This window comes from Lynx rufus, unplaced genomic scaffold (genome assembly GCF_022079265.1).
Source record: "Lynx rufus isolate CCGP_SWC_20201006 ecotype Redwood Valley unplaced genomic scaffold, mLynRuf1.p SCAF_9, whole genome shotgun sequence".
Lineage (NCBI taxonomy): Eukaryota > Metazoa > Chordata > Mammalia > Carnivora > Felidae > Lynx > Lynx rufus.
The window spans coordinates 61,282,599-61,354,687 of NW_025814897.1; the positions used below are offsets into that span (position 1 = coordinate 61,282,599).

The following is a 72,089-nucleotide window of genomic DNA, read 5'->3' on the forward strand; positions in this document are numbered from 1 at the left end:
TAAATTTAAATGTAAAACTTAAAATTAAAAAAAAAACTTCTAGGACACATTATATTAAAGAATAATAATTAGATATACTTTTTAAATTATTGAACTGAATTTCATAAAATTTAAGAGTTTTTGTTTTTCCAAAATACAATTAAGAGAATACAAACACAGGTTACAGAGTTCAAGAAAATTTTGCAAATTAAATATGTGATAATGGACTTTCATTTAGTGTACACAGAGTAGTTTCAAAATTAGATAAAGAAAACTAACCATTCAATAGAATTGGAAAAGATATTTTAGTGAATTTTTCATCAAAAGGTATATACAGATTGAAAATCACTGCATAAAACATTCTCAGTATCATTAGTAATTAGGAAATCTATTTAAAATCTCAGTGACATACAACACACTATTATGATGTCCAAAAATTAAAGATACTGACTGAAAAATGTGTTGACTATATTTATGGGGACCTATTTCTGGCTCTGTTCTGTTCCATTGACCTATGTATTTATTCTTTTACCAATACCATACTGTCTTAATTATTGTAGATTTATAGTAAGTCTTCAGGTCAGGAAGTGTAACTTCTCCAACTTTGTTCTTTTCCTTCAATATTGCATTGGCTACTCTGGGGCTCTTGTTCCACTTCATATAAACTATAAAATCAGTTTTCCAGTATACACAAGTAACTTCCTGGGATATTGATTGGGATTATAAGAAATCTATACATCAAGTTGGGAAGATCTAACATCTTGACAGTATGTCATCTGGTTCTGGACTTCTGTTTATTGTTTTCTTTTGTTTCTTTTGTTTTGTTTTGTTTTTGTTTTGTTTGTTTGTATGTGTTTTACTGATTCAATCTCCTTGCTGCTAATAAGTCTGTTCATATTTTTTTATTTCTTGCTGCTTTAGTTTTGGTAGGATATGTTTCTAGGAATTTATCCATTTATTCTTAGTTGTCTACTTTATTGGCATATAGTTGTCATAATATTCTCTTACAATCATTTGTATTTCTGTGGTGTTGGTTGTTATTTTGTCTCTTAACTTGTGAGTTTGTTTATTTGATTTATTTCTTTTCTTTATAAGTCTGGCTAGAGATTTATCAATTTTATTGATCTTTTCAAAGAAACAACTATTGGTTTCGTTGAACAGTTCAATAATAATAATGAAACTATTATTTTCTTAGTTCCTATGTCAATTTTTTCTGGTATAATCTTTATTATTTTCTTCATTTTGCTAGGTTTGTGTTATTTTGTTCTTCTTTTTCTAGCTCCTTTAAGTGTAAGGTTAGGCTGTTTATTTGAGATTTTTCCTGCTTCTTGATGTATGCCTGTATTGCTCTAAACTACCCTGTTAGAAATTTTTTGCTGTATCCCAAAGATTTTGGACCATTGTATTTTAATTTTTGTTTGTTCCTATGCACTTTTCTTATTTCCTCTTTGATTTCTTCATTCACTCATTCATTGTTTAGTAGCATATTGTTTAACTTTCATGTGTTTTTGGCCTTTCCAGATTTTTCCTGGTGGTTATTTGCAGTTTCATTAACATTGTGGTCAGAAAAGATGAATGGTATTACTTTAATATTCTTGAATTTGTTGAGGCCTGTGTTGTGAGCTACTATGTGATCTATTCTGGAGAATTTTCCATGTTCACTTGAAAAGAATGTGTATTCTGCTGTTTTAGGATGGAATATTTTGAACATATCTGTTAAATACATCTAATCCAATATGACATTCAAAGCCACTGGTTCCTTGTTGGTTTTCTGTTTGGATGATCTGTCCATCGATGTATGTGGGATGTTAAAGTCCCCTACTGTTATTGTATCACTATTAATTATTTCCTTCATTAAATTTTTTTTATTAGTTATTTTTTTATTTTAGACAGAGAGAGTTTGTATGAGAGCAGGGGAGAGGGGCGTAGGGAGAGAGTGAATCCCAAGCAGGATCCATGCCCAGCACAGAGCCCAGTGTGGGGCTTGATCCCACAGTCCTGGGATCATGGCCTGAGTCAAAATCAAGAGTCTGATGCTCAGCTGACTGAGCCACCAGGTGCCCCTTTATGTTTGCTTTCCTGTTAGGTGCATAAATATTTACAATTGTTTTTTGTTTTGTTTTTATTTTAAAGAGAAAGAGAGAGCTCGTGAATGGGAGGGGCAGAGGAGAGAGACTCTTAAGCAGGCTCCACCACACCCAGCACAGAGTCTGATGCAGGGGTTGATCTCACAATGGTGAGATCATGATCTGAGCTAAAATCAAGAGTCAAATGCTCAACCAACTGAGCCACTCAGGTGCCCCAATATTTATAATTGTTACATCTTCTTGTTGGATTGCCCCCTAAATGATTGTATAGTGTCCTTCTTTGTCTCTTGTTACAATCTTCGTTTTAAAGTTTATTTTGTCTGAGATAAATATTGCTGACTTGGCTTTTTTTTTTCATATCAATTTGCATTATAAATGCTTTTCCATCCCCTCATTTGCAATCTGCATGTGTCTTTAGGTCTGAAATGAGTCTCTTGTAGGCAGCATATAGATGGGTCTTTTTTTTTTTAAATCCATTCTGTCACCCTATGTCTTTTAATTGATGTTTTTAGTCTATTTACAATCAAACTAATTATTAATAGGTGTGTATTTATTGCCATTTTGCTGCCTGTTTTATGGTTGTTTTGTAACTCTTTTCTGCTACTTTCTTCCCTTGCTCTCTTTGCTCACAGTAAGTTGGTTTTCTTTAGTGATATATTTAGATGACTATATCTTTATTTTTTGCATATCTTTATTGATTTTTGATTTTTGGTTACCATTCAGTTTGTATATACCACCTTCCATATATAGCAGTCTATATTTAAGTTGATGGTAGCTTGGGTTTGAACCCATTCTTACTCCTCTCTTCCCCACCACTTTTTGGGAAAAAGTGTCACACTTTCCATCCTTTTATTTTGTGAGTCCCTTGATTGATTTTTATAGATATGCTTATTTTTACTGCTTTTGTGCTTCTTGCTTTTCTAACTCTTGCTTGTGGTCTTTCTACTCAAAGATTCTTCTTTAACATTTCTTGTAGGGGTGGTTTAGGGGTCATGAATTCCTTTAACTTTTTTTGTTCGAGAAACTCTTTATATCTCCTTCATGATAACCTTGTTGGATAGAGTATTCTTGGCTATATATTTTTTCCTATTTATTTATTTTTTATTTTACAGAGAGAGACAGAACAGCATGAGAGGGGGAGAGGGACAGAGGAAGAGAGAGAGAATATCTTATGCAGGCTCTATGCCCAGTGCAAAGCCCAATGCAGGGCTTGATCCCAAGACCCTGGAATCATGAGCTGAGCCAAAATCAAGAGTAGGACACTCGACTGACTGAGCCACCTAGGTGCTCCATTGGTTGTAGATTTTTTTTTTCTTTTCAGCATTTTGAATATGTTTTGCCACTCCCTTCTGGCCTGCAAAGTTTTTGCTGAAAAATCAGCTGAGAGCCTTATGGGTTTTCCCTTATATATAACTGCTTTCTTTTCTCTTACTGCTTTTAAAATTCTCTCTTTATCAATACATTTTGCCATCTTAATTGCTATGTGTCTTGTTATAGACCTCTTTGGGTTGATTTTGTTTGGCAATTTCTGTGCATCCTGGATCTGGATTTCTGTTTCCGTCCCCAAATTCAGAATGTTTTAAGCTATTATTTCTTCAAGCAAATTTTCTGATCCCTTTTCTTTCTCTTCTCCTTCTAAGATTCCTATAATGCAAATATTATTACACTTGATGGTGTTACCAAGTTCTCTAAGTCTATTCTCATTTTGCATAATATTTTTTCCTCTCCCCTGCTCTGCTTGATTACTTTCCATTTCTCTGTCCTCCAGTTTGATTTGTTCTTCTGCTTTGTCAAATTTACTATTTATTCCATCTAGAGTATTTTTAATTTCATTTATTGTATTCTTCATCTCTGTTTGGTTCTTTCTTATTCCATTGTTAAGGGTCTCACTGATGTCTTCTACTCTTTTCTCAAGTCCAGTATCTTTATAATAATGACTTTTTTAAAGTTTATTTATTTATTTTTGAGAGCAAGAGAGAGAGCGAGAGAGCAAGGGAGGGGCAGAGAGAAGGAGAGACAGAATCCAAAGGAGGCTCTGCAACATCAGTGCACAGCCTGGTGCTGGGTTCAAACTCATGAACTGCAAGATCTTGACCTGAGCTGAAATCAAGAGTCAGACACTTAACTGACTGAGCCACCCAGGTGCCTCTATGATCATGACTTTATATTCTCTATCAGGCATATTACTTACCTCCATTTTGCTTAAGTCTTTTGCTATGATTTTGTCCTGTTCTTTGATATATACTCTTCTGTATCCTCATTTTGTTTAACTCTGTGTCTGTTTCTGTGTGTTGGAAAAGATAGCTATATCTCCTGCACTTGAAAGTAATGGCCTTATGAAGAAGTCCTGTAGTGCTTTGCTGTGCAGTGTCCTTTGTTCACTGGAAACTGGCACTTCATAGGTGTCTTTAATGTGTGATGTGTGTGCCCTACTATTGTGGCTGGGACACTTTTTCCTTCAGTCCAGTCATCTGCAATGGCTCTCTTTGCCTTTTTTGGGCAGTGTTTGGTCCCTGTGGTGTTAGTGGGCCAGTCTGGGGATACCATGGGCTTTAGTTGACTCAGATCAGGCATTTTCCAGAGACGCAGTAGCACCAAAGGGTGTATTTCCTGTGGTGTCCTGAGAAGCTTTTTTTGTTGGGCAGAGCCTGCAATCAGACCAGTTGTCTCCTTTCAGCCCACTGCTGGGTCTCTATCTAACTGGTATATGGGGTTATCTTTCCTTTTCTCTAGGGCAGGACTCACTTAGGAATGGTGTTGACACTGTAGTGCTGCTTGCACACTGCCTGGTCTATGGCACCTCTTTGTATGGGCTCTTGCCAATAGCATATTGGCCAAGGCAGATCTGCTGAAGTACAAGGCAGCAGGGTGCCATGTGTCAGGGCACCTACATAACCCAGACTGAGGCAGGCTGTCCAGAGGGGTGGATTGGTGGAACCACAGTGTGTGTGTGGAGGGGTGGAGGGTGAGGCAGTGCTAGCAAGTTAGGTGGGGAGTCCACAGTTGACCCTGTGTTTACCCCGGGGAAGGGAAATGGTGTTTGCCAGTTGTCTTCCTGGAGGAGTTCCCTAGAGATTTCTATCCCTCCAGGACACATTTTGAGATTAGTAAATAACTCACTCCTAGGCGTCTTTCAAACTGCTGCTTCTAGGTTGTTTGTTGTGCTGTCTCTTTAAGGGCAAGGACTCAGTGTCCTCTCCTTCCAGGCTCTCCCAGAGGCCAACACACTGTTTGTTTGTTTGTTTGTTTGTTTTTTAATTCCAGGTTTTAAGTCCTTCTGGTTGTAATAACTTGGTGTTATGGTAATGTTATGGTGATTTGTCTTCTTCATGTGGGCCCCCTGGTGTGAGGGTTTGATTCTTTCCCCTCTATATGCCTGCAGCATCCCTCACTCTTGTGGACAGTCCCAAAAGTCTATTAGTTCCAACTGCATTGCCTTTCTACCCTTTTAGGTCTTTATATTTAGTTGTGGAGTTTCTTCTGCCAGTCTTCAGGTCATTTTCTGGGGTATTACCACTGATGTGAGTGATATCTAGTATCTGTGGGATGAGGTGAGCCCAGGGTCCTCCTACTCTGCCATCTTTCCAAGAAGTCTGGGAAGTAATTGAGTTTTGTATATTAACCTTGTATCCTGCAACCTTGCTTATTACTGCTAGGTAATTTTACCTATGATAATTGCATCATACGTTCACAGACAGTTTTATACACAAACATTCAGAGTTGCTTTATTCACAATGTCCAAAAACTGGAGCCAACTCAAATATTTATCAGTTATGACTTGATGGAAAAACTCAGGTATATCCACATACTATAATACCATTCAGAATTATAAAGGAATAAGTTGATGATACATACCACATGTGGATAAATCTTAAAATAATATGCTTAGTGAAAAAAAGAATATACCAGAAGAAAATAGACATACTGTATAATTACATCTATATAAAATTTGAAAGCAAAACAAACAAACAAAAAACAACCAAAACAAAACAAAAAACCCCAAACTAATCTACAGATGAACTACTATTGCTTGGGAAACCAGGATGGATTTCAGGACAAGACAATAAGTGTGTATTTCATAGTCACATGAAGAAATTTAATAAAAGGTATGTTTATTATCTTGGGAATCTTTCACAGTTGAATACATATGGAAAAATATACTAAATTGTATATTTTAAATGTATTCACACTACTGTATATCAGAAAGGAATAAATTTGTAAAAGTATATGAAAAATATCCTCAGTGACTGCCATTCTTACTCATAATATAAACCAAAGACATTAGCATTACCTGGGTGTTCTACATGTGGGGTTGAAATATCCTTGAACTTTTTCTTCTACTATTTCTCCTTTGCATTCTCCATATGACTCTCAAACTATATTCGCTTTCTCATTTCTTTTAGATTTAAAAGACAGTGAAAATGTAGTGCTTTTTTCTTCCAATTTCCTCTTATCAGAGTTTGCCCTGTTAAATCTTCTGTTGTTTTCAAATACTTTCTTACATACCATCTACTAAATGATGTTTTCTTGATAACCCTAAATAGAAATATACCTTCCACCACATACACAATAACCTCTCAGTCTGCTATCTTTATTTTTTTCCATAGCATTTATCTCTGTTTTACTATATTTATGCTTAAAATTTTGTATTGATAATTCAGGCCAGTCTTGCCAAAATGCAATGAGTCCACTATAGCCAATTTCTCCAACAGATTAAAACTAAAATCTGAACAAAATACAAAACAGTTGCCACAGATTTCTATAAAGTTAGCAAATCAATCAAGTCAAAACAGGAAGTAAATTTTGAAGAAGCAACTTGTATCATGTAGGTTCTCAAGAAAATTTTTCCCCTATGTGTTTCCTTCCATTGATTAGAAGCAAGTATCCAACAGAGAGACAATAGATTGTACAGGGAGCAAAAATGCAAGATATACCTCATTGTTTTCTAGACAGAGAATCAGGAGAAATGTGTCTGTGAGCTGGAGACAAAGAGGAGGATCCTCCTATTTCTTCTTTGTTTTTCTACTAGATCTGACTGAAAGTTATATCTCAGTCACAGAATAATACAAACAACTAAAACCCCAAGAGAAGGTTTATCTTTCTGGCCAGAAAGAAATAAAAAAAGAAAGAGAAATAAGGAAAATAAAGAAATAAGGAAATAAAGAAAAAAAAGAAGGAGGGAGAGAGGAAGGAAGAGATGGATAGAAAAAGGGAAAGAGAGAAGGAAGAAAGGAAGGGAGGAAGGAAGGGGGAAGGGAAGAAAAGAGAAGGCTAATATTTGAGAATGTGTGTGAAATTCTTATTGTTATCCTTTGTTTTCTTTCTTTCTTTCTTTCTTTCTTTCTTTCTTTCTTTCTTTCTTCTTTCTTTCCCCCTTCCTTCCTTCCTTTCCTACTTCCCCAAGGGCGGTACCCATTTTGATGATATGGTGATACATATCGCTAAATTCTACCAGAAAGGCTGTCTTTCTGGTCATGGAGACGTGAGAGGTGACTCCTGACAACTACAGAATATGAAAAGAATCCTGGAGAAGAGAGAGCTGAATAAGTAGCTCCTTTAATTCTGTATATGAATTGACACCAACTATGAGCTTACTCCTGAGCTGCACATGCATAGGACAGATCCAACAAAACACAGTAAAGGCACTGAGAACTCAATTACTATATAAACCATCTCCAAATCTCAGGATGAGGGACAAAAGCATTCATTAGAACCATCACAGGAAGCAAGATAGGACTTGCAGTCTGAACATTACCAAATTGATTTCCCGGAAAAGATAAAATCAACCTTATACAAAGGATTTTAACAAGATCTATATTCAAAATGTTCATGATAAAATTTTTTTTTAAATATTAAACATATGAAAAACCAGAAAACATGTGACTATCAAGGGAAGGAATGATCCACAGATTCCAATCCCAATATCAGTCAGACACGTTGGAACTGTCATACAAAAACTCTAAAGCAGTTATGACAATTATTCTTTATGACTTAAAGGTAAACACTGTTGAAGTATGTGAAAGAGAGGTTGTACACAGAGATAACAAAGTATAAAAAAAGAACAATGTCATCATTTTATAAGTAAAAGTCTTAAATCTGAAATTCATCAGATTAGCTCAATAGCAGAATGAAGAGGAAAGTGTAAACTCGATTAAGAAAATGATTCAATCTGGAGAATAGAGAAAAAATATTAAAATCATGAACAGAACTTCAAGGATGTAGAACACATAAAAATCTCTAATATTCATGTCACTGGTGTCCCATAAGGAGGAAAAAAATATTGGGCAGAGAAATATATTTAGTGAAACAATAGGAAATTATTTTTAAACTTGGTAAAAGATATAAATTCATAGATTTTTAAAACTTCTTGATCCCTAAACAAGTAAACTTAAAGAACAGCATACATATAGAAAGAACATATTGAATTGGTAAAAATCAAAGATAAAGAAAATTTATTGAAAAGAGCCAGAAAAATAAGTCATTATGTGAAGATGAACAATTTGAATGAGTGTAATTTCTCATAAGGAAGCTTAAAGTCCAGAAGACAGTAGAACAGTATTTTTAAGTGCTAAAATTTATTTAAAAAAAAACAGTTAACTCAAAATTCAGTACACAGAGAAAATATATTTCAGGAATGCAGATGAAATAAAGGCTTTGCCAGCTGAGGAAAATCTGAGAGAATCCATCACCAGCAGCCAGTCTCAACATGAAATTCTAAAATGACTTATGGTTGAAGAGAGGTTATACAAATTTGAAAATTAGGAGATCAGTAGTAAAGGGAGAGCAACAGAAATTATAATTATATGGTTAAATATGAAACTCACTTGCTCCAGTTGTTTAAGATAACTTTTCCATAGCCTTTGTGGGGTTTCCATGCATGCAGATGTACATGTGACAACTGCAACATGTAGGGAAGTACAGGATCCCATAAAAGTAAGGTTCTTTTACATTTCACTTGAAGTGGTAAAATATTAACTCTAAGTCAATTGTGAAAGGTTAGGTATGTATGTCATAATCTGTGTATCAGTGGTTCTCAGTCCTATTTGCTCCCAGTCAGACATTTGGTAATTTCTAGAGATACCATTAGTTGTTAGCAGTAGCTAGCAGCCATAGACCAGAGAATGTGCTAAACATCCTGCAGTGCACAGGACGAACTTTCCATCAAATTATTATCTGGTTGAAAATAGTAACAGTGTCACAGTTGGAAAACTGTGATCTAGAGCAATCCCTAAAAAATAAAATAAAATAAAATAAAATAGATTATAGCCAAAAACCAATAGATAAATTAAAACTCAATACTAAAACTATTTAAATCCAAAAGTAAACAGTGGGGGGAGGGGATGAATAAGAACAACAAACAGATCAGACTTATGGGAAACACATACAAAAATGGTAAACTTAAGCTCAACCATATCATTAATCACATTAAATGGTACTGGTCTAAACACACCAATTTAAGACAGAGATGGTGAAATCGGATAAAAGAACAAGATCCAACTGTATTTGTGTACAAAAAACTACTTTAAATATAAATACATAAATAGGCTAAATTAAAAAGTTGGAAAATACATGCCATGCAGACAGTATGTAAAAGAGGAGGAAGTGGCTATATTAATATAAGACAAAGTAGAATTCAGAATAAGAGATACTGTCAAGGATAAAGACGGGTATTATATCAAGATAAAAGAAGATAAATGCATATGCACTTAAGTGCAGAGTTCAAATTACATGAAGAAAATTGATGAAATGAAAGAAAATATTGTCAGATCCACTATTGTATTTGGAAAATTTAAGATTCCTCTTTCAGTATCCATCAGCAATCAAAAGGTGTGGGATGCAACCAGAAGTAGATTAGACTAAAATTTGTAACATTAAATATTACTAGAAAAGTCCCCCTTATAATCAGTATACATTAATTAATTTCATTTACCATCTTTACTTATTGCCTATCAGCTTCACTAAGGGAAATAATTTTGCTTCTTTTGTTTACTGTCATGTCTTCTATGCCCATAGAAGTGTTGGGCACATTACAGATACTTACTACATACTTACTGAGTGGATAGATGAATGCAAAATCAGTCATCATTTTATTTTATTTGCTCATTTCAGGAATAACAGTTCTAATTCTTTGAAATTTTCCACAAGTTTGAAAGATACACAGCATTTGCACTAGCAGTGGGAATGACTCACTTTGCAATCCATATCAATTCTCAAGGGAGTTCCTAACATGCACCCTTCTCATAAGTTGCAAGCTGAAAGCTCTATGGCCTACCCAACATTTTTCTCTTCTGCCCATCTCTCACCAACTTTCCCTATGGTTACAGTGAGAGGACAAATCAACCCAATGCAGACTGCCATCTGGATTATCTAGTTGAAAATTCCCCCATTAAAAAAGATAAAAAGGGGCATCTGGGTGGCTCAGTCAGTTAAACGTCGGACTTTGGCTTGGGTCATTCTCATGGTTCTTGAGTCCGAGCCCTGCATCAGGCTCTGTGCTGACAGCTCAGAGCCTAGAGCCCGCTTAGAATTCTGTGTCTCCCTCTCTCTGCCCTTCCCCAGTTCATGCTCTGTCTCTCTCTCCTTCAAAAATAAATAAACATTAAAAAAAAAGCCACAGTCAGATTGATGTTCTTATTTGGTTAATCTTATAAAATAAACGAATAAACATGTTTCATAAAGACACTGAGAAAACAAACACATAACACACAGAATTATTTCACAGACTGAAATAATATCTTTATTAGGTGCTACAATATACTAGAAACAGTAGTAAACACTTTGTAACCATTAACTTATGACATAGGTATTGCTGTATCTGTTTTCCATGTGCATGTTAGTTAAATATAACTTCCACTTATGGAAATAGTAAGTAAGAATTAAGATTCTAATACTTGGTCTTGCTGAAGCTAGAATCCAAGAAATTTATACCAAAGAATTACAGGAGGATGGGAATAAGTGGAAAAATAAGACCCAGAATTCTCAGCTGATTTTAGTCATGAATAATTGTTGAACACATTCTCGGATCTGTCTGGTCCTTACTCCATAGATGATAGGGTTCAGCATAGGTGGTACCAACAAGTACATGTTGGCCAGCAGGATGTGGGTGTGGCGTGGTATATGCTTACTAAAACGGTGGGTGAGGAAGGAAAAAAGAGCAGGGATGTAGAAGGTGAGGATGACACACACATGGGACCCACAAGTGCTGAGGGTCTTCAACCTGGCATCATTAGAAGGGAGATTAAATACAGTACGAAGTATCTGTACATAGGACAGAGAGATGCATGTCACATCAGTCCCAACAATTAAGACAATGACTGCCAAACTATAAAGACTACTGATGGAAATGTCAGCACAAGCCAATTTCACCACAGCCATGTGCTCACAGTATGTGTGGGGGACTACATTGGACTGGCAATATGGCCATCTCCTTACCAGAAATGGATGTGGTGTCATTAGTACTAACCCACGTAGAAGTGCCACTATGCCAACTTGAGCCACCACAGTATTTGTAAGAATGGATGTGTGTCTCAGCGGATTGCAGATTGCCACATACCGGTCAAGTGCCATGGCCACAAGAAGCCCTGACTCCACCCCAGAGAAAGCATGGATGAAAAACATCTGAGTGAGACAGGCATGGAAGCCGATTTCATGATAATTGAACCAGAACATACCCAACATCTTGGGAAGAGTGGAGGTTGACAAGATGAGGTCTGTGATGGCCAACATGGAAAGAAAATAGAACATGGGTTCATGGAGAACAGTCTCAGTTTTGATGATAAAAAGGATAAGTATGTTTCCCATGAGCGCCACAATATACATTGAGCAGAAAGGGATGGCTATCCAAATATGCAAATATTCTAGGCCAGGTATGCCCATCAGGAAGAAGGTACTAGGATTGGTGAATGCAGTGGAGTTAAAGTCAATCATGGTGATTCTGGCTATGTGAAGATATAGTCTTGCTTTCTTTCCTTCCTTTGTCCCTGGAGTGGTCAAGTGCATATATACTCTGGTAAATATACAGTAGGATTACTTAGGTAAAAGTGCAACTGAGCAATTTTATTCATATTTTAAGTCCTCCTTGGTGAGCTTCTCTGAAATTACATGTATTGCATTACTCACTGTCAGCTGTTAATCTTATTAAGGACTAGCTTGAGTAAAGACTATCTCCTTAAGCTCAGAAACTCCACAACATTCTGCCTGACACTAAGTCTTCTCCTTCTGTCTGTGATAGCCAGGCTGAGCAAAATCTCTTTTTTTTTTTCTTTTCTTTCTTTCTTTCTTCTTCCTTCCTTCCTTCCTTCCTTCCTTCCTTCCTTCCTTCCTTCCCTCCTTCTTTCCTTCCTTCCTTTTGCAAAACTTCTGATAAATAACTCAAGTTCCTCGCATTCTAACAAGGAACCTGTAACAATGCCTTCTCTGAGAAGTACCCCTCCAAAGTAATTATGGTGTTGGAGAATTTGGCATGAGATAAATTCTAAATAGAGATTTTTAAAAGCAAGACATGAAGGAATAATAAGCATTCCACACTTGCAATGCTTCAAAGGACAATACTTTTGAAATTTGCTGCCCTGGTGAATTTCTGGCCATAAAAGAATCAGCATCTGATCACTTAAATGCATAATAGCTTTAAGATAGCAACAAAGTCATTGACCTTACATCCAAAAAGTATGCTCCCTGGATTTTCCAGGATCCCTGGAAAAATGTTACTTTGGCAGATTGTCCATGCTTTCATGATAATTCATACAAATATATATATATATGATATAAATAATTATATACAATATTAATATAATATCTAATATACAAATATATAATATAAAATTTACATTCCAACATCTCAGTTGATACCAGCTGTTCACTGTGAAACTAATGGTTAGTATGTTATTTCTTACTAAATTATGCTTAAGCCCAGAGAATATACCTGCATACACTTACTTTTCCAGAGTTGGTACCAGGTACCTTGTGGACCAGAATTTCTAAAGGATGATTGGGGAAAATGCCAAGAGCATCCTGATCTAACTTATTAGTGGCTAGTTCTATGTGGTGGGACTACACCAATTTACCTGTCAACAAGGAGGCAATCCAGAGAAGTCTCCAACTTATCTTCAGAGGGACCACCGTGTCTTCCTCTATTGCATGCTCTCAGTTTATTTTCAGCACAGCTGAGTCTCAAGAGTCCAAAGTAATTTTGAATATTTATGCCTGAGTTCTAGAAAGTCCTTCTTCACACCAATATGCTACAGTACCCTCATCACTGCCTCTCTCATGTCTTAGGTTTGAGTAAACATAGACAAGTTGTCTATATCCCTCCAGATTAATTGTGTTGTGTTGAACTAAAGCCAGGAATTCAGAGATTTGAATTATTCCCTCATGAAATGCTAACTTCAGATTTTATAGCTCCACTGGAGAGTCCCAGCGGCTCAAGCACAGCAACAGATGTTTCTGCAGCTTCTGAGAAGTATAAATGGTGCCAGAGGAAGTACACAATACTCTATCACATGATGTCCGTGGACAATGAAATTTGATTTGAGCGAGACTTTAAAATGGATTTTAAGGGGCGCCTGGGTGGCGCAGTCGGTTAAGCGTCCGACTTCAGCCAGGTCACGATCTCGCGGTCCGTGAATTCGAGCCCCGCGTCGGGCTCTGGGCTGATGGCTCAGAGCCTGGAGCCTGTTTCCGATTCTGTGTCTCCCTCTCTCTCTGCCCTTCCCCCGTTCATGCTCTGTGTCTCTCTGTCCCAAAAATAAATAAAAAACGTTGAAAAAAAAATTAAAAAAAAAATAAAATAAAATGGATTTTAAAAATCAGGAATAACTTTAAAAAGTTAACAAAGAGTCAGTGGAAATTTGCAACTAGTAATATGTTCTGGAGATCTAATTCACTGCAAAATGATTATAGACAAAAATGTTGCTATTATAAACTTCAAGGTAGCTAAGAGATTAGATTTTAATTTTTCCTAACTCCAAAACAGAAATGGTAATAAGATAATAAAAATATACAAAATAAGATAAAAAAATAAGAAATGATAAAAAAGATATGATTAAAGGTGTTAGCTAATGCTATGTGGTAATCATAATGTAATATATAAATGTGCCAAATTAACAACCGTACACCTTAAATTATACAATGTTATAAATCAACTGCATCTCCATATAGACACATTTTTTAAAAAGCTAATAGAGTTTCAGAAATCATAGAGATCTTAAAAGCAAATGGAGTAAAAAGATAGTTGGGGTGCCTGGGTGGCTCAGTCAGTTAAGTGTCTGACTTCAGCTCAGGTCATGATCTTACGGTTCATGGGTTTGAGCCCCACATCGGGCTCTGTGCTGACAGCTCAGAGCCTGGAGCCTGCTTTGGATTCTGTGCCTCCCTTTCTCTCTGTTCCTCCCTTTCTCTCTGTTCCTCCCCCTGCTCATGCTCTGTCTCTCTATCTCTCTCTCAAAAATAAAGATTAAAAAATTAAAAAAAAATACTCTTCGTGGGGCACCTGGGTTTCTGTGTCTCCGTCTCTCTCTGCTCCTCCCCTGCTTGTGCTCCCTCTCTCTCAAAAGTAAAGAAATAAATATTTTAAAAAATACTCTTTGTACCTCAAATATGTGACCCATATCTTATGATAATCTATAGAGGGAAGGAAAGTTTGTGCCAGAAACAGGTATGGAGGTTGAGGATTTTGGAATTAGCCAGTAATATTTGTTTTAATCTTAAAATTCAAAAAGTGAAAGAAAGCATAAACGTTACCCTAGGGAAAGAAAACACACTACCAAAAGTCATATTTTGCTCCGTATATCCACTTCATAAACACCGCTCCGTAATTACTGAAAACAGCATGGATTTATTTTGCTGATAGTTTCACTAAACAAATAAATAAGAACAAAAAGAGGCTGATTTTCAAGTGAAAACTAGATAGTTATTGCCCTGATTATGTCTCTAAAACATCTTTTCCCCTATCAGGCTTATTTTTTCTCTTCATTGGAAAACTGTCGTTTTACTTAGAAACTGTCTATAAAAGCAAATTGCTATTTTGGATTGAAAACACTTACTGAACCTAGCATAAATCAATTTCTGTGAATGTGATCAGACTGATATACAAAGACAAATATGAATACTTGGGCCATTTAAACGGACCTTGATTTATGGTTTTACTTGATCTTTATGTTACTCTCACTTTATAAAGTTCAAACAAAGCATCTAGCCATACCTCTCAGATGCATCGCCAGAGTGGCAGGCAGTGTGCACTACTTCAGAGTTTAACTACCTCATTGACCATTACTTTTGGTCTCAAATATCTTTCAAACCTAGAAAACATTTTGTTCAGTTGCATGCACCAGTAAGCCCATAAAATATTACGTTTAATTAATTCTGTTCTTGTTTATAGTCTCCATCTTAAATTCCCTAAGTGCTGCCTTTCCTTTAGTCACCTTACCCTCTATGGGAGACCCTGTAGATGCCCCTACAATTTAGCCATGGAAGTAAAGACTGGCATGGAAGGAGACCTTCCTGATGCTGCGTTCTGTGCTATGGTTGGAGTCCATTTGTTGCTCACTATCCTTGTCATATAAGCTATTAAGTGTTTTTAATTCTTCTGTTTTTCTCTCGAGTAGAAATGCCTGTCTCACGTAGTCCTATTTCTTCATCTGGCTGGGTTTTGCCTGGGGTTGCACTCATCTTGCAGACGCCTATAAGACAAACCAGCTGCCTGCTGCTTCTTGCTCTGGAGCCATAGGTTTTAGGAGGGTTATGCAAAACGAATGCCCCATGGGGATGGCTGTCAATGATCACCAATGAGAATGTCTCTCTTTGTTCTTCTAGAGGAATCTCACTGACCAGACAGATGACAGCCTTCTGAGACTTTTGCAGTCATTAGAGGACTAACCTCAGGAACCAATAATCAAAAGAGTGTGTGGGTACTAGGGTCACAATGATGATTGTTTAATTTTACTTTTGTGGAACTGAACATTGCAGATTGTATAAGGAAAACATTGGTCTTCACAGCATGAAGCTGAATAAACTTTCTATAGTCCCACATTTTCGAACAGAGTTATAAGTCAGTATTGTTTAAAGCAGTGTGAATAAAGTGTTACCCATGCAGTGCCTGCCTCATAATCACCTGAAATGATCATCTTTACCCAGATATTCCCTAAAATTTCATATTTCCCCAGACGTTGCATGAGTTACAACAGCTTAGTTGATGTTAGTTCCTTATCTTAAAGAGGAGGATAATAATATCTTCTTTTCAGGAGTTATATAATATGAAAATTAATAATGTATACAACAAAATTCCCCATTTACTGTTTGACAAGTCATTTTTTATTTACTATTACTTTCGTTATTTAATTTTGCCTTTCAAATGTAAGCCTGGGATTTCCATTTCCAAATGGATGTGAGGGACTAGGTAACAATGTCAAGTAGTGTAATTAAATTCCCTGTTGCTCTTTAGTTGCTAGCATTGGAAGGAATCTGTGAAATTAGAACTAACAAATACTGATGACCAATGGATGAGGTATACCAGACATAAGCCAACACAGAAAACATAACGAGGCATTTTGTCCCTTTTTCTACCACTTCTCCTGTCCTTAGTCTTCTCTGACCAGTCTACACTTGCAGACTTCCCTTGCCATCCACTGTACCATATATTTTGCCTCTGATGTTTATATTATTCATTGAGATAGCTTCACTAGAGCTCATAGGATAAATGATTTGCCAAAATCAAACAAAGAGCGACTAAGGATGTCTCAAAAGAACACATTTAGCACTGTGAGATTTAATATGTCAACTTGAATGGAAGGGAAAAAATATATATATATAGTGCTATATAACATATTTTATCCAAGATTCTGAGTTTCCCTTCTTAAAGACAAAATTCCCTGTTTCCTTTTTCTCAGTCAGTATGGTGTAAAAGGCTCCTATTTGATGTGTAAAGTACAAGGAAAGCATAGTGTTATTAACACCAGGAGTCTACTCCATAGATAGCGTTAAATATCAGGGATTCCATATCCTATTTCTTCTCTTCTTTTTTTAAATATTTAATTACAAAGATATAGATATATTGATATGCAGATAGATATGCAGACATATATTTCTACATCTCTGATTACCAAAATAATCTAGAATACTTTGAACGAAAGGCTTTTAGTCTTCTGGAAACGGAGGGAACTAATGGCTAATGCTTCTAAATGGACAGAGCTTCCCTTTGGTGTTAACACCAGCATTAGTGTCTTTAGGTAAAATGTGATGAACCTCATGCTGTAGAGGAAGACCTGTCTTCAGAGTTGGCTCTGCTAGTATTGGTTGTATAACTGTTTTCATGTAATTTCATCTTTACAATCTCAAATTTCCTGAACTTTAAAATATGAATACTAGTAGTACGTATATCATATTGTCTATATGAAGCTTAAATGAATTAATATGGTTATGGTGTTTAATACAATGAATAACATAATAATCACGTTAATAAGTGGTAGTGGCAACTAATAATGATGGGAATTGAAGTGGTAATAATAAATGGTACATAGATTGTCTTCCTCTGAGACTCATTGGATTTAAAGATTTCCTCATTGGAAAGGGAAATCCCTTACACTCTACAGCCAGTTGCCTTTAGGGAGTTCCAATTATGTCAGCTGGTCTAGGCTATAAATTTGACATACAAAGATGGATAGCAGGGGCACCTGGGTGGCTCAGTCAGTTAAGTGTCTGACTCTTTGTTTCTTCTCAGGTCATGATCTCACTGTTGGTGAGTTCAAGCCCTGCATCAGGCTCTGTGCTGACAGTGTGGAGTCTGCTTGTGATTCTCTCTCCCTCTCTCCCTGCCCCTCCCCTGCTCTCTCTCTCAAAATAAATAAATAAACTTAATAAAAAATGGATAGCAATAAAGCACTGACCATGGATGACTGGTAATTACGTCTAGATTTCATTACAATAAAAATAAAGGCAAAGTTCATGCAGATGAAAGCAACATCCTCCAAAAGCAGCTCTATTTTTAATAAAGGTATATTTAAAACAAAGTATTTGCTTTATTTTTAAATATTTTTAAAATAATTTTTATTAGGGGGCACCTGGGTGGCTCAGTTAAGCATCTGACTTCGGCTCAAGTCATGATCTCGCAGTTTGTGAGTTTGAGCCCCGCATCAGGCTCTGTGCTGACAGCTCAGAGCCTGGAGCCTGCTTCAGATTCTGTGTCTCCTCCTCTTTCTGCCCCTCCCATGCTCTGTCTCTCTCTGTCTCTCTCAATAATGAATAAATGTTAAAAAATTTTTTTTAAATAATTTTTATTAAGTTTATCTTATTAAGATAAGTTATCTTTATTAAGTTTATCTTCTTTTGAGGGAGAGGAAGAGAGAGAGAGAAAGAGAGAGAGAGAGAGAGAGAGAACAAGCAGGAGAGGGGCACAGACAGAAGGAAAGAGTAAATCCCAAGCAGACTTCCCACTGTCCACACAGAGCCCTTTCTGGGGCTTGAACTCACAAAATGTGAGATCATGACCTGAACCGAAATCAAGAGCTAGATGCTCAACCGACTGAGCCACCCAGGCACCCTATCAACTGAAGTATTTTATATCAGTCTATACAGATACACTGTGTGTGTTTGTATGTGCGTATGAGTGTGTCTGTGTGTGTTTACTCAATTAGTGAACAGTATGGGAAAATGTTTCACAATTTGTATAGTGAAGAATCAGATACAAGAATTTAGATAGTTGAGGATTTCTAAATTTGAACTTAAAGGAATATGTGGGGACATTTGTTTTTGGACAAGTTGGAGAAACAGGAATGTGCATGAAATAACTAAAGTACCATAAAATATATGAAGTAAAGGCACTCAAGGTATTGGACATCAGATAATGAAAGACAATGGAATCTGTGGGATGGGAAACTAATGAGGTTATCCTTTCAATTGCCCAAGGTTACTGCATAGGGAAAGTTACCAAAACACATTAGGGAAAGGTAGAGCCCAGGCAGAGTACAACATGATTCTTAAATTCAGGATCGGGAGCTGGGATTCTTCTTCTTTCCTCTTTCAGCTTTCTTCTTTTTTCTTCTTCCTCTTCCTCCTCTTCTTTCCCTTCCTCTTCTTCCTCTTATTTCTTCTCCTTCTCCTTCTCCTTCTTCTTCTTTTAAGATTTATGTTTGTTTGTTTGTTTGGGGTACCTAGGTGGCTTAGTTGGTTAACCATCCAACTTCCAAGCTTGGCTCAGGTCATGATCTCACAGTTCAGTTCATTGAGTTTGAACCCTGCATCGTGTGCTGACAGCTCAGAGCCTGGGGTCTGCTTTGGATTCTTTCTGTGTCTCTCTCTATCTGCTCCTCCCCTGCTCATCCTCTGTTTCTCTGTCTCTCAAAAATAAATAAACATTATTTTTTTTTAATTTTTGAAAAAAAAAAGGAATTTATTTCTATTTTTATTTTTGAGAGAGAGTGAGTGGTGAAGGGGCAGAGAGAGAGAGAGAGAGAGAGGGAGATAGAGAATCCTGCTGTCAGCGCAGAGCCTAATGCGAAGCTTGAACTCACGACCCCATGAGATCATGACATGAGCTGAAGTCAAGAGTTGGATGCTTAATCGAATGAGCCACCCAGGTGCCCCTGGATCTGGGATTCTTGGAAGAATAAAACAGAAACAGTAAATCAGTGTACCAAAGAGAAGAAATCTGCAGAGAGACAACTTCTTTGTTCTTCAGAAGGACTGCTTTAAAAATTACTTCAATACTGATTAGTTCATTGTGAACTAATTAGTTCAGATTAGTTGGAGCAAAACCTCTGTGAACCAATCTACCCAAAACCACACACATACAAAATTGGGACAATATTTGAAGCCAACCCTTTTTGAGAAGTCACTGAGGAATTTTTCATAATTTATTGTGATATAAGACTATATAGGGAAACCAAACAGTGAGACAAAATGAGTACTAGATGAAATATTGCTCTGGTTTCACACTGTACAGCCTAAAACAAAACCTGACAAGCTTGACCAATATTCAATCTAATCAAGTCCCAGAACAAAGCCTGAAAACACAGAAATACAAAAAAGAATTTAGCATTCCACAGGGTAAAATATATATTGTTTTTTACATATTTTATATGTTTATATATGTTTCATATATTATCATATATAATTATATAATCCATGCCAACCTACAAGTCATGAAAAGTAATAGAAAAACAAAATTCATAATAAGTAAGAAAAATTAATCAATTGAAACTGACCCAGAAATGACACAGATATTAAAGTTAATCGACACAGGCATTTAAAGTTTTTAGAAATGCATTCTATATCTTTGAAAACCAGCATCCCAGCATCCAAAAGAAGGGACAAAATTGGTTTGGCAGTCCAAAAATCACCATCAAAATAAACTGTCACTATTTGACACAACAGGAAGCTTGAAAAATGCTCTATTCAAAAGGCTTGTTTTTATTTGACATGACTCAGAAATCAGCCTATGAGAAAAAGGCATTTGTAATGGCAATTGTTTAACATTAAAGTGTCCTAAGACAAACTTACTAATTGGGTTAACAAAAGACTGACTATAAAACTCAAAACAAACCAGCCAACAAACAAACAAAACAAAAACAAGCAAACAAATAAAAACAGAGAATGAGATGTTCATAGGAGGATGTGAAAAGTTCCAACATATTTTTAGGAATATAGAAGGCCACCTATCCATGTGCATAGTGCATGCACAAGATTTCAAAAACAAAACAAAACAAAACAAACAAACAAAACCCACTCCAAGTAAAAATCTTGCTTACGAATCAGACTTGATATCAGCTATTACAAATAAGCTCCAAGAACTAAAATAAACCAAGTCTAAAGAAGAAAAGGAAAAGTTTGAGAATCATGTGTCACCAAATACAGAGTATAAATAGACAGGAATTATTTAAAAAGAACCAAGTATAATGGAAATATATAATAAATGAATGTAAAATTCACAATAGGTGCTCAAAAGCATATTTAAACTTAGAGAAAAAAATGAATAAGCAAGCTTGAAGAGAGGCCAATTGAAACTGTTCAGCCTGAAAAGCAAAAAAAAAAAAAAAAAAAAAAAAAAAAAGAGAAGAAAAAAATGAAAAAAGTCTCAAAGACCCCTGTAGGATACAAAAAAAAAAAAAAGCCTATAAAGAAAATCCTAGAAGGACAGGAGAGACAGAAATAACATTTGAAGAAATAATGGCTGAAATTTTTCAAAAATTGATAAAAAAAAAACAAAAAAACTTCAATCCTCACAAACAAGAAGCTCAACAAATTCTAAGCAGAATGAAAACAAGATATCCTTACCTAAAATATCAGTCAAATGTTTAAAAGAAAAAGACAAAGGGAGAATCTTGAAAGCAGCAATATATGCTTTCAAACACATTTGATTATTAAGAATTTAAAGAATCCCTCCCGGATTCTCTTGGTTTTTACACCATAAATAATAGGGTTCATCATAGGTGGAATAAGAAGATATATATTGGCTATAAAAATATGGATATGTGGAGCGATGTGGTGGCCAAACCTATGAGTGAGAAAAGAGAAAAAGGCTGGTGTATAAAACACTAAGATGACCCATACATGGGAGACACATGTACTTAAGGTCTTGAGGCGGGCAGCTTTCGAAGGCAGATTAAAGACAGTGAAAAGAATAAGGACATAAGAACAGATGATCAATATGAAATCCAATCCCCCTGTCAGGAATGCCACAATTAGGCTGTAGGCTCTACGAATCTTGGTTTCAGTGCAAACTAGCTTTATCACAGCCATAAACTCACAGTACGTATGGGAGATGACATTAGTTCTGCAGTAGGAAAGCCACCTCAGTAGAAAGGGATGTGGACTGAGGAGTACAGCTCCTCTAAAGACAATGCCCAAACCAAAGCCTATAATCACTGCAGGGGTCAGGATAGTGGAATGTCTTAATGGGTGGCAAATGGCTATGTAGCGGTCAAAAGCCATGGCCAGGATAAATCCAGATTCCATAGTAGACAGAGAATGAATAAGATACATTTGAGTGAGGCAGGCTTCAAAGTAGATCTCTCTGTAATTGAACCAGAAGAGGCTAAGTATCTTGGGAAGTGTAGAAGAAGTAAGAATCAAATCAGCCACTGAAAGCATGCATAGAAAGAGGTACATAGGTTCGTGTAGTTTGTGGTCTGTCTTGACAATTAATAGAAGGGCAACATTTCCCATTAGTGACACGAGGTAGACTAGACAAAAAGGGATAGAAATCCATATGTGAACAGCCTCCAATCCTGGAATGCCAAGCAGTAGAAAGCTGGTAGGGTGAAGACTGGTCCTGTTGTAATTTAACATTATGCAAACAATAGATATTCCATGACCCTGTCCAAATTAAAAATCACAAAGATTATAAATATATGAATATCAATGTTTTTTTTCCATTACTATGGGTTTGGAGAGATGCCAGTTATTGAATTATTTCTTCAGTAGTATAATCTCGCAATGCATTAAATACATGGGATTGTGCTTTTTTGGGTAAGAAAAATTAGTAGAAAAGTATCTATCTATCGTCTATCTGTCTGTCATCTATCTATCTCCTTGCCTTTTTTTTTTTCCAGAAAGTGTTGTTCAGTTAGCCAGATGCATTTCAGTAGTATTATAGTATTAGAGAGGTAACAGGTGATATATTGCTGAGTATGAAGATATAATTTTCTACAATTTGAGACAAGCAAAAAAGGGTAAGTCCAACCATCATGATTGAGATCAGTGATTTGTGATATTTAACCTCTCTCACCCCCTTCTCAATGATAGGGCTTATAGATATAATGAAAAGGTGACTTGGGAAATACTAAAGAACAATTGGGGAAATTAGCTAAAAAAAAAAAGGAGAATGAAGAAGTATGAACCAAACTTTAAAATTTTTTTTAACGTTTATTTATTTTTTTTTAAAAATTTAAAAAATTTAAATTAAAAAAATTTTTTTTTCAACGTTTATTTATTTTTGGGACAGACAGAGACAGAGCATGAACGGGGGAGGGGCAGAGAGAGAGGGAGACACAGAATCGGAAACAGGCTCCAGGCTCTGAGCCATCAGCCCAGAGCCTGACGCGGGGCTCGAACTCACGGACCGCGAGATTGTGACCTGGCTGAAGTCGGACACTTAACCGACTGCGCCACCCAGGTGCCCCTAAACTGGTCCTATTTTTAAAGGTGAGTCATTTAGCTAACAAATCAAGGACCTTATCTTCATAAAATCAGCTCAACTGAACAATAAGAAAATCACTTAGCAAAGGACTATCCAATAGAAAAAATGACTAAGTCTGGAAAACATGGGTATTCAGATTACCAGATATTTGTGTTGTTTTGTAAAAGATCAATCAAATTCTTCCAGAAGGTGAATAATACATTCTTCAATCACACAGTACACTTCACACTGACTTCTGTTTCCAAAGCTAAATTTTTTTCCCTATATGCCCAATGCTGTGCCTTTTATTCCTATAATTTATTCATTCCATAACTGGAAGGCTCTATCTTCCATCTCCCACCCCTTTCCCTCTAGCAACCATCAGTTTGCTGTCTGGGTTTAGAGGTCTGATTCCTTAAGCAAACTTTTAAATGCAACTCTTGATTTCCAGAAATCGGCTTACCAGAAATCACTCCTTAGAGTTTGTGAGCAATTATTTTGGAAGGATATCCTAACAATACTAAATTTTGAATTGATAAATAATTATTTCGGTTCAAATATTGGTATATGGTGAGCTTTTATAACATGAAGTATCCTTTAACTCTGAATAAAAGTAAGAATTATTTAAAAAAAAAATGTTTTGACCAGTTCAGTTTAGGACTAAATCCTAGAAGTAGACTAATAAAAATTATGAATGAACAAACTGTTCATTTCAGCTTAAATATTGAGTTCATCTTCTTCTACTTTATTTTTTGTCAAGAAGTTCAACCATCTTTCAGAGAGCCACAAGTACTGTCTTCACTACTTAAGACTGGACCTAGAAACCCATCCTAGGTTCCATCATTCCCTTCTTATGGAAGCATTGAGTTTTCCAATCCCAACTCAACTACAACTCTGCAGCCTGTAACCAGGTTATCTTACCTCTATAATGAGATGGTCCCATTGTTCACCGTGAAGGTCAGCTTAATATATGCTATACTACAGCAAGTTTCATTATATCTCTTATCCTGGGGGACCAGATGCCTGCAAGGAATATCCTACCTATCACCTCCTTCGAGAATGTTGTCTGATTATAAGCAATTTCAATAATTTCTCCTAGTCTCTTCAGGAACAGTTTGGTCTCTTGAAGGGAATCAATCTTGGTAGTGTCATTGCCACCCAAGCTAGCTCTGAACTTAGAAACCAAGAGGAGATGGTCTCTGGACTCCGAGTCTCTTGAGATACTTGATTTATTACACTTCTAGGGTTTAAGCACATGTAGGCACTGCGAATTAATGCCTTCTCACAACATATGTGATGAGAGCTAGACAGAATGGAGAATATCAGAGAAGCACATGGTTATTATTTAATTAGGGTATCCATATTAATATCCCCATATGTCTCCAGATATTAAGTAACTTACTTGAATCTTATCTAGTTCTGAAAAACAACTAAAGCTCCAGGATACTTTCTAGTCATGTTTCTATTACTGAATCCTCTTGAATTTTACTTGTTTAATCAAGTAAAGGATATTCATTATCCCTATATACAAAAGAATCATTATGTGCATTTTCGTTGCAATGTTATGCAAATATTAAATATGTCTTCCTTATAAACTTGTCCTTCCTCAACTTCTTCTCCTTTTTCTGTATTTCAGGAGCATTGACCATTGCAGGCTATGTTTCCCAGGATCACAGATCATCTGTATTTATGCTGGGTTTGTTCAGTGTAGGTACTGGCAGGAAAATATTAGGGAAGAGGAAAGGGAAGTCAGGTTATTTCTCCCTATTTCTCACTCTCTTCAACTGCATCTACTCCAGGGCTCCAGATCCTGCCAGAGAGGACTTCCATGGTTTCAGCTTCCACTGGGAGACTCATATCTTTGAGTCTGGAACTGCTGGCTCCCCCCTCTGTTTCACTGACCTAGAGCTGGTATGGCTTCCTATAGTTCTTAATTTCTGGGAGTCTTTATTTTTAATATTTCACTTCTCAGAAGCTATATAATTATATAAATAATTATCAGTATTAAAGATGTCCTGTCCTAAATATTCAATTTTTTTTTGTGTGTGTGTCCTGGTTAGATTCTTACTAATATAGATACCTTTAACAATTCTATAGGGCTTTGGTAATTGGTTGATTTGAAAGAATGACAGTATTTCCTAGTTAACTCTTATTAAATATTAGAAAGGGGACAATAAAAAATGACCAGCAACCTCAACCTCAACATAATAAAGGCCATATATGATAAGCCCTTGTACTAACATTGTACTCAATGGTGAAATACTGAAAGTTTTTTCTTTATGATCAGGAACAAGAGAGATATGCCCATTTCTATCACTTGTATGCAACATAGTTCTGGAAGTATTAGCTATAGCAATTAGACAAGAAAAATAAATAAAAAGCATACAAGTTGGGAAGGAAGATACAAAACTATGTTTGCAGATGACTTGATCTTGTAAGAAGAAAACCGTAAAGATATCACACTTGTATGCACACACACACACACAAACATACCTAATATAACCAATAAATAAATTAGCAAAATTGCAATATTCAAAATCAACATGCAAAACCCCCAAACTGCATTTCTATACACTAACAATGAGCAATCTGAAAAGGACATTACATAAATAATTATATTTATAATAGATTCCAAAAGAATAAAATAGGAATAAATTTAAGCATGGGGCGCCTGGGTGGCTCAGTCGGTTAAGCGTCCGACTTCGGCTCAGGTCATGATCTCGCGGTCCGTGAGTTCGAGCCCCGCGTCAGGCTCTGTGCTGACAGCTCAGAGCCTGGAGCCTATTTCAGATGCTGTGTCTCCCTCTCTCTCTGGCCCTCCCCCGTTCATGCTGTCTCTCTCTGTCTCAAAAATAAAAAAAAATAAAAAATAAAATTTAAGCAAAAAGACAAATACTTGTACACTAAAAACTACAAAACATTGTTAGAAGATATTAATGAAGACACAAATAAATAGAAAGATATTCCATGCTCATGGATTGGAAAACATAATGTTAATATGCCAACGCTACCCAAAGTCATCTACAGATTCAGTGCAATCCTTACCAAAGTTGCAATGACATTTTTGTAGAAACAGAAAAATCCAATCTAAAATTCATACAAAATCTCACACAAAATAGCCACACACACAAAAAATCTTGAAAATAAGAACAAAGTTGAGGTCTCATACTTTCTGATTTCACAACTTACTACAAAGCTATAGTAATCAAATAAATATGGTACTGGCCTAAAGACAGACATATAGACCTATACAAGAGAAAAGAAAGCTCCCAAATAAACTCTAACATATATGGTCAGGTAATTTCTACAAGAGAGCCCAGATCATTCAATGGGGAAAGAACAGTTTTTTTTTCAACAAATGGCAGTGAAAAAACTAGATATCCACATTCAATGGAATGAAATTGAACTCATATCATACAGAAAAAAATTACTGAAAATGGATCAAAGACCTAAATAGGAGAGGTAAAACTATCAAATACTTAGAAAAAAAAATAGAGAGAAAACCTTATGACATTGTATTTGACAATTTCTTGGATAAGACACAAAAACATAGGCAACAAAAATAAAAATAAATAAGCTGGACTTCACCAAAATTAAAACTTTTGTACTTACATACAGACAACAAACTGGTTGTTGCCAGAGGGGAGGTGGGTGAGGAAATGGGTTAAATAAGTGAAGGGGATTAAGAGTCAACTTACTGTGATGAGCACTGAGTAATGTATAGAATGTTGAATCATTATATTCTACACCTGAAACTAATATAGCATTATATGTTAATTATATTTCAATTAAAAAATGAGCAGGAAAACAATACTGTTGTGCATCAAAGGGCATTATAAAGAGAGGGAAAGGCAACCCACAGAATGGGAGAAAATATTTGTAAACCATATATCTGATAATAAATTAATAGCCAGAATATATAAAGAACTTTTAAAGCTCAACAGCAATGACAACAACAACACAATAGATTAGAAAATGAGCAAATAACTTGAATAAATTTTTTTCCAAAGAATGTGTACAAATGGCAAATATATACATGAAAAGATGTTCAACATCACTAATTTTTAGGGAAATGCAAATCAAAACCAAAATGAGACACCACTTCACATATATTAGGATGGCTACTATTTTTAAAAAATTAAAAAATTAGGAGTGCCTGGGTGGCTCAGTCGGTTAAACGTACGACTTCAGCTCAGGTCGTGATCTCACAGTTCATGGATTCAAGCCCCACATCAGGCTCTGTGCTGACAGCTCAGAGCCTGGAGCCTGCTTGAATTCTGTGTCTCCCTCTCTCTGCGCTACCCCCTCCTCACTTCCTGTTTCTCTGTCTCTTGAAAATAAATAAACATTTAAAAAAATTAAAAAAAATCGTTGGTGTGGATATGAAAAATTGGAACCCTTTTGCATTGCTAGTGAGAATGTAATATGATGCAGCTGCTGTGCAAAAAGAGACATGGCTATTGCTCAAAAATGAAAACACAGAATTACCATATAATACAGCAATTCCACTTCTGGGTATTTATCCAAAAGAAATTAAAACAGAGACTAGAACAGATATTTATATAATTACATCCACAATAGCATTACTCATAGGAGGCAAAAGTTGGAAGCAACCCAAGTGTCCATCCACAGATAAATGGATAAATGAAATATAGATAGATAGATAGGAATCTGTATCTAGATATATGTCTGTGTTATCTATGTATCTATAGTCCACTATAATATTTATTGGAAATATTATTCCACATTAAAAGGTAAGGAAATTCTGACGCATTCTACAACATGAATGGACCTTGAAGAAATTATGTTGAGTGAAATAAGCCAGTCACAAAAAGACCAATACTGTATGATTCCACTTATATGAAGTACCTAGAGTAGCCAAATTCACAAAGACAGTATAATGGTAGTTGCCAGGGAATGTGGGGAATGGGAAGTTAATGTTAATGGATAGATTTCAGATGGGAAAGATAAAAATCTCTGAAGAAGAATGGTGGTGATGACTGCACAGCAATGTGAATGCACGAATTACACTGAACTGGACAATTAAAAATGGTTAAAATAACAACTATCATGTTATGTATATTTTACCACAATACTAAAAAAGCCACCAGTAAATGTCCTTTAGTTACATTCTTATCTTAATGCAAAAAGCATAAGTGGTGATATTGGGTAGATACATAGATACATGGATATATAGATCGATGATAGACTGATCTTCATGGTCTTTTCTTTATTACCAACATACAAATATATATTAACAAAGAGAAACATCAAGAGAAGTTTATTGCAGTTGTACACTGAGCTGTTCCATAAATACAAGTGGAAACTGTCCATCATTTAGTTCTCTATAGAAATCTTTTTTTCTATATTGTTTACTTATCCTTTTTCTCCTTCCACTGTTCACTCTCTGTTTGTAATTATCCTCCATAAGACATACAGTTAGAAGGAGATTGACAATTTGTCCTCGAATATTTAATAAATGAAAAAGCTGAAATAACTTGTTTGATTAGAATTTTTGGAATTCACAGACATATAGTAAATAAAAGAACTTTCAGATGGTAAATGCAATTCTGCTTGTGAGAGTAAGAGTAGCTAGTTATTTTAACTATATCACTTATTTTATTTCCATTTATTTTATCAATTCAACTACAATCAAGCAACTTTGACCATTAATGTCCTAATAACATGTTCCCGTATTTTCTTGGTCCTTACTCCATATACAATAGGGTTGAGAAAAGGGGGCACCAAAAGGTACATATTTGCAATAAAAATATGGACATGTGCAGGCACATTTTTCCCAAAACGGTGAGTGAAAATGGAAAAACCAGCTGTGGAATAGAAGACAAGAATAACACAGACATGTGACCCACATGTGCCCAGAGCCTTAAAGCTAGCTTCTCGGGATGGCAGGCGGAATACAGAGCGCAGGATGAAGGCATAGGATACAGCAATGAGAATTGCATCACATGAGCCAATGATAGAAGCCATACTGAGGCTATAACTCTTGGTGGCCCCTATGTCCATACATGCCAGCTTCACCACGGCCATGAACTCACAATAGGTGTGGGCAATAATTCGTGATCTGCAGTAGGGAAGTTGTTTGAGCAGGATGGGATGTGGAGAAAAGAAGGCTACACCCCTAATCACCACAATAATACTCATTATAGTGATGCGTGCATGGGTGAGAATGGTAGTATGGTGCAGTGGATGACAAATGGCCACATAACGGTCAAAGGCCATGGCCAGAAAAAAGCCAGATTCCATAGCAGTAAAACTATGAATGAAGAACATTTGGGCTAGACAGACATCAAAGGCAATGTCATGGACTCCAAGCCAGAAGAGACACAGCATCCGAGGCAGTGTAGATGTGGAGAGGACCAGGTCAGTGACGGAGAGCATGCACAAAAAGAAGAACATAGGCTCATGGAGACTCCGCTCTGCCCTCACCACGGCCAGGATGGTCACATTCCCCACCACAGCCACCACATACATGGAGCAGAAGGGAATCCCAATCCAGACATGCAGGTGCTCTAGTCCTGGGATGCCCATCAGCAAGAAGGTGACAGGAGAGGGATGAGAGGTGTTGAAAGGAGGCATGATGCTTTTTCCCGTGCTTATCAGTACTTCTAAAGATAAAGTTGCTATGACAGATGATCACAACCAGATGCTAAAAACATGTAGATTCAGTTCAGGAAGACCCTTAATGCTCTATTGCTAAAAACAATTCAAATTCATAATCAGGTGTATTTAAATTCACTAGGACCATAATACCAAAATTAGTAATAACTAACCAAATGACTGTGTTTAGAAGTACAGAAAGATAATACTTATATCATATTATCCCAGGGACTTTTCTGCTGGGATTTGCTGTTTTCTGCTTCTCCTAGCTCCCATCAAGGCAGTACATAGTACTTATGTAGAACTTCCATCAGTTTTTAAAGATAATATGCTCTCCTTCTGTCCCAAACAAATCTTTATAAATATAATATGTACTAATAAGAACTTACACAGAGTTACCAATACATATGCTTTCCTGAATCATGACAAAATACTTATTATATCCCCCATATATTATTAATCAAACATTTTTTCCAGGCTTTTATATGTAGTATAACCTAGCTTTATTACAGTGAAAAACACAAATATGTCTTTTTCCTGATTTAGCTTTAAACAAGTAATGGTAGTGTAACTTTCAACACCTAATTTATATGGCCAAAACTTATCCCAAAGCTAAGGGAAGGATGAGTTATACAGAAATGATAGCAAATGATCAAATTAAGCTTCGTGAGTCAAAAAAAAGTCTTCTTGAGTAAATGGAACTTAGGTTGGAATGTGAAGATTATATGACTTGGTCCCATGGAATCTGAATATAGATATTTAGGTATAGATAAAGATAATATGTATCCGTTTATCTGCACCCACATGCACACACACATAAACAAAGGAAAGGAAAGGGGCATAAACAAAGTTCCACTGGGAAGGACAATCATGATGTAATGAATTAAATCTAGTGTAACTGAGACTCAAAGATTACAAAGCGATGGGGTGCCTGGGTGGCTCAGTCGGTTAAGCATCCCACTTGAATTCAGGCCATGATCTCATGGTTTGTGGGTTCAAGCCCTGTGTCGTGTTCTGTGCTGACAGCTTGGAGACTGAAGCCTGTTTTGGATTCTGTATTTCCCTACCTCTCTACCCCTCCTCTGCTCAGGCCCTGTCTCTCTCTCTCTCTCTCTCTCTCTCTCCCAAAAATAAACATTAAAAAAATTTAAAAAAATGATTACAAAGAAATTAAAGTGAGATAAAATTCTGTGGGTAAACAAAGGTCCCTACACATTCATGTGTAAGCACATGACCAGCAGGAAATTTTATAATCTAGACCAATGCAGTGGTTGTCAGGTGCTTACTAGTAACTGTTGGAGTTACAGATACAATGCAGAGCATTGTAAGCACAGAAGTAGAAAGTGCACACACTCAGAGATACACACACTGGTTTCTAAAACACTTTTTTTTTGTACAAAAACACATGATATAATGTCTGTGAGATCATCTCCCTGAAAATGCCAACCTGAGGTTGAGTACGGAGATCATGAGGTATCCTTCTTCTTGTTCCTTCAATAGATTCACACAATATGAAATATGGTCAAAATGAGAGAAAACTTTCACTTCTATGAGATCCTTAAAAAAGATCTTCGTTTCCTACAATCTATTTTTTTCTTCATTCCATCCATAAAGAATGAAAAATGTGTATTCCCTCTGTTTCAAAGAATTATATCTTCTTTCTTGAAACTAGGACATTTGGAAAGTAAAAAGATGTTAAGAAAATCCCATGTTTTTGAAAGTTTTCCTTAGATTGCTCAGACTATCTTTCTCTCCATCCTTCTTTAGTTTCATAACCTTAACTATCTCACAAGGAAATGGACTCAGAACCAAGAAGCAACGTAAACGTGTAGTTTCCATATATAGTAGCTTCAACAGGGTAATCTCAGAGGATAAGCAAGAATAACAAGTGACACAAACAGGTCCTCATGGAATCACTAAGAAAGGGGAGGGGGGTATTTGTATTGTTGGTAAATATTTGATAATCTTCCTAATTGCAGGAATCATAGTTTATCTGTACACTCCCTTGGGTTTACAGTTGCAGATATAGCCATCTCTTAGTATTTTGATATAATCTGTCAACCACTTAACAGGACTTGAAGGGAAATTAAAAGATAGAGAACACATTCTTTATTCCTTTAACACATCAGCTTCATTCCATTGCAACTTGGGACATAACTTTGCAGGCCAGAACAGAGGGGGGTGCTATATGTAAATTATTATTAAAATATTCAAGAATTCCTTATCTAGCAAAACTGCCCTTCAAAATGAGGACAATAGGATATTCCCAGACACACAAAAGCTGAGAGAGTTCATTATCTCTAAACCTGCTTTACAAGGAATGCTAAGGGGAGTCCTTTCTGTTGAAATGAAAGGAAGCTAGAGAGTAACTCAAACCTATACAAAAATATAAAGTTCCTCAGCAAAGATAAATACATACACAGGTATAAAAATCAGTATTATCCCAATTTTGGTTCATAACTCAACTTTTTATTCTTCTACAGGATATGAAAGACAAGAGCACAATTATAAATCTAAGTTAATGCATACAAAATATATAAGGATGTACTTTGTAACATTAATAACATAATGTCATTATGTGGGTGGTGGAGTTCTAAAGAAGGGAGTAGAGCTTTTGTCTGGGACTGAAGTTTAGTTTAAAATACATTGTTATAACTTTGGGATGTTATATGTAATTCCTGTGGCAATCACAAAGAAAATATTTGTAAACTATACACAAAAGGAAATGTCAAGGAATCCAAAAAGTGTCATTACAGAAATTAAGCAAACACAAAGACAGGCAATAAAAGAGGAAATGAGGGACAAGAAAGTTATAAGACATAAAGAAAACAAATAACAAAACAGTAATGGTAAATCCTTCCCTAGGAATAATTATTTTAAATGTAAATGTTTTGGGGAGCCTGGGTGGCTCAGTCGGTTGAGCATCTGACTTCTGCTCAGGTCAGGATCTTGCAGTTTGTGGGTTCGAGCCCCGTATCGGGCTCGGTGCTGACAGCTTGGAGCCTGGAGCCTGTTTCGCATTCTGTGTCTCCCTCTCTCTGCCCCTTCCCTGCTCATGCTCTGTCTCTCAAGAATGAATAAACGTTAAAAAAAATAATTAAAAAAATAAAAATGAAAAATAAATGTAAATGTTTTAAAATCCCCAGTCAAAATGAAGAGTGGTAGAATGGATGAAAACAGCAGGATTCAGACTTCAGTTTTCCAGTCTGGCATATGAGAATCTGGAAGTTCACACTCTACCCTAACAACAAGTAAAAAGCTGAACCAACTGAGAAGTCAGCAACTCTTCCTAGACTCATAAGAGAAGTAAGGTCACAAGGCAAACTGCTGTCCCCCAAACTGGAGAAACCAATAAGTGAAGACAGAAAAATTATAATTTACCAGAGCAGAAATCTCTAAGAGAAGCAGTGCCAGGATAAGAAAATACAAACTATAATTGACAAGTTGCTGGGGGCTTAGTCTGGGGAAACATGAGAGATAAACTCCAGGCGAACGCAGTCATTGATGGGTCCCTACACTTTTTTGAGTTTTACTTCAAGAACCATTAGCTCAGTTGTGACATTCGATGTGACATTCGATATCAGGTACTACTCATATTGTAAGACATCACAGTCAGAGGTGCTTCAGGATTTAAACCACAGCTAATCATTCACAATACAGTGTAAAGGTATTAAAAAGCAAAAGTAGAGAGTCTACCATGCAAAACAGGATATGCAATCTTACCCAGAGCTCAAGAAGTCTAGTGATCCAGTGATCTTTAACAGGGAAGAAAACATAATTACACTAACCTAGCTTCAGAGTATGTCTAAAGTAGCCAGATTCTGCTTTTCTTTTCTTTTATTTATTTATTTATTTATTTATTTATTTATTATTTATTTATTTATTTTAGAGAGAGAGAGTAACAGAGTAAGTGCAGAGAGAGAGGGGGACAGAGGATTCAAATTGGGCTCTGTGCTGCCAGCAGAGAGCTTGACTTGGGGCTCTAACTCATGAACCATGAGTTTAAGACCTGAGCCAAAGTCGGAGGCTTAACTGACTGAGCCACGCAGGCACCCCTGCTTTTTTTTTTTTTTAATACACTATCCTATTTTAAATTGTCCATTCTTCTTGAATTTGGTAACTGTGCATCCTTTTCTTTTTTTTCCCTTCTCTTTCTTCTTCTCCTTCCTTTTCCTAAGCCCCAGTAAAAACAGACTATTTCACATTCCCTATTCCACAAATCTACCCTAAATAAGTGAGCCTTAATTACTTTAGAGAATTAATTTCATCTGGCTGTATCTGAAAGATGAACACCCTCTTCAAATTTCTTCTAAGGACTACGTTGAGTGCCTGGAAAAGCAGTAGTTTGTTCAATATTTTGATAAACGAATGAGTTAATATAAGGAAGATAAACTCTTCTAACAAATCCCATTGGGAACCAATGTTAATGACTCTGAGATAAATAACTCCCTCTCTGGTACCAGGAGTAATATTGAAGTAATATTGAAGGCTCTCATAGGATTATATATTAATGCACACACAGTGACAGAAACAAGATTTCTTCTAGGACATCAAGACTGCCAGGAGAATTTCCAACTGCAGTGAAACTGGGTTGGCATCTAGGTAAAGAAGGAAGACTTAATGGTGGCTTTCAGGCAAACTAGGCTAGAGCTGATGACAGATGGCAAAAATCAGTGTTTTCCATCTCATGGTTTCCATTTCGACAAAAATGAAGGCAGGAATACTGAAATGTTCCCATTTTTTAGCTCAGGTTAAGGTCTGCAGGATTGTTTGCTTCTACCGCTCTGACATTATTATTATAGAACTTCATCAGAACATTCTGGCCACACTGCCATCCATAGATCTGAACTTACTTGCACAATGCTCAATGGTTGAAAGATAATGGTTGAATGATAGTGAGGGATGAAGCCTCTTCATTTCTCATCCAAGTTTCCTTCTGCAGGTGTCAGAATCAGCAGCAAGAATACAGAATACCAATGTCTATGGCATCCATCAATACATCATATTTGACCCCCAGAACTGTAATCGATCAGAATTCCTGGACTAGAACATGTGCAGTTTTGGATTGGGTTTCCCTTCTTTGCTGTGTGCATAGTGGCTCTTCTGGGAAATATTATTTTACTAATCATCATTGCTACAGAACGCAGCCTGCATCAGCCCATGTATAACTTCCTGGCAGTGCTGGCGGCCACTGACATAGGACTCTGCGCAGCCATTGCTCCCAAGGTGTTGGCCATCTTCTGGTTCAGATCTTGCTCCATGGCCTTTGACAGCTGCCTGACCCAGCTGTTCTTCATTCATACCTTGCAGTGCATGGAGTCTGGCATTCTGTTGGCCATGGCTTTTGACCACTACATTGCCATCTGTGATCCACTGAGACCCATCCATCCTCATGCCTTCCATCCTGGATCGGATGATAGCAACAGTGGCGATCCGAGCTACAGTGCTGGTTGGTCTGTCACCCATTCTAATCAAAAGATTTCATGTTTTTCATTCCATTCTGATTGCCCCACTGTTACTGTGAGCACATGGCCATGGTCAAGCTAGCTGCAGAAGACATCCAAGTCAATAAAACATGTGGTCTCCCAGTAGGTTTTACAATACTGGGATTTTACATGATTTTTCCTCATTTCCTATATCCTTATTTTCCAGGCTGTTTTTCGTCTACACCAAAAGGAGGCACGGCTCACAGCATTTAACACATGCACAGCTCATATTTTTGTTTTCCTTGAGTTTTATATTCTTGCCTTCTTCTCCTTTTTCAGCCACCGTTTTGGACATGTAGCTCACCCTACCCACATTCTCCTGTCTACCATCTATCTCCTTGTGCCACTCAACCCTATTGTCTATGGTATAAACAATAAGGTAATTCGTAAGCGTGTGGCATGGATTTTTCTTCTGAGTCATGGATCCCACCAGTGATCTATCAAATGTTTGTGGTCAGGTAGAGAATACTTTTATTTCCTAGAGATGGAGAGAGTTTGGACTCCGTGCATTCACTGTTGGGGATTCACATCATTAGGCTCTATCTTAAAAGCTTTTAGCTCCAAAACCACAGCTAAGTTGACATAAAAAGTATCCAGATTAACAATGGTACTTTCTATCTGTAATGCATTTCACTTCTAATCCAATCTTTATCATGTCCTTCCTTTTACTTTCTTTGTGTTTAATTTGCAGTTCTTTTTACTTATTCATAAAGAAGCTTTGATTATTGGTTTTCAAACTTTCCCTTTTGGAATTTATGCATTTTCAAGTAGGGATTTATTTTAACCATTGCTTTTTCACATGCTACACATTTTGATATTCTGTGTTTTCATTTATTCAATTATGAATAAAATTAATGTTTATTGTGGCTTCTGTTACCCGTGAAATATGCAATATACTCATACATGTAAGGTCATTTGTTTTTTGAAGAAGATAGATAAGTGATGTAATGGATATTAGATAGTCTTCCTGAAATGGAGAGCTGGAGCAAATAATTGTCTGAGAAAATGAACTTTGACATCTACCTCATATGACATAGCAAAATTCACTTAAGGTGAATCATAGACCTAAGCATTGATGAAAAAAACTATAAAGCTCCGGTCTGTTAACCAGACCTCATTAGAGAAGGAAGAGCCTTGGATCACTGAGAGACAGAAAAGTGGCTGTGATACTGCTTCAGTGGAACTTGCCACAAGTCCACCTTGTAGGATGCCAGGGCTCATGAGGAAACGGCTGGCCACTGGGTGCTGCCTGCTTCATTTATTGCAGAATTTGGGCCCTGGAGGAGTTACAAGAGCTTCAGGAGCCTACTGTTGACTACAGATGTCAAACAAACTGCACTGAGTCTGTGGAGTGACCATGTAGGAACCAGGAAGCAAAACTCTCCTCTCCTTCAGTTCCTTACCCATACCGTCCATGGACAAAGTGTAGCATTGCACCAGCTGTGAAGATAAAGTAATCAGAGGGCCAAGGCACATTTTCACAGAGAAGGCAAAAAGTGAACCTGGAGCTGAGAGGCAATGAATCATTAACCAGCACGCACTTCATGGCAAATAATAAAGTTGTTGGTACATGCACTGGGAACACAATATGCAAGCAGGACCAGTCAGCCATTTATCTTTAGTGAGTGTTGTGCTCACAGCAGCCATCACCTATACAGCTGACAATCAAATATTCTCTTTGACATCTGCTAAAGAAAAAAAAAAGTAAGAAAGCACAGACTAAGCATAAACACTCAACTCTCCTGACATCAAAAGTGAGGATATTTTTAAGAGCCAGGCTGGAAGGGGCTATTGGCCAGCTGTGTTTTCTAATTGGCTATGTGAGTGATATTCTTATTTTGCTCATGCCTAGATATTTATTTTTTATTTTTTGCTTGAAAAAAATATTTATTTATTTTAGGGCAAGTGCAAGCAGGGGAGGGGCAATGAGAGGGGGATAGAGGATCCAAAGCGGGCTCTGAGCTGACAGGCTGACAGCAGTGAGCTTGATGTGGGGTTCAAACTCACAAACCCTGAGATCATGGCCTGAGCCGAAGTCAGAGGCTCAACTGACTGAGCCACCAAGGTGCCCCTGGATATATGTTTGTTTGTTTGTTTGTTTATATTTTTAATTTATTTTTATACTTTTTAAAATGTTTTTATTTATTTTTGAGAGACAGAAAGAGACAGAGCATGAGTGAGGTGGGGAGAGGCAGAGAGGGAGAGGGAGACACAGAATCTGAAGCAGGCTCCAGGTTCTGAAATGTCATAACAGAGCCTGATGTGGGGCTAGAACTCACAATCTGTGAGATCATGACCTGAGTCAAAGTTGGACATTTAACCAACTGAGCCACCCAGGCACCTGTAGATATTTATTTTTTAAATGAAGATTGCATATAGAACTTTTGAAAATTCTTTTTCTGCACATATTGATATGAACGTTTGTTTCTGGTTAAATCTTATTGTGTCGGGTTCCTATTAAAATATCCAGAACACGTGCTTCTGGCCACCTCATTTACTAAATAACTACCTGGTACAAACCATTAATTTTTTTTTTCTGGACATTGCAGTCACAATGTAGTAGATTGTATTATTAGTCCCTAATATTTATGAAACTTTCTTAATAATGTCACCCATATCAGTCTGTGCCATATTAATCACATTTTTTTCGATATTAATCGCATCAGTATTACATCATGTGACTTCCTTGTCAATGTAATAGAAATGGAGAGACTTATGTCACTTATGAACTAATAATTTAAAATTCATCATTTACTGGGGTGTCTGGATGTTTCAGTCAGTTAAGCGTCTGACTTCAGCTCAGGTCATGATCTCAACGCTTGTAGGTTCAAGCCCCGGGTCAAGCTCTGTGCTGACAGCTCTGAGCCTGGAGCCTGCTTTGAATTCTGTGTCTCCCTCTTTCTCTGCCCCTATCCTGCTAGCACTCTGTTTCTCTCTTTCTCTCTCTCTCTCTCAAAAATAAATAAACATTAAATTCATCATTTACTTTCATAGTCTCTTTCTCTGGTGACACAATAGCAGTGGTTAATAAAAGGGCTCCGCCTTCAGCCTAAGCCCTGGATCAAAGCAGCAAAACTGACACATAGGTGAGAAGTATATCTTTGTTGTTACAAGTTCCTGAGATTTAGGGAATTTATCTTACTACAACATTAGTTGGTCTATGTTGATTGATGCAGGTTATAAATGGCTCTGTGTCTCAACTATTTTCCACTTATATCAATTACCAAAGGAATAGCCAGGCAGCTTACTTAAATACAGTTGAGAACATTAACACTTCTCTACTATAAAACCAAACTCAATTTCTCGCCTTTTTTTCTTTTTAGGAATTAGAGCCTAGGTCTTACAATTGCACCACTCTTATCTCTCAAAATTATCTTTTATTTTAGTTTTTTAATGTTTATTTTGAGAGAGAAAGAAAGAGCATGAGTTGGGGAGGGGCAGAGAGCGATGGAGAAGAGAAATTCCAAGCAGGCTCCATGGTGTCAGGGCAGAGCCCAATGTGCAGCTAGATCAGGAAGCGTGAGGTCATGACCTGAGCTAACATCAAGAGTCGAAACACTTAACTGACTGAGTCACCCAGGCACCCCTCGAAATTATCCTTTACAAGTGAATCCCCCTTGCTTATTCCTTTCCAGTTACCCATGCCTCCTTACAGCTACCAAGCATGCATTGTATATTCAACTTCAATGTCTTTGCATTTTCTGTTGTCCTTGACTGCAACACCCTTCCCCCAGTATCCATGAGGCCCATACATACCCTATACTGGAACACACTATTGCAATTCACCTGCTCTCTAATCCTTGTGTATACCCTTATACACACGTGTGTAGACACCCACACACACACATTCAGAAAGAGAGAGATCGAAAAGACTTGTTCCTACAGTTTTAACCCTCATCATTAGGGGAACCTAATATCCATTTTTAAAAGTAATCTCCAAGAAATGAATAGTGAGAGAATGAAAATGTGAGGCATTTGACAATGTTGGCATAAAATAAATATAGTAAGTAATTTCAAAGTTGGTGTTAGTCATGTAAAAAAATTATGAACACGGTAATAACTTTCATGGAGACAAGGGAGCACTTGCTCAGGTTGCTAATTATAAGCATGAGTGGCCTCAACAAAATGAGTACAAATATTTAATAGAGGGGCGCCTGGGTGGCGCAGTCGGTTAAGCGTCCGACTTCAGCCAGGTCACGATCTCGCGGTCCGTGGGTTCGAGCCCCGCGTCGGGCTCTGGGCTGATGGCTCAGAGCCTGGAGCCTGTTTCCGATTCTGTGTCTCCCTCTCTCTCTGCCCCTCCCCCGTTCATGCTCTGTCTCTCTCTGTCCCAAAAATAAATAAAAACGTAGGAAAAAAAAATTAAAAAAAAAATATTTAATAGAGACAAAGGAAACAATACAGTGTTGTGATGAAAACAAGAGTAACTGGGAAATGAAAACTTTGCTTTAGCAAAAAGGGGGAGATAGTTTTATAGAGGTCCTTTAGTTTCAATTTTAAGTTTCCAACATAATTTTGCATGCTATGAGTAGTATTTATAAAGATAAGCATCTTTTCTGTTCCCTTAAGCCACAAGTCTGGCCATAGGCCAGAGGGTGAACTAAATTGTCTTCCCTCTTTTCCATCTACAAATTTTCCATTTCCTAGATGTTCCCCCCGCCATTTCTAATGATCTCAGATTCACCATGATCTGAACATGACTCATAATTTGAGATTCCCTGATTTTCATTCTTTGAAAATAACTTCTTACGGAGTAACTGCTTTCTGGCTATGTGCCCTCCAGCAAGAGATACCTTTCTCCTCCAAAATGGGGCTGAGTTTCAGTCAGGTGGTGAGCTCTCTAGGCCAGGTCTGAAAATTGCCCTGGGATCACCTCAAATTCAAAGGCCAAGAAAAGCAACAGCTAAAGACAGATGATAAAAAACACTTAGCTATTAGTACCTTTCCAAATCAAAGCCTAGCAAAAAAAAAAAAAAAAAAAAAAAAAAAAAAGCTGCTTCATCCATTGATCTTACATTGTAGCCAGCTCTCTCTTTCTCTGGGTAAATTTCTTCTCCACTAATTGGGACCTGAGTATGGCTCAGTGTTTCTAATTGTAGTAAATTTTAAGAGGAACTGGAAAGGATAGTGAATTAGATGATCCTAATCCTGCGTCTTTCAGTGGCATACTTTCCTTTGACATGTCACATTTTCTCTGACTCAAGTAGATTTGTCAATAATATTAGAGATGGACTAGATTCATGTCATTTAGAGATGGAAGAGATGCGAAGGTAATCCAGTACCATCTTCTTAATCCCATGTGAAGAAAACTATGAACTGCCATCCCAGTTAATTAGTGGCGGGCAAAAATAAAATAAAATAAAATAAAATAAAATAAAATAAAATAAAATAAAATAAAATAAGGTTTTCAAGCTCCTTCTCTAGTGTTTACTACAAAGTAGTTCTAGCATTGCTTGGTTTATAAAAAATAAGAAGATAATCCATGTTTTTGAATGGTGTGTGTTTGTGTGTGTGCGTGTGTTTGCAGTTTGAGCAGGAAAGCTTGTAAGATATGAAGAGAAAGTCAAAAATGGGAACGTCCTATTTATTGCCTTTAATAGTTTCGCTATCTGGGCTTGTTGCCACCATAAGCATAGCTCATAACTCATCTCCCTAAATATAGTTTTCTCTTTATCTGGGGCATCAAAATCTAGTATATTTGTCTCTTGTTTCTTATACTTTACCCTGCCTCCATTTAAGGCATCTTCCTATTCTTCTCTCCTTCTCTTTTACTCAGGGACCAGGAATGAACATTTTTCTGATCTGATTAATACAGAAAGATTGCATAAGATGCATGCCTTTATGGCCTTAGAAGCTACTAGAAATTAGTTTTCCTATTTATGGGTTTTCCATCTACCTACTGACTTTATTTATTTTTAAGGTTTTTTTTTTTAATTTAATTTTTTTGGGGGTGCAGAGAGAGGGAGAGAGAGTCCCAAGCAGACTCCACATTGTCAGTGTGGAGCCCAATGCAGGACTCAAACTCACAAACCATGAGATCATGACCTGAGCTGAAATCAAGAGTCCAATGCTTAACTGACTGAGCCACCCAGGTGCCCCTACCTACTAAGACTTTAAAGGAGGACATGATTATTTATCAGGTGAAGTGGTCAAATTAATTAAAATCAGTGAAATATATTGACTCCACCACCGTCTGCACATGATTGGGAAGTCGTTTTTTTGTTGTTGTAACAATGATCATTTCATCTGCCTACACGAATGTCCAATCCCATAGATCAAACTGAGGGAGTGTATTCCACTCCAGAAAATTCAACATCTCATGAAGTTTTAATCAACTCTTTTTTCAGGAAGTTTCTCATGTGCAGGCTTGGAGGAGGTGTGAGCATGAACCCGATGTGGGGGTCGATCTAATAAACCGTGAGACCATGACCTGACCTGAGCCAAATCAAGAGTTAGATCCCCAACCGACTGAACCACCCGGGTTCCCTCATTTCCATATTTTTGTTTTACCTTTTGTTTTGTCTTTCTCAAGAAGGCAGTGATGTGTCTGTATTCTAAGAAGTTCTATACAGGTTCTGACAAGCACTAACTACCAAACATTGAGTGTTTACTTTCTTTCATACATTGTCCTGAGTTCTTCACATATAAACTAACATAGTTCTCACAATAATTCAATGAGTTAAGTGCCATTATTACTCCCATTTACAGTTGAGAAAAATTAAGGAACTGGGTAAGATTCCATGTAACATATCGTAGTGCCAGCAATAGATGATATGCTATATTTCTAAATTCTTATCCCATGATTTTCCGTACTATTTGTTATCTTTTTATCAGATTATCAGTCTGCTGCAGCCTCAAGAAAAAACAGTGGAGAGGCTCAGGAAAACAGAGGTAATCATACCAATAGGTCCTAGAGACAGGAGACACAGAGGCCTTGCAGGGCCAAATAGAAAATCACCAGGGTGATCAGGAGGCAGAAGAAAGGAGGGGGAGGTGGGGAGGGTGGCAAAGGCAGAGCATTTAAGTGCTTAAGCTCTGGCCTTTGTTAGTATTTCCACAGGAAAGGAAGGAAGGGAAGTGTGAACAGTTTAGAATTGGTTAGTTGGAATAAGTTTGGTGGATTTTGTGTTAGAGGTGGAGTGTCTAGTTTCCTGGTACTTGGCCCCAAGATAATTAAGGCAGAGGGATACTGTTTCCTGGCAGATAAAGGAGGTATGGACTGGTTAGTTTGCATATCGAAGGTGTGATCCTGGCTGGGCCCTTTGTTACCTTAAGAATTAACTAACCCAGCCAGAGAGGGGTGGGTCTCTCCCAGCCAGAAAGGTTTTGTAAGATATCAAAACATCATAATATACAAAAAATTACATATACATATATATTTACATATATAATATAAAACCTTACATATAATGTATATTTTATCATATACAAATTTAATTTTTATATATATTTTGTTTACATTTATACATTTTATATTTTTATATTTTCTTATATATTTATATAATATAAATTATATATACAAATGTTTATATAAATATGTATTTGTCTAATATAAATTTATTTTATATAATATGTATTCATATTACTTGTATAACTATTATAATTATTTTATGTATTATAAATATACAAATAATGCATATATATTTGCATTTATATAATACACATTTATATTATTTATATATAGCATATGCTATACTATTTAGCATTTTATCCTTATACCGTCAAGCATTATAAATATATCTAGTGGCCTTTTACTGTTCCTTTAGGTTCTGCCTTTGTCTACTCATGTCACCTTAGTAAGATATATTCACGTTTATCAGTAATCTCTTCTAGAGAATCCACTACTTCCTCACCTAACCTCGTTATTTGGGCATCATAGGGAATTTCCTTTCACAAAATTTCTATGATATATAGCTTTTTATTGCCTTGGTCATAGTCCATTGGTATATGTAGTTACAGAAGGTCATATAATGATCTCCTACTTTCAATCAAGCAGTAAAGTATTTTAGATTTTATTGCATTAGGGACTTCTTAGTTATAGCCACATCTATATTCCTACTGACTGTGAACCAGTCTGTTTTTTCCTATGATGTTATAGCAGTAATCCTTCTAGTTTCCCTTCAAAGAAAAATGTGTAAAATCTCATTCAGAGCGGTATTCTCTATTCAATGATTTGGCTATGACAAAATCATAAGGAAAACAAAATGAAACTTTTGGATGATTTTAAGCTTGTAGAATGGCTAATGAAAAAGTAAAAAAGAGTACATAAGGTTTACTGAATAAATTTATAAGGAAAGAGAGCAAATTATAAAAATTCCAGAAGTTTGTGGTGGGTGTGAAATGGGACAGTACAATCAAAAGAGTAATTATTTTCTTGGCCAGATAACACCAGTAAAATGAACAAAAGCACCTAGGTTAGGTCGAGCTCCATTATGGACATTACAGTGGCTCACAGCCAACCCTGCCTTTTTGCATCTGAAACACATTAATATCGTCAGAATATTTACGCTACACTGGTTTTCCAATTGATCCATTTCTGTAGGTTACTATCCTATCCTAATTTATGATGCCTGTTTATTCAATTGACTTCCTATCAATCTTCACAACTTTCTGTCTTCTCTAGGATCTGTGACTACTTCTATCACCATCTACCCCATTCTGCTTATATATCCACTTTGAAAGCTAACCAAACAGAATTATCTCAGTGAGTCAAATACACTCTGCCTCTACTGATAAAAGAACAACTCCTCCATATCATTTCCATGAACCTGGATAATGGGTCTGCACATAGTCAGCTCAACCAGTATTTGCAGAAAGAACAAATCTCCTCATTCCCCACTCTGAGAGTCAATTCCTAAGATCTGTGGGACAGTATTTTACTCCCTAAACCACAAAAAAAAAATGGGAAGACTGGGAAAGGCTGCCACTTTCTGGAGATTCTGAGCTTTGAAAACAACGGACAGGTCTATGGGATTGAGAATCTATCCTATGCCTTCAAGTGCCACAGAGGGATTTCTCTTAATCTGAAAGGTGTCTGGAGTTTGGAGATAGATATAGACAAAGGAGCTAATATTGTCCTCTATGACACCATCTGAGAACACTTCAGAACCTAGCAAGATCAATGCTCTTAGAATCATAAATTCCATTTCTACAATTTCTTCATGCAGACACCCACACTGGCTTTGGGAAAAGATATTCAAGAATCCTGTTCTAATAGTGACTTGTTGATTCCCCAAAATTAAAAGTAGTGGCCACATTTCCATCTATGTTTTTTTATGTTATAGAAGACATGATGAGAATTCTCTTATTTTTCATCCATAATTTTTCTCTGAATAGGTATCAGAGTCAGTGGAGAGAAAAGGATTTATCACCCTGATGGGATCTACCAACATGTCATATCTGAACCCAAAGACTGTGACCCTGATTGGGATCCCTGGACTAGAGCATGTGCAGTTTTGGATCGGATTTCCCTTCCTTGGAGCGTGCCTGGTGGCTGTGCTGGGGAACATCTTCTTGTTAATCATCATCCCTACAGAACGCAGTCTTCACCAACCCATGTACATCTTCCTAGCAGTTTTGGCAGCCACTGACCTAGGTCTCTGTGTAGCCATCGCTCCCAAGATGTTGGCCATCTTCTGGTTTGGCTTGTGCTCCATGGCTTTTGATGCTTGCCTCACTCAGCTCTTCTTTATCCATGCCTTGCAGGGCATGGAATCTGGTATCCTGTTGGCCATGGCCTTTGACCGCTATGTTGCCATCTGCGATCCTTTGAGGCACACATCCATCCTCACACCTCTCTTTCTAGTTCAAATCATACTGATGGTAGTAGTCCGGGCAACGGTGCTTGTTGGAATTTTACCCATTCTGCTTAAACGCCTGCAACTTTTCCAATCTGTGGTCATTGTCCATTCCTACTGTGAGCACATGGCTGTGGTCAAGTTGGCTGCAGAAGATGTCCATATTAATAAATCATATGGGCTCTTTGTGGCCTTTGCAATTCTAGGTTTTGACATGATCTTTGTCTTCATCTCCTACATTCTGATATTTCAGGCTGTTTTTCGTCTTCCCCAGAAGGAGGCACGACGCAAAGCATTCAATACTTGTACTGCCCATATTGTTGTCTTCCTGGAGTTTTATATCCTTGCTTTTTTTTCCTTCTTCAGCCACCGTTTTGGACATGTATCACCCTATGTTCATATCCTCTTGTCTACCATCTATCTGCTTGTGCCCCCTGCCCTTAACCCCATTGTCTATGGTGTGAAGACCAAGGAGATCCGCATGCGGGTTGCTCAGATTTGTATTCTGAAGCCTGACATCCAGAAGTGATCTAAGAACAGAATGACACCGGAAAAATGTATACTTACCCATTTATGATGGAAACTCCTTGCACTATGTCTATGTTGGTGGGAGTTTCACATTATAAGGATCTCCCCTAAATAATCTATATTACGCAAACAAAAGGAATCAGAAGGTGAGATAAACTTGAGTAACAAGTATATAAGCATCTCATTAATTCCTATAATCTCCCCCATCTCTCTATTCCTTTCTTCCTTTATCTTTTCTTTTTACCTTCCTTCCTTCTATCAATCTTTCTTGTTTTTTTTTCTTCCTTCCTCATTTGCACATCTATTGTATCTTTCTGCAATACCAAGAAGCAGTTTATCCTTTATGTGTAACAGTGACAAAGACAGATTCCATGATTTCAAAAGATGAGAGTATAGCTACAATATAAAATACTGAGCAAATATAATTTAATGTTATTTAGGCCATGGTAAAAGAATAAGAAAAGATCTACTTTCACATGTGAGAAGCAACTAATTTAGATTTTAAAAAGAATTGGAGAAGACCTCATATAGGAAGTCAAGACAAATGTGAGATTTGAATAATGCATTTTACTTAAAATGATAAAATGTTATTAACCAAGATTTCACATTTTTAAAACACTATCATCATAACTCATATAGATGTGGAGAAGTATGTGCGGGTGTGTGTGCATCTAACCTCCTTGAGCAGTGATTCAGGAAAAAGCAGGCTCATCTGTGCCTTTGTTAGTGATCAATAATACACAGAATTCTGAAGTAGGGAATTATGTATTAATATATCAATGTCTGACACATGGTTTTATTTAGTTGTACAAATATAGTCATTTTATTGGATAAATGAACAACTCAACTTTTCAGAGTTGCCCTTGACTAGCTTGTGATGGCCTTGGAAGGAGTTTATTCTCTGTATAGTCTGGTAACTCACTATGAACTTATTTTTTTTCCCTAAATGATATTAGGAGATACTTCCAACATTTTTGAGATGTAATCCATCAACATGAGCAGTTCTCTGATGAGGGGCATGAAACTTCTTAAAGGGCTTACAAGCTAGTGAAGAAAATCCAAAGACTTTGAAGTTTATCTATATCGCCTTTAGTTCCCTTTTCATGTCAGACCTTCTTGTCCAGCATCTCTGTGGCTTGAGAGCAGATACATTACCATTATTATCACCATATGGACACCAATAATCTTAACTCAGTTGGTTTCTCTATTTACCATAGTGGTTTGTCTCCCTCCTCTTGATGGTCAAGCTAAAGACTTATACTATGTCTTATAGTAGGAATAGAAGATTAAAGTTTACCCTATGATGATCTCAGTATATAAACAGGTGAGTATGGCATAAGAGTGTCTATCAAGGGTTTCCCCAAAAGCAAATCAAAGCAATAATTTTAGTGTATGTAGTATATTTGGGACTTGCTTCAAGAAAAAAGTTTGCAAGGGACTGAGCAAGAAAGATAATGAAGGGAAGTAAGCCATTCATGTGTGCATGACTGAGCAGGTTACTGCTATGGATTACCAGAGCTCTTTCCTGTTGAGGGTATTTGGAAAAGGTAAGGGTCACACCTTGAAACTGTACCAATGAGGGGCTAGAAACAGCATATTTATCTAGAAATCTCCATCTCTTGTTAGATGGTAACTCCTAAAATATCACCTTCCCAACACTTCTCACATGTACTATTTATGGACAGAGCATGCTCCCCAGGTCAGAGAAAGGTCTTGGAGTCATGGGAATCCACTGAAATGAAGAGACTATCTACAGGCAATATATGGAGCAGGTTGAGGGTAAATGGACAGTCTTTTATAATGTAGCTAAGAAAATGTTTCTCTGGGTAAACATGAAAAAAACAAGTAAACAGAAGACAGTAAGTTCCTTCATGATTTCACAGACTTAGACAAGGTATGGAACAATGCTAAATGTGTCATGTACTCCAGAGAAAGAATCCCCATGAAATAGATTTGTAGGAGAATTAATACATAGGTCTCAGGTACCAAGTAGTCAGATATTTATGGCAAAAATTCTGAAGTACGAACTATTTAGAAGAACAAATGGAAACACTAGTTTTCCAATATGTGGAGACTTTCCCTGTTACCTGAGCCAATGGAAAACTGAGTTTGGTTATATAGCCTTTCTACTGGGAAGGAGGGGGCATCCTTTGTTTCCCAGGCAGACAAGATAAGGCTCACTGGATGATTTTTTTTTTTGGTATTATCTTGTGTGTCTTCACAAGAAATATTGAGACATATTGAATTAAATTCTTATCCTAAAGTGATTTTTGTAATAAGAAAGATTCTTTTATATATTTTGTGGGACTAGAATTCCATCTAGAGCCTTTTATGTTTTTTACTTTAAAAAATTTTGTTTAATGTTTATTTATTTTTGAGAGAGAGAGAGAGAGAGAGTGAGCAGGGGAGGGGCAGAGAGAGGGGGAGACACGGAATCTGAAGCAGGCTCCGGGCTCTGAGCTGTCAACACAAAGCCCGACGCAGGGCTCCAACTCACCAACCATGAGATCATGACCTGAGCCTAAGTCAGAGGCTTAACCAACTAAGCCACCCAGGTATCCCCCCACCCCCATCTAGAGTCTTTTAAAAGAAAGACATACAAAAGGCAGACCAAAAGAGTGAGATTTCCAAATAAGATAAACTAGCTGTCTTCAAAAAAAATATGGAATATACTAGTGAAGGAAACTTTCAATCCTCCTGCCACTATCTGATCAAAATCCAAAACAGGTGTGAGAGCTATTAATCTATTTATCCATTTATTAATTCATTCATTTTGTTTAAACTCAGTATCTATATTGTGTACATAGTATGAAAGGCTCTGAAAGAGCCTAAATAATGTTCATGCAGTCCCTGCCCTCAAGAAATTCTCTCCAGGAAAACAGTACTGTAAAAATATTAAAAACATGGATATTTTGATCAGACAGATGTAAGCCTGACTTTTGACTCTACTAATAGCTGTGTGTTATAAAAAGAAAATTTAAAAATATTTTAATTGTCTAAACCTAGTTTCCCTCATATTTATAATTGGGATAATAATAATTCCCTTAAAGGACGATTGTATGGACATAACAATTTAAAATGTGTTTTAAGCATAGCACATAATGATAAGGTGCTTAAAAGATAGTTATTATCATTATTAAAATTGTTAACAATAATAATGAAGACAGGCATTAAAAATTTAATATAAAATGCAATGAAGTCATTGTTATGACAGCGACCTGAGATAAGGAAAAATAGACGGAGTAAGGAAACACTGGCGGTGTATTTTTTTGTTGCTTCCACTATAAAATTTTAATATATTGAAGAAAATCTTACTATAATAAAATTTCTATTTCCTTTCTAGTCCTCTTGATATGCAGCTTCTTGCTCTGAATGGAAATAAGAATACCTATTTTAAAAAGTAGTGCAAATTTGAAACATCCTAAAGGAAATATTTGATACATGGACAGTTTATGACTTCTAATGGAAGTTGATTTTAGGGAAAAACTGAAGTTAAATTCTCTAAAAACTCCAATAAATGTCTATGCCTTTACAATCATAGGATATTATGTGTTAATAGATGTTCACGTACCAATGCCCAAGTGAGATCAGTTAGAGAGAAAATTCCTATGTGTAATCTGACTCAAGCTCCTACTTCATAACCACAGCAGAGTTAAATTCTACATTGCATTTATTTCTTTTCCAGCATTGTGGAGATATAATTGATATATAACACTGTTCAGGTTTAAGATGTACAATGTGTTGATTCAAAACACATATAGTGCAAAATGATACCACCACAGTGTTAGCTAACACCAGCATCATGTCACATAATAACCATTTCTTTTCTGTTGTAAGAACATTTAAGATGTTATCTCTCAACAACTTTCAAGTATATAATACAGTATTGCTAGCTATAATCCCTATAATATGCATTAGACCCCCAGAACTTATCTTATAACTGGAAATTTGTACTCTTTGACCAACATCTCCCCTTCCTCCATCCCCAGCCCCTGGTAACCACCATTCTACTCTGTTTCTATGAGTTTGGCCTTTATAGATTCCACATGTAAGTGATATCATACAGTATTTGTATTTTTCTGATTTATTTCACTTAACATAATGCCCTCAAGGTCCAGCCATGTTGTGACAAACAATAGGATGTCCTTCTTTCTCATAGCTGAATGATCTTCCAGTGTGTGTGTGTGTGTGTGTGTGTGTGTGTGTGTGTTTGTCCATTCATCCACTGATTGACACTTAGATTGTCTCCGTATCATGGCTATTGTTAATATTGCTGTAATAAACATGGGAGTAGAAATATCTCTTTGATATTCTATTTTCATTTCCCTTGGGTATATACCCTGAAGTATGATTACTGAATTATATGGTACTTCTATTTTTAGTTTTTTGAGGAACCTCCATACTGTCTTCCATAGTGACTATACCAATTTACATTCCCACCAACAGTCCCTGTTTTCATTTTAAAAATAACAAAAATGGTGTCATATTTTGGAAAAAAAATGTTTCTTCTCTCTTGTTGATTTCAAACTGCTTGAGTCAAACTTTATGTGCCCCAGATGTTTAAAGATTAATACAGTATTGTTCTTGATTGATGACATTAGTCAGATCAAGGAGCTTTAAATGCTAGCTGTATTTGGTACAAGGGAAAACACAGCTAAATGATAATGGCATGCAGGAAGGTAAGCTGGTATAACCCAAAGATCAAAGGCTTTGAAGTACTACATATCTGAGATACATTCAGAGTTTATTGGAGGTGACCTTGGACATGGTTGTTTTAAGTTTATGCTTTAATGTCCCAATTTGATGAAAAAAAATAATATAAATTTTGCAATTGTGATAAGATAGTTAAATGGCAAAATTTAATCTTGCACTTAATCTGTACTAAAAAAGTATAGGGGCACCCAGGTGGCTCAGTTGGTTGAGTGTCTCACTCTTGATTTTGGCTCAGGTCATGATCCCAGGGTCATGGGATCAAGCCCCACATCAGGCTCCACACTGAGTGGAGAAAGATTCTCTCTTTTCCTTTGCCCCTCTCCCTGGCTCACACTCTCCCTGTCTCTCTCTAAAATACATTTTTTAAAAAAGTAAAAATATTATTTCTTACCTATGGGGTGGAAAACCTTGAAAGTCATCTACAAACTAAACATTTGTTGTGACTAATTGAATTGAAAGTGACTAATGTTATTAAGGAACTTTGAATTTTTACCTTTATTAAAGTACAATTTGAAGTCTCTGGTAACTGTCACTTCAATTGCAAGCATATGCTAGACAAAATATATTTCTTTTGTGGCCACCAGATCTTATATATTTCAGGAGTGGATGATAAAAAGAAGGTAAATTTGAGCTCACTATTGCTAAGAACTCGAGGGAAACACAATGCCATAGTGTGAATTATGTAAATTATGCCACATAATGCCATTGGGTGTGCGCGTGGAGGAAGCTCTCTATCAGAGGAGATTTTCAAATAGCAATTGAGCAATCCTTTCTATGGATCGACATTCTTCATGCGGCAGATGGAATTAGAAGAAAATCACAGCAGCTATAAGTACCACTGGTTGGATTGAGTCAGAGCTGTAAGGAATGATAATTATTTTCAGTGGGTAGGCATATGAACTAAAAACTTGTTGTTGGTGTATTTAATCAGTGAGAATATTTGAGTATTTCTTTTTCCCATATGACTTTACATTCCATAACTGTACCCAATCCAATTTTTTTTTTCTAGAATAGAAACTAGAGTTGTTTGAGAGTCTTTTCTCAATAGAGCAGGAATCAGAAGGGAAGCTAATTTTTTGAGTCATGGGAAGAAAATTGCTATTGTATAGAATTAGGCATGTTGTCTTGGAAAGGAATAGATGTGTGCTGGTGTGCCCTGGCTGTCATGAATCCCTATATATCTCTGTATCCAAAACACCTTGGCTGCCTTGGAATCTCTAGAGAATAAAACTAATTCACAAAATCGAGAGTAGACTGATTATATGTATGAGACCTAATATGGGAAGCACTGGAAAATCATCATTGGTGAGCAATGATAGAAATGTTTAGGAACATAATATGGAACCATTGAGAAGAGGTAGAAAATGAAAAATCATTTATGATGGAAGTGAAAGAAAAGTTGAGTGTGGCAAATTCTATCTTCCAAGAATGGCTAATAACCGTATCTTCCACATCACACACTTTTCTGTTATGTGCTCTTGCCACGCCTCGGTCAAGAATGGACTCTTCCCTATACCTTGATATATTTAAGGCCCTTCATCTGCCATGAATACAACAGAAAACAATCTGTGCCAGGTCTTGGTAGAGACCTTAACTAATACCACAACCTTTTCTGTTTTCATGCCACCATGTAAGAACCCACCTAATTCTAATCCGATGGAACAGGAGTCAGTGTGGAGGTAGACTGCAATGCCTAACATACGAATGAAGAAGGCTTGAGTACCCAGTCTTAGATTCCTGTTCTAAACATTATCTGCAACTGCTTGAGAGACTCCCAAGTGAGAACTACACAGATGAGTCCAGACAATCAACAGTACCTTGAGAGAAAAAAAAATCATAAAATACCATTTAAAGCCACTAAGTTTTGCAGTGTTATATTGCACATCACCAGTTAAAATATAAAGGGATGCCTGGGTGGCTCAGTCAGTTGAGTGTCTGACTTCGGCTCAGGTCATGATCTTGTGGTTCATGAGTTCGAGCCCCACATCAGGCTTGCTGCTGTCAGCGTGGAGCCCACTTCAGATTCTCTGTTCCCTTCTCTCTGCCCCTTCCTCCCCTCAAAAATAAATAAACAATAACACACACACACACACACACACATATATACATACATACATATGAAAAATGATGTTAACAACTAGATTCTGCAATAACAGAAACCCCTAGAATACGAAGCACTGGCTTTGAGTGGACGGACAGAATCTTGAAGGGTACCAATAAGACTGTTAATGAAGGCATTAAATAGAATGACAAAATTGTCATTGTGTACCAGAGAATAAAGGTATCTGTGGATGGTGGAACTTTTTTTAAGGTAGAAAATAAAAAAGGAAGGAAACTTCCAGATAATGTTGACAATGCCACTTGTAATAAAATATGTATAGAGAAAAATGAGTTAAAGAAGTAAGTGTTTAACTTTCAAACACTACTCATAACAGCCACAGAAGCCTCAGGTATTTCTGAGTTTGAACACAAAATTGTTTCTCATTCACTTTTTCTCTAGACATTATATACTCTTAAAGCATGAGCTAGCTTCTGGATAAAAGTATGCACTTTCAAGATCCTTTACTAGTCAGAAGAACTGCCTGGTTAGATTGAAAAGTACAGGCATCTCAAAATGAAAAGAACCACTAGAGTCCCCAAACTATAGGCTTAGGAAGATAAAATGAAAATGTGGTCCACTTCTTTTAGAAAATGAGTGATGATACAGAGTACGGGGTCTAGGTCTCAGAAGGTAAAGCCAAGAACGACAAAGAAACAGAATTATCCTCATGGAGCAGGGTAAGATCTTAATCAAGAAGCTGAGAATGTGTGCCTTAGATTTTAGCATGCTAGGGACCAGCGACTCCCATGCTCCATCTTTCTTCCTCTTTTGGAATGGGAATGTTTTTACAGTTTTCTTATTGCTGTACTAACATTCTATGTTGGCAGTGTAAGAGGCAGAAGACTTATCTCTTCAGTTAATAGATATTCATAGAAAAAGGAAATTGTACTCAAAGAACTGTATCTAAGGAACCAAACCTTTGAAGCCTCACCTACATCTGGATATGATTTAGATGATGAAATTCTGGACAGACATCCTAATAGGATGAGGCCTGGAATTTTAGAGGAGATGTTAAGTATATGCTGCCTATGAAAGGGATGTGAACTGTTGTAGACAGAGAAGAAACTATGCCAGACAGGACCTGTCAAAGATGGCTATAACAGTATTTTCTAAACTCAATGTTTTTCTGCAATCTAATCATCCATAGTGAGTCTACTTTCCAACCCCTTGATTTGGTCAAATCCTTTGACTGCTTTGAGCAATAAGATACTACAAAAGTGATGCTAAGTCTTGGGTATAGACCATATCTGGTCCAGCAACTTCTGGTCTTTACCTCATGAAGCCCTGAAACACCAGGTAAGAAACCCAGGCTAATTTTATGGAGAGAGAGCCTAGGGGGAGGAGCACTATGGCACCAGGCTTGTCCATGAAGAAGCCACATTGGATGTCCATTCTCACCAACTCTTCACAAGATTCTAGCCCCACGCAACCCTTTTTGCCATGCAACCATGAGAGAAAATGAAATGAGAGTATTGAGCCCAAACAATCCCAAACTCTTAATTTGGGAGTTGTTTATAGCCTAGCTAAATTAATTATAACAATTGAGAAGGGGAATTATATTTGAGGGAACATCAATGGTACACTGAAGGTGAAAGAGCATGCCCTAAATAATATTCAGAAATGGAGTCGAAGAGGTTTCACTATAATATTATATATTTAATTTTAGTGTAGAAAAAGATCATGTAAAGAGGCAATTGTCATATGAAGTAATCATGTGTTACAATTAAGGAAGGATTGAGTGACACTGGAGACCACTGAAAATGAACCCAATAGAGAGTAGAGAAAAAGAAGAGAGGGGAGGTCAAGGAAGGCTTACATAGAAAGTATTGCATAAAATGAGTCCCAGATAATGATAAACAGCATGTGGTAGGGGCATTCGGAGAGGAGTCGTTAATTTATCTGAGCAAAGTTAGGTCTCTGAAAACTTGTTCAGGCAAACTGCAAGGAGTTTAATCGTGGTTTTGCATATTTATGGACATAATTAATATGTACGTCAGATACACGTGTACATATATGTGCTTGTGAATGCTTGCGTTTCTCAGGTATGGTGTACGAACGTGTATAAATATGAATATGATAGCATGTTTCAGAGAGAGACTGAGAGAAAGAGATGTTTATAGACAAATAAGATGATCGTAAGCATGTATATGAAACAAAAAGCATGTATATTTGTATACATTTGTGCGACATAAATGTCATCTGTGTAATTTTGTTCCAGTTAGACCTAGGGATATCTAAATTGTGAACATTAGAGATAGGAAGATGGGTATGATTTACATGTATAGGTTATCCCGTGTTTTATGAGTTGACGTTCAATACTGTTTCTGAAAAACTAAGACAAGGAGGATTACAATCTGCTTATGTGCAGTGAAAAATTCAGTTTCTGGGCATGGCCCTTAAAGAAATGTCAGTGTAAGGGTAATGGGAAGGCATGCAGACCAGCATCTGAAGTATAGGTCAGATCAAGGAAACCTAGTGTCTGGCAATACAGAAAATGACTGATTGATGTCATCTGAAGGCAGGCATTAAGGCAAACAAATTGAAGTGTGAGATGGGAAGAATTTTGAATAAGAAAGACCAAGTGAAAATGCCTCCAAAATAGCATTAAGAATGAGCTAAAGTAGCAAGGAATGTGTTGTTTCTTTTCAAATAAAGCAGTCAGCTTTAGCTGGATTGATGCCTAATTATGATTTAGTGAAAAGAAAGCACCTGGCAAGGCAGATGGGCATCAAGTCAAGCAATAACTTGAGTGCTGGGGAGTTTAGAGTTTGTCTTGAGGAATAGGCTGCTGGAGATTTAAGTGGACAAAATGAGATATTTGCTTGGGAAAGGCGTGTTGCAGTGCTAATAACAACTTTGGATAGGCGAAAGATTTGGTATAGGAAAGTTAGGAGAATCTGCAATACACTGATGAAAGTATGAGGTAGAGAAGTAGAGAGTGGAAATATGCAGGCATGTCTTGGTCACTGGTTGGATGAAGGAAAAGAAATAAAAACAACTAAGTAATTTCAAGCTTTTTTATTTAATTTAACTGAAGTCAAAAGAAAAAAAATGGGGAATGCAGAGGGACAATCAAGCTAGGAAGGAGACTAAGAGTTTAGTTTGGGAAGATTTAAGTTGAGGGTATATATGAAGAGTTGTACACAAGGCTATCATAATGTGTTTTACCTACCAAGTCCAACCCACTGTGTATTTGTTCCATATTTAGACACCAATAGTAACTCTCTAAAGATGACTCTTCTGCATTAAAACCATTCAGACCAAAAAGGAGCTCATTACTCAGACATGATCATAGATATTTATACATGTTTATTCCCATTAGGATTGTTTTTTATGATATATAATTTTATGTTTGTATAATATCTGAAAACATACGTGTGGAAGAAAAATCATGGAATCAACAAAAAATTTGGATAATTATTTTTGCCCATAGATCATGAGAATGTATGACTAAATTCATTTTTTACATCATTTGAAAAAAATGAGCTTACAATTTATGTTCTCTGATGGGATTAAATAATAGAATTAACAACAAAATATCTCCTACTTTATAACTTACATAAACATTTGGGGAAGGTTCTGGTCATGAGAATTTCATAAAAACTACATTCTGACGGAGAGAACATGCTCCCCATTACGTGCCCACACTCACCGAATCCTTCTCTTGCCTTTGCTATTCCTTTGCCCAGGAAGCCTGAAATCAGGCAGCCATTATCTCTACCTCCAACCTAACAAGATTTCCAGCTCCATATCACAGGTATCCTGTCCACCTCAGATATCATCCTCAGTTTCTATGACAGCGGAGGATCCGTAGTACCCGCTCGCGCATTTGTTTAGTCCGGGCTCCATAAATCAAGGGGTTGGCCATGGGAGGCACTAGGAAGTAGAGGTTGTCAATGATAATCTGTATATAGGGGGCCATATGGTAGCCTAAAATCTGGGCCAGGACAGAGAAGACAACAGGAGAATAAAAGAGAGCTATGACACAAAGATGGGAGCCACATGTACTGAGAGCTTTGCCCCCTGCCTCCCAAGAGGGGATCCGAAAGACAGCATGAAGGATCAGCCCATAGGACAGAATGATAAAAAGCAAATCAAATCCCACAGATGTTACAATAACCATGAGGCCATAGACAATGTGGTTGGAGATGTCCCCACAGGCTATCTGTACCACAGCCATGTAGGCACAGTAGGAGTAAGAGATGATGTGGGTTTGGAAGCTTTCCAGTCTTTTTGCCAGGATGGGTGCTGGAGTCAGCACTGCCACCGCCCTTGTCAGGACAGCCAGTGCCATCTTCACAAGCATGTTGTTAGCAAGGATGGTTGTATATCTCAGAGGGTACCAGATAGCCACAAATCTGTCAAAAGCCATGGCTAGGAGGATCCCAGACTCCATGACATAAAATGAAGGGATGAAAAACATCTGTGCGAGGCAGGCATTAAAGCTGATGTCTTTGGCATTCATCCAGAAGATCCCTAGCATGCGGGGCACAGTGACACCGACCAGGGACAGGTCAACAACAGACAGCATGGCCAGGAGGAGAAACACGGGCTCATGAAGACTCTTCTCCACCCAGATGATGCATAAGATGGCGGCATTCCCAATCATTGTAATGACAAATACCAAGAAAAAAGGCACAGAGAACCAGCCATGGGAAGATTCCAAGCCAGGAATTCCAGCCAGGACAAATGTCAAGGGTTGAGGAATGGAGTTGTTGCAAGAGAACATCCCTAATCTGAACTCCTAACAGTCTGATTCCTAGGGAGAAAGAAACAAGGGACATTTTGAACTCACAGCATCATTTGCACCTAAAATGCTGGGTATTCCAGTAGCTTATGGTGATAACCATAATTATACTGCATAAACTAATGATCAAAAGCTTTAGTTACTTAAGGTGTGGAGGGATATAATCCTAGGCTACTCTCACTGAAGAAGGGAGAAGCAGTCTCAGGTATAAATTTAAAATTTTGAAGAGCCCCCAATAAGAGTGGCATATCTGCTAACATACCACTGTAATGTTTATACATCATAAATTGAGATCTAAGTATTTCATGTGTCAACTGCATTTGCCAAAAAGCACACGATAGCCACAGGATAGTCAGACCTCCTCGAAGGTAACTTGGGATAGTTAAAATAGCAAAGCCTTTGAGAAAACACATGTCTGGGATACAATCTTAGTCCTGCCACTTAAGTGACTTGATCAAGCTGTTTAAGACAAAGCCTCATTTCCTCATCTCAAAATTGGGATGAGGCTTACCTTTCAAAGCTTGAAGTGAGGATTAAATCCATGATTAAATTTCAATATTATATAAAACATGCAATGATCCTGGTATAATTTTCCAAATGTATTGATATTCTATACATGCAAATTTTCTTCTTTTTCTATAAGTACAAATTTTAAGTGAGATATGGAAAAAGTAATGTTCTTTTGGTTGTTTCTTGGAAAGAACTGTAACGAGGATAATGAATACTCTTTAATTGACACCATAAAAAGGAATATTTGATGGCCCTAAATGACTTTATCCTCAAATACTAAAGAGCAAAAAAATACTAAAGAGCAAAAAAAAAAAAAAAATAGTGTCACCAGAAATAGATATCTGGCCAAATAAAGGATGTTAAAAAAATTTTTAAAGGTGCATTTTAGTCCAATAGGGGAATGATCCTATCACAAATTCAAATAGAAAAGACAGTCCTGTGACACCAGAAGCTCACTATCAATTGGAGTTTTCAGGTAGAAATTGAATTATGAACCATGAGGAATAATGTAGATAAAATTTCTCCATGTGATGGGGACATTAGGACATTACAGAGTTTTAACAACATGGTAAAGTTCTGTCTGAGCAATCATGAACAGTTGCCAGGAACAACTATATCAACATTAATCATAAGTAAAGACACCACCAATTTAGACATAAAAATTAGAAATATACTTATTTTCTAAAGAGTGTCACTGGGTATCCTAAAGATTGTAGATTCCAACCATGGCCTTACAAGGGCTGGTGATGGTAGTATGTGGATTAAAAGAGAATCTCTTTTTCCCTCCATGACCTTGCATCCCAGGATTTTCTACTCTTTTCCCTCCTTTTCCTCTCTTTTCCTAGAGTAAGTAGTACCTGTAGATGGTTGTGAGTCTAGTCACAGTGGGACTGGGAGCAGCAAAGCATTCATTTACTGAAGGTATGGGGAAGATCTGCTGATGACCAGAATAAAAGGCAGATTTATGCTGTTTGTTCTGGTCCTTGGGGATCCCTACTGGCCTCTCTGTTGGCAAAGTGCCTTATTTAGCCTGGATATTCTGGAAAACAAAGCCTAGAGCCAATCACTAAGGATACCATGTACAAATAAGAGCAGATATTAAGGAGCACTGTAAATCTAACTGTTGATAAGGTTTAGAAACCCTAGAGAGAAAGAGTAAGGGCTGGAGAATCATTTAGGATGGAAATTAAAGCACACCTGGAGTAACAGAAGGCAGATGTGTGTGAAGCTATAAGCATTTTAAAATTGCTACAGCTTGCTTCCAAACCAATAGTTGAAATCATTTTCATTTCCAGTGACTTTGGGACCTCTATAAGCAAAACTTAAACTAAAATTAGGAGTCTTGATTTCCTAGATGCAATTAAAATCCACAAAAAGTTGGGGAAAAAAGGGGGATTAAGAGCACACTTATCTTGATGAGCCCTAAGAAGTGTACAGAATTTTTTTAAGTTTATTTATTAATTTTTGAGAGAGACAGAGAGAGAGAGAGCCCAAGCAGGGGAGGGGTAGGGACAGAGGAGGGCAGAGGATCCAAAGTGGGTTCTTTGCTTATAGCAGAGAGCCTGATTTGGGGCTCAAACCCACTAATTATGAGATCATGACCTGAGTTGAAGTCGGACGCTTAACAGACTGAGCCACCCAGGCGCTCCCAGAATTTCTGAATCATTATACTGTACACCAGAAACTAATATAACTATATGTTAGTTATGCTTCAAAAAATGTATCCACTGAAATACATCTTAAGTGACTAAATAAGGCCCTTGTTAGGTAAGTAAGATATATAAAAAGAAACATAAAGGAGCGAGATTAAAGTAGGAACAAGAGAGGAGCTCTATAAAAAAATTTTTAAAAAAGCACAATACTGGGTTTAGGAGAGACTGAGTTTCAGAAAGACCTTTGGCAGAAGTCAGAAGCTCAATCTGAGAGTAAATGGTAAAGAGAGGGAAAATCTGTTAACTGTTTTCCTGGTGGTCAAATATAAAGATCCTAATGATAGTGACTGGATCTTGTTTGTTCACTGTTATTTCCCCAGTGCCTGGTGAATTGCAGGTCTTCCAATGTTTACGTATGAATAAATGCACACACTCTTCCCCTGCCCCCACAGGTCTCCACTCTAGACTCTAGGCCTATAATAACACCTGAAGGGTAACCAACAGTCCTGCAACCTGTGAGCCAAGTCTTCATTAAGCCATTTTCTCCTAGCCTAAAGTATACTCAGGGTACTCAAATAAATTTAATTCTTTCTATCATGATTGCTACCAACTTGGATCAAATTATTATCATATTGTCCTCAAAAACTTTTATAATGTTCTAAGAGGCCTTTTGCATTCCTTTCTTCCATTCTTTGTCGCAAAACATTTTCCTCACTGTAGTCACAATGGTCTTTTTATTTTCCCTGTATGTTTCCTTATTTTTGAGAGGGGGAGAGAAAGAGAGAGAGCGTGCATGTGCAAGAGAGAGAAGGGGACAGAGGATCTGAAATGGGCTCTGTGCTGACAGCAGAAATCCCCATGTGGGGTGGAACTCACAAACCATGAGATCATTACCTGAGTCGAAGTTGGATGCTTAATGGACTAAGCTATCCACGTGCCCCACAATGATCTTTTAAAAACACAAACATGATGTCACTCCTGTGCATAAAATGTTCACAGTCTTCCTCTCATTTTTAGGATAAAACTGAGAATCCTCAGCCCCAGGCATCCACTCTTCACTTCACTCTCTGTCCTTCAGCCCACAAAATGGACTCTCTCCAAGTTTTCAAACATATGGTGCCACTTCCTATCTAAAGATCCACCCACACATGTTCACATATCCTGTTCTCTTTCCCTGTAACATCACCAGTCCCATTTCATGATCTTTCTTTTCTCAGCTGCTTAACTCCCACTTGGCATTCAAATATGTTTTTTTTTAATTTTCTTTTTAATGTTTATTTTTGAGAGAGAGAGAGCGAAAGAGAGTGAGTGAGAGAGAGTGCAAGCAGGGGCAGAGCAGAGAGAGGGAGACACAGAATCCAAAGCAGGCTCCAGGCTCTGAGCTGTCAGCACAGAGTCTGATGCGGGGCTCGAACCCACGGACTGGGAGATCATGACCTGAGCCAAAGTCGGAAGCCCAACCAACTGAGCCACCTAGGCGCCCCTCAAATATCATTTTTAAGGAAGCTTTCCTTGACTCCCTTAGACTAGAGCAAAACCCCATGTACAGACTAGAGCAAAACCCCACTTACAGAAATCTTTGTTTCTACTTGACAGCCCTTAGTATCCAGTGTAATTATGCATTTGAGCATCATTTAATTATTTCACATTACACTTCCCCAGAATGTAAAGTCCCTGAGACATGCACTTGTGTTTTGCTCACCTCTTCTCAGGACCTAGGACAATCTGGCCCATTTTAGACACTCCATCATTTTTTGATGCATGAATATATGAATAAGTTGTATATCTTCCTTCCTTTAACTAGAATTCAATTCAGAATCTTTGAAGATTTAGATTTAGTTTTGTGTTTGTTATTGTTGGACATTTCTTATTTGCCATCCATTGGTTATAATCTGTGAGTACTAACTCCTTAGTTTTTATTTCCAAACCTAACATGTAAGCAATGCTGATACTTGTCAGGGGATATATTATAATTAAATTCCATGGTTCATGGTACTCCAAATAACAAAAATATAGCAAGAAGATCCAGACTTAATAATTTGTCTTCAGGAAACATCCAACATAATGGCAATAGTCTCAGAGTTTACATTTCCTTAAGACGTCTTTTCTCTTTAGACTGGGAGAGATCTGTCTCTACTGTCACTGTCATTACTCTCCATTATCTTACAAAAAAAGATCATTGAAAGATATCCTTATGGCTTTAGTCCAGGTCCCTTAATTACAACTATCACATGATCGGGAGTTCTAAAATACAGGAAATATGAATTCAAATATCTTATTGCTTTATTCATTCCTTCAGAATCATTCACTGAACACATAGGTTCACAGGACACTTGGAGGTGTTACAGATAAAAAGTAAATGGGATTTCAAAAAATACAAAAACACTAATTCAAAAGGATATACACACCCCTATGTTTATAGAAGCATTATTTACAATAGCCAAATGATGGAAGGAGCCCAAATATCCACCAACTGATGAATGGATAAAGAAGATGAGGTATATATACACAATGGAATATTAGCCATAAAAAGGAATGAATCTTGCCATTTGCAATGACATGGATGGAGCTAGAGAATATGATGCCAAGTGAAATAAGTCAGTCATAAAAAGGCAAATACCATATGATTTCACTCATATGTGGAATTTAAGAAACAACAAACAAGGGGAAAAAAAGGAGAGGAAAACCAAGAAACAAGACTCTTAACTATAGAGAACAAACTGATGGTTACCAGAGGGGAGATGGGTGGAAGGATGGGTTAAATAGGTGATGGGATTAAAGAGGACACATGTCATGATGATCACTAGGTAATCTACAGAATTACTGAATCACTATATTGTACACCTGAAACAGATATAACATTGTGTGCTAACTGTGCTGGAATTTAAAATAAAATTTAAAAAAATAAAAAAATAAAAGTAAATGGACTTTAAAGTGGGATTAATTACTGTCATTTTTGTTTAAATCCAGACTATACCACTTAGTCAATATGTGACTATGAGCAAATTACTTAATCTCTCTGAGTCTAAATTACTCATATGTAAAATCAAGACTAATAATCTAGTGATTATGGTGATAATTATATAATTTAAATTGCATGTATACGTATCAATGTATACATTTACCCACACACATATATACATATAAATGCACACCTATGTCTTGCAAATCTGACATATAATAAATACACAAAATTATACTTGTTATGATAATCCACGATGTTAACTATGTTAAGTGTCTTACATGCTTTCATTCATTTAATCCTTAAAATTCTATGGGGCAAGAAATCTTACAATCCTCATTTTATTAATTTTGACAACAAGGTCCAGAAAGTTTGGACAACTTGCCTGTGAGCACACAGATAGAAAGTGACGGAGATGAATAATGAACTCAGCACTCTGCTTCTAGAGCCAGCACACTTAACCCCAAACCATACCAAGAGTTTAATTGGCAAAAGGCATATTAAGAATTTAACTAAAATCTATCATGGCATTTTTTACAATAGAGGTGGGGGGAATTTTTAGTTAATTTGACTTGAGGAAAGAAACGTAATCTTTCTGATAAGGTGGGGGAGTTTAAACAAGAGCTGGATCTTGAAGGATAATTAAGTTCTTCCCAGGTGACAAAGAGAATAGGTAGGAGAGAAACATTCTAAGCAAAACATGAAGATATGGAGAGACGTATTGTTTGAATGAAGGCGGGGGACTTTATGAACGGGACCAGTTCAAATGATATATAAGAATGAGAAGAGAAGGAGCAGAAAAGAATTTCATTAAGTTTTGCTTTGCTATTCTGGTGCTTACATGGGTCTGACATATCAATTCTGTTTGTTTTCTAAATTTTTATGAGGATAACTATGATCTCAATGTAAAGGATGTATTAGACATAGTAATTAAAAGCTAATGCTTTGAACATATCAGTGGCAACTGTTGAAATATCCCAAATTGAAAATTATAAAAGCTTGAACAACATTGCAACAGAGTCTAAGGAAAAGGAATACAGAGAAGCGGCCCAGATATTTACTTCTAAGAAGCTCCTATACTAAACAGAAGAAAGAAGGTACAAATAATACTTTACAAATAGAAAACCACAAAAGAGAACATCAATTCAAGGAAATTCAGCATGTGTTTATTGAGTGACTCTGGAGTAATTTCCAGTTTGTACAAGCCAAGAAGTGAAGGAATCATATTTTTTAAAGAGAAAATATTCAGACTTTTACCAGTAAAATACTTATATCTTTTTTAATAATTTTATTTTTAATTATCACCAGGAGCATAATCACTAAAAATGTATTAATTGAGTTATTTATAATAATAGATACCTCCTTTAGCAAGCACATGTAATATCTGTATCTAGTTCAGTGGGCTTGGGCCTAAGCTCTGGGCAAATTCCCAAGTAGATACCATCAAGCATAAAGTTGTTTCTGGTTTCAGGATAATTTGTGATGAAGGTAAAGAGAATATCTTTAAGAGACCCAGTCTTAGTTTACATAACAAAACAATAAGAGGCACAAGTTATGCTTTGTGGAGACAGAATATTCTATGAGCAATATGTTTAAAAATTCTGTGGGCTTGATTATTGCACTATTGAACTTTTCCACATTACTGCTAGACAACTTGTCTTGTGTGTGTCCATTCTTGTGACTAAAATACACAATTACTATGTCCTGTATTAAAAAGACATCAATCCTATTATATTGCCTCTTCTGTAGAATATTGATAGTGATCATTAAATTTTCAATTGCAAATACTTTACATGGAATTTTTGAGGTTCTCATGGGCTTCTTCACTTTTTTTTAAATCACGCCTACTTGAAAATAAACTACCACCCCCAGTTACAACACAGATCAGTAGCAGCAAGGAGCAGAAGGGGACTGCTTTCCAATTAAAAAAGCTTTAAGGAAGCTCCTTAAAATCCACGTGTGCACAAAATGTCTCATGCCCTCTAGTTTCACTACAATTGTGGAATTTCTATTATGTGTGGTCACTCTTCTCTGTGAAAATGTCTGATTTCAGTGGGAGAAAATTCCATGTCATTTATAAAAATGGGATCAATTATTTCCCTACTTCCCTTCTGATTATGATACCATCTCTGCAAACAATTCCAGGATAATCAAGTGACTTTTACCTTTAGAGAACTAAGGACATGGTCTCGAATTTTTTTGGTTCTAATACCATAAACAATGGGGTTAAGGAAAGGTGGTACCAGAAGGTACATATTGGCAATAAAGATATGAATTTGGGGGGCCACATTGTGGCCAAAGCGGTGAGTGAGGAAGGTAAAGACAGCTGTGGAGTAGAAAACAAGGATGACACAGACATGAGAGCCACAGGTTCCTAGAGCTTTAAAACTTGCTTCCTGTGATGGAAGGCGAAAGACTGCACGGAGGATTAGGGCATAAGAGACAGCAATGAAAAAGCCATCGCAGGAACCAATGACAGAGGCTACACTGAGGCTGTAACGTTTGGTAGCTCCTGTGTCCACACATGCCAGCTTCACCACGGCCATGAACTCACAGTAGGTGTGGGTAATGACTCGTGTTCTGCAGTAGGGCAGCTGCCTGAGCAGGATGGGATGTGGGGAAAAGAAGGCCACTCCCCGGAGTACCACAGAAGCTCCCATTTTGGCAATGTGAGCATGGGTGAGAATCGTGGTATGGTGCAGCGGATGACAAATGGCCACGTAACGGTCAAAGGCCATGGCCAGGAAAAAACCTGATTCCATAGCAGTAAAGCTATGGATGAAGAACATTTGAGCCAGGCAAGCATCAAAGGCAATGTCACGTGCTCCAAGCCAGAAGAGACAGAGCATGCGAGGCAGTGTAGATGTGGAGAGGACCAGGTCAGTGACGGAGAGCATGCACAGAAAGAGGAAAATAGGCTCATGGAGACTCCGCTCTGCCCTCACCACGGCCAGGATGGTCACATTCCCCACCACAGCCACCATGTACATGGAGCAGAAGGGAATCCCAATCCAGATATGCAGGTGCTCTAGTCCTGGGATGCCCATCAGCAAGAAGGTGTCTGGAGATGTTTGAGATTTATTGGCTGGTCCCATAGTACTGCTGCTCTCTGTCTTTTGTGGAAGCAATCCTCCTTTTTAGGGCAAAAGTTTTCTGGCAAGATCATCACAATCAAATCTGGCAACAAATGGAAAACAAAACTGGAAGACCCCAAAATATCACATTAGAAAACATTCAGGTTATAATTTAGAGTGAAAAAAACTTAGTAACACTAGGCAAAACTATGCAACCCAACACAAAGCCCTTATTCTCAATCAAGTCATGAATTTCACAAATTTGTTCAAAACAAAGCAGAAAAACCCAACTTTGTAACATCCATGTACAATAAAACTCAATGCCACTCCTTGAATTCACAATTCGATTCAGTCATAAGGCCAGATTAGCTTTTGCTAAAATATCTGGTGTTATAGGCAAAATGGATCTTAGAATTTATCTAGTCCAGCAGCCTTCTCAATGTTATCCTGAAATGTAATTTTCTAGCCGATGTCTCACTTTCTCAAGTATAGTTACTCATTTCTCAGACAGTCCTGTTTTTTCTAGTGCTGTCACAGAACCAAGCCCCAGGAGCTGCAAGGCATTACTGGCCTTTCTGATGGAGCACTACAGACTCACCTGTCTTCTGCATAGTCTTCACAAAGTCATTTAATACTCATGCTTCCACTAAGTTCTCTTCTGTTCTGTACATTCTGTGTCCAGTTCTGAACTTTTATTACTTGTATTTGAATATACTAGTCACTACAGAGATACATGCACTTGTTATCTCTTTTGATTTCTACACTATTAGTGTGATTTCAGTTCAAATTATTTCTTATACGAAGTAAGGAAGAAAAGTAATACTTAGTTGATCCTAACATGAAAAAATGCATTGTCTTGGAATCCTTCTATTTGTTGATTTTAGCTAGAAAACTAATGCAAACCAAATATTTTTCTGCCAATTTTACCAGTTAGGAAACAGAAGCCCAGAGTGCTACAGATAATGCAATGGCAGCACAGGAAGTCTAGCGAGAGACCAGAACTCTTAACACAAAACTCTGCATGACTGCCAAATTCATGATATTTTCATTATGCTATACTCAATATTTCGTGGCACAGTTGTCAGTCTTAGTCAACTATAACCTATTGATATTTTTCACAATCTTCAAGTCAGATTTCTCAAGATGATTTCATTTAATTTTTTTTAAAGGTTATTTAGTGTGAGAGAGAAAGAGCGAGCAGGGGAGGGGCAGAGAGAGAGGGAGAGAGAGAATCACAAGCAGGTTCCGTGTTGTTAGTGCACAGCCTGATGCAGGGCTCGAATTCACAAACTGTGAGATCATGACCTGAGCCAAAATCAAGTCAGTCACTTAATCAACTGAGCCACCCAGGTGCCCCAAGGAAGACTCTCAAAGAGATTTTAAACAAATGATTAAAAAACTAGCCCTTTCATTTAAACGTTATAATCTGTAACATTTTAAAATAATCATTATCATGTGTTTCTTTTGTTATTATTAAGCATTTATCCACATACATACATCTACATAAAAACAAGTGAAATATAATTTTGATGTAAGTAGATTCCAATAACAGGATTCTTTTTATGATCCTGGAATATGTATTGATCCCTCTAACATGGTGTGTATACTGTTTATTAGTTAGAAAGAGACCTATTAAATATAATAATAATGAGATTACAAACACTGAATCCTGTTTACTACATTATAATTTAAAATTTTTAAAATTTTTTACTGTTTATTTTTGAGAGAAAGAGACAGAGTGCAAGCAGGGGAGGTGCCAAGAGAGAGGGAGACACAGAATCCGAAACAGGCTCCAAACTCATGAGCTCTGACTAAACCACCCTGGCACCCCTACATTATAATTCATAAACACTGGTCAAATGCCTTATTAAACTGGAATATGACTTACATTACCCAGTATTTGGGGAAGAATGTAGAACACATCAGACTGATTATATATTTGATTAGAAATATTCTCAGTGTTATTGGGATTTTTTCTCAGTTTGGCCTGGGCCTTATAAAATGATCATTTATATAATACTTTCAATTATTACAATATTTGGCTCAGAAGAAATAAAGTTCAATAAACCTTGAAACTGGTCAAGTATCACTAGTGATGTTATCATTTTTTCCCTTCCATCTGATTATTTCCTCATCATAGACTCTTCTTATGTCTTTTTATTAAATGCATTTATCTCCATAATAAGATTTAGGTTGTCTTATACATACTGACTATATCTTTTTCCCCAGTATTATCTTCTGGAAAGTGGGTGAAACAAAAACTTGCTGGGAGGATTAAGTTAATTAATACATTAACAAATTAGAACACTATCTTACAAAGAGCAAGAATTTAAGAAACTAATGATTCTAATGGAATTTGGTAATCATTCTATAGGTAATGAGCTCCAGTAAAGTTTCTAAGTATCCATAATAAGATCTGCATTTTAGATAACAAAATAAACCATTCTTTCCAGCCTTTTCACCAGGTACTCTTTCTATACCCTCCATGGGGTAACACCAACCTTCTAAGTATTCCCCAGTATGTCATGCTTCTTTGTAAAATTGTGCTTTTGTTCACATACTTTTCTAATTGCAACTTTCCTCCCCCTCCCTTTTATTCATTTCCCTTTGCAAACTACTGCTCTTCTTACAGTGTCTAGCTCAAAAGTAATCTCCTCTCTGACTTTTTGCTGAATTACCTCGGACAGAAATTGGCAGATTATTTCTCTTTGCTCTTATTGCATCTTTACAAGTCTTTTACACTTCTTTTTGACAGATCTTATCAAGTTGTGGAATATTAGATTCATAAATATATTATTATTATCACTTTCATAGGATTAAATTCTCCTCAGTATAGAAATGATAGCATAGCTAGATATTACCATGACCCAGCCCTGAGACTGGCATTGGATGATGCCTATTAACACAGTAACACAAGTAGCTGCACAGCCTGTGTAACTCCACATCCCTATTCTCACTGACAAATCTATCGTGTTTCCCAACACTTTCACAAATGCAATGCCATGTCTGATATTTATCAAGATTTCCACAAGATACCTAGATATCAGAGGTAAGATAAGAGAACTATCCCTGCCACCTCTGCCCATAGTGAAATAAAAGAGTTTCTGCCTTTGATCTTTATTACTGCTTTGCTCTTCCATGATTCTGAGACAGGACTCCAGGGACAGAGAGATAAAGAAACTAATTGAAAGAGGATTTCAATATAATTACTGCTTTATCTGAGGGCTTCAAGATCCTGATGACTCACATCTCCACTTTCAGAGAAACACAAAGCTATTCACATGTCTCTGTTGGCTCCCAACACGTTTTAATTAACAAATTGAGGAGTACCTGGGTGGCTCAGTCGGTTGAGTGTCCAACTTCAGCTCAGGTTGTGATCTCATGGTTCATGAGTTTGAGCCCCACACTGGACTCTCTGCGTCAGCACTGGGCCTGCTTCAGATCCTCTGTCTCTCTCTCTCTCTACCACTCCCTGCTCATGCTCTCAATCTCCCTCTCTCAAAAAATAAACATTAAAATAATTTTTTAATTAATAAATTCATTCAGAGAAGATCTAGATACCTGTACTCACATATGCCTAGAGGCCCAAACAAGCAGATTTTTTGTACATCTGAAGTTTTCTTTTGTATTGTCATAAATTATGTTACACTACATCCAGAGATCCAAGCACGCAAAGACTCTTCAACTTTTTGAATACAACATAAAGCCTCCTTCAAAAGCACACCACTTTAATGCTCAAAAGTGCATTCAAATATGCATGGATATATTAATAATCTTATATTGTAAAGCACAAGCAAAGCACTTTGTTATACCTACTAAAACATACCCTGCATTTTTTCTTAGAATTATTAGTCTTCCTACACTTCAGCCTGGAAATCAACATGTGGGTGTGGAGGCGGCACACAGAAATATCAACTGCCTTTTAGAAAATCCATTTAGGTGAAATGTTTATGTCCCACAAAGGTTTACAATGAAGTATTTCTATACTTTGTACTGTCTCTTATCTGTGCAGATTAACTAGTTTGAAGATGAACTACATCAAATATTATGATAGTTAATGTGACTAAGAAAATGTAGGAGTCTGGTGTGTTTTGAAAATAAAGGCTATAGGGAGAAAAGGTTGGCTATGGCTTGATCTTGCCCAATTGATCACCTCAATAAACAGACAGTTTTTTCACCTTATTCCAAATATTTTTCCTCCCATAAGATTTGCAATGACTCATCACATCTAATGTTGAGCGGAAAGAAACTGTTCTTTGCTCACAGCTGTCTCAGACCTCAAAGCCTATCTGGTCAAGCAGCTTTAATGCTATATTAATTCTAATTTGGGGTATATATGACCTTGTGCTCCCTATACTTCAGAGCTAATTAACCTATATTTTTATCAGTTATGGAGAAAAAAGGTCCATTCTACCTTCTAAGTATATTACATGTCTATGATCTTTATTCTGAGCTTTACTAAGTGTATTTGAAGAGATGAATAAATTACCTTTTTGACGATCTCATAATTCTATAAATGCAGATGTTTGAATGTAGCCCCCTCCTCTCCTTCTCTGTCTTGTATCTCTATCTTAACTCACCCAAATCAAAAGCTGGGAGTCATGCAGAGAGTCAGTTTCTACAGGGAGTACATGCTAAGAAGTGTGCTCAGTGAACATGAGCTATCATTACATCCACCTCTAAATTCCACTGGATTAAAGAGTGTAGATGGCAGGGAAATCAGTGGTCCTCTGGGACACAGGGCCTTTTCCCCAACTACAAGAACTAAATTCCTTATAGGTATAACAACCATTATTTACTATCCCTTAAGATAAGAAATAGAAACATCATTATTTCCCAAAGGTCTGCTGAGTGCTTTGACATGGAATATATTTGCAGAATTTATCAGGAAAAAATATTATAAAACCATAGAATCAAGGGAAAGGATTATGTTTATGCACTGAGAGATCATCATTTTCTAGACCCTAGGCTTAGTGCTTAAAATCCCTTCTCCCACTGAACTTCCAAAACTTCTGGAAATAGAATATGATCAGTAACTATATGAGGAAACAGAGAGACTGACAGATTAAATATTTTCTGTAAAAATTTACAGCTAATAAGGAGTAATATCAGGATCTGAATCCAGATATCTCTGGCTCCACGTTTCATTTACTTAACTACTCTATCACTAAGGTTTGAAAATGAAGTATGCTTGAATTAAGGTTTATATTCTTTCTTATGCAAAGCAGTAAGGGGCCTAGATTACAACTGATAACATCCAATAGAACTAGCAAATGCCTTTATAATCTGGTCCCTACTAGCCCTTTGGCATTACCTTCTGCTAAAGGGCTCATCTTTGAGTTTTCTTAAGTCTCAGCCAACCTAGACATTTTTAAAACGTCTACTTTAAGATTCTGTTTCATGTTTTTGCTTCTGCCTCTAACATTCTCTCCATTTCTCACATCATGTCTTCTCATTTCCTGCTAATTTTAAGGTTACAGATAGAGTAACATTGGACTTTTTTTTAAATCAAGTTATGTTTGTTACATTTCTATTCCACCTGTATTCTTCTATTCTCTCATTTATCACATTAGTAAATATTTATTAAACCAATATTATGACAGTCTAGGGGTTTAGTAGGCAGTGATGCCAGTCATATAACCCTGGGGACACTGACTTCATACAGTGATGCCTCTGGACTTAGGGAAAGGAAATTATGTCTTGTTGTGTGCCATTGATATATTAAAATGTTGTTGAATGAGTGAGTCAATCCATGAATGAATGAATGAATGAAAGGAGAAAATGAATAATTTAAAATGCCTTAGGAAAATTCTAGGTTAACACCCTTTCCGGAAAACAATTACAACATCATCATTGTGATTGTAATCATCACAATTAAAACATTCATCAAGTGCTTATGATATACCAGGAATTTTGCTAAATTCTTCATAAGTGTGATAATCTCTCTTTATAGGCACGTACACACTCACACACACAAACACACTCACAACCTTATAAAGAAGGTGCCATTATTTTCAGCATTTTATGCCTGATAATGTGTGCCCCATATCTGAATTATTGAACTTCGCATCTTCCTTGGAGATTGTAGTTGCTAATAACCTGGTTTTTCAATTTCTTGATCTCTTCTCCTCTAAAGGTCTTATTCTCTATCCTGTTGCACATAGTACCCCACATTCCATAGTCTAGGTTTTATTACCAATAAACCTGAATCTTTCATAATCTCATATTCATAATCTCAAACTCAAGTCATCCATTCATCACTTGTAACCTTATAACTTCCCAGCTTGTTCCCTCCAGTACTGTATGTTCAACAATCCATTGATAATATTCATCTTCTTCAAACCATCACTTTCTGATTTACCCAGTGTAAAATCCAGGATCGGACTCTTACATGGGGTCTAAACTCCCTTTCCTTTCTTGTGATCTTATCCTGGTGAATATGATCACCTTCATCAATTTTACCCTGAATATACATACAGGGTGTTCTGCAGCAGAGACCTAAACAAGATAAATTTCTTATCATATAACCTCATAGTAAATAATAAGTGCAACAACCTTCTGTCCTCTGTTTAGTATTTAATCTAGAAAGATGTGGTAAGATTCAGGTCAATTGTCCTACAAAAACTACTGGACAGCCCATAGACAAGGGATCAAGGGATGTGGGAAAAACTTTTCTCTGTTTACAAAGGGGAAAAAGGCAGTCACACATACTCCTCCCTCTCCCACCAA

The 72,089-nt window shown here is 36.9% G+C and overlaps 6 protein-coding genes and 1 pseudogene across 6 annotated transcripts; 2 read left to right on the forward strand and 5 right to left on the reverse strand.

Moving 5' to 3' along the window:
- Positions 1-11,045: 11,045 nt before the first annotated feature.
- On the reverse strand, positions 11,046-12,065 carry LOC124505471 (olfactory receptor 52E4-like). Its single transcript, XM_047071429.1, has one exon. It carries the CDS (start codon positions 12,063-12,065, stop codon positions 11,046-11,048), a length of 1,020 nt encoding a protein of 339 aa, XP_046927385.1.
- Positions 12,066-21,398: 9,333 nt separating this feature from the next.
- On the reverse strand, positions 21,399-22,349 carry LOC124506486 (olfactory receptor 52K2-like). The gene has a single exon (XM_047072560.1). It carries the CDS (start codon positions 22,341-22,343, stop codon positions 21,399-21,401), a length of 945 nt encoding a protein of 314 aa, XP_046928516.1. The 5' UTR covers positions 22,344-22,349.
- A 6,475-nt stretch (positions 22,350-28,824) lies between these two features.
- Positions 28,825-29,769, reverse strand: LOC124504601 (olfactory receptor 52E4-like). The gene has a single exon (XM_047070041.1). It carries the CDS (start codon positions 29,767-29,769, stop codon positions 28,825-28,827), a length of 945 nt encoding a protein of 314 aa, XP_046925997.1.
- Positions 29,770-34,772: 5,003 nt separating this feature from the next.
- LOC124506458 (olfactory receptor 52A1-like) lies at positions 34,773-35,712 on the forward strand (annotated as a pseudogene).
- Positions 35,713-44,651: 8,939 nt separating this feature from the next.
- LOC124506297 (olfactory receptor 52A1-like) lies at positions 44,652-45,602 on the forward strand. Its single transcript, XM_047072331.1, has one exon. It carries the CDS (start codon positions 44,652-44,654, stop codon positions 45,600-45,602), a length of 951 nt encoding a protein of 316 aa, XP_046928287.1.
- Positions 45,603-56,199: 10,597 nt separating this feature from the next.
- Positions 56,200-57,144, reverse strand: LOC124504930 (olfactory receptor 52D1-like). The gene has a single exon (XM_047070627.1). The coding sequence runs from the start codon at positions 57,142-57,144 to the stop codon at positions 56,200-56,202; it is 945 nt and encodes a 314-aa protein (XP_046926583.1).
- A 7,292-nt stretch (positions 57,145-64,436) lies between these two features.
- On the reverse strand, positions 64,437-65,381 carry LOC124506479 (olfactory receptor 52D1-like). Its single transcript, XM_047072552.1, has one exon. The coding sequence runs from the start codon at positions 65,379-65,381 to the stop codon at positions 64,437-64,439; it is 945 nt and encodes a 314-aa protein (XP_046928508.1).
- Between the last annotated feature and the right edge of the window lie 6,708 nt (positions 65,382-72,089).

Excerpts from the sequence above, each read along its gene's own strand:
- LOC124505471 (XM_047071429.1), bottom strand. The coding sequence starts at position 12,065 with ATGCACTTGACCACTCCAGGGACAAAGGAAGGAAAGAAAGCAAGACTA.
- LOC124506486 (XM_047072560.1), bottom strand. The coding sequence starts at position 22,343 with ATGTTAAATTACAACAGGACCAGTCTTCACCCTACCAGCTTTCTACTG.
- LOC124504601 (XM_047070041.1), bottom strand. The coding sequence starts at position 29,769 with ATGCCTCCTTTCAACACCTCTCATCCCTCTCCTGTCACCTTCTTGCTG.
- LOC124506297 (XM_047072331.1), top strand. The coding sequence starts at position 44,652 with ATGGGATCTACCAACATGTCATATCTGAACCCAAAGACTGTGACCCTG.
- LOC124504930 (XM_047070627.1), bottom strand. The coding sequence starts at position 57,144 with ATGTTCTCTTGCAACAACTCCATTCCTCAACCCTTGACATTTGTCCTG.
- LOC124506479 (XM_047072552.1), bottom strand. The coding sequence starts at position 65,381 with ATGGGACCAGCCAATAAATCTCAAACATCTCCAGACACCTTCTTGCTG.